The sequence below is a fragment of the Lagopus muta genome, chromosome 4 (assembly GCF_023343835.1).
Source record: "Lagopus muta isolate bLagMut1 chromosome 4, bLagMut1 primary, whole genome shotgun sequence".
NCBI classification, from domain to species: Eukaryota; Metazoa; Chordata; class Aves; order Galliformes; family Phasianidae; genus Lagopus; species Lagopus muta.
In genome coordinates this window covers 57,281,008-57,353,096 of record NC_064436.1, presented here as the reverse complement: position 1 = coordinate 57,353,096, position 72,089 = coordinate 57,281,008, and the positions used below count along the sequence as shown (strand labels likewise).

Sequence of the window (72,089 nt, the reverse complement as noted above, 5' to 3'; positions counted from 1 at the left end):
CTTTTCAGTCATACAGGTCATTCAGGTGTGTGAATGTCCAAATGGTTGAAACAGAAAGAACAGTGAGAACATTTGCACTTTTGATGAAATAAAAATATTATTTAACCATTTCTGATCCTTAAAAATTTTTTACTTCAATGTAAAGTTCAAAATTGTAAAATTTAAATATGAGGCTCTGCATGAGTCATATTTCCTTGTGATAGCATGAAACACCATGGTCATATTTAGTGATGTAAAACTGGAATTGAGTCCGCTGTATTTTCTTCTCACAAGCAATGGATCCATGCAAGTAAAACACACATATTTCTTTGGGGGGGGGAGGGGGGGGGGGGAGGCTGAGAGGGGAAAGAAAAGACAGTGTGTTTGGAAAAGCTAAGCCAGTACTCACTGATGAGGACCACTTTTCAGCAGGTATCCTCCAACAGCTGGTCACAGCTGTATTTTCCCTCTGTTACCTATGGTGTTGGAGCAGTTATACTTGAAATGTCTTTAGGGAGTTTCTACCTCAAACTCACCAGTTATAGCAGCAGCCCATATTTTTATCTTTGAAGTTGGGTCCTTGAGGCTCTTAAAACTATCATGGAGTATTTGGGGATATCTGTAAGTGACGAAACATTTGTGGTGATTCCTTCCTACGTTCTAGGAACAGCAAACTGACATGAAGAAGCAGTGAATCTGTGTTTTGAGGAAGCACCCTAAGAAGTATCAGTGCTCTACCTCTGTCTTTGCCCAAGTGTTAAGAGCTCTGGTGTTGGGTCAACATGTTTTTACTGGTGTACCTCCAAAATTTATGGCCACTTTTTCTTGAGTCATCACATTTCCTCACAGCTATGTCTTATGTCATTTCAGCTCTGCTCATCATCTGCAGTGGCTTTGATCTACTCCCAGTGTCAGCAAGAAAAAATGTTTTCCAATTTTTAACACAGCAACAAGAACAAAGCCTTTGCAGAAAGGCTATTCTTATGGTTGGATGAAACTCCCTTTCTTATCCACTCTTTCCCTCAAACACAGGCTGCCATGCTTCCCAAAGTAACCTCTTCAGCTGAGGCACATTTTGTGTTTGTCTCTTTATTTATTACCAAAGAGGCACAATAGTGCGTAATAAAGAATAAAATTTTCAGATTATGAAAGAAGAGGGAAAAAAAGTGACTTTGTACATCTTGTGATATAACTACTCCATGTGAATAGTGAGAAATAGAAATACAGAAATGTTTGAAAAATATTTGCAGTCACCTGTAACATCCATACAGCAGATACAAATCAGCCTGCATTTCAAAAAAACTTGCTACTTTCCCTTGTATTTGATTCTCAACTCCTTCACTTGCTCAGTGCTTCTGATAAAAGTTGATTTTCTTTCCACAGTTCTTTACCAAAATGTTTTCCTACTCTCCTGAACTGAAAATAGTGCCAAATGTCATAAGATTTGGAGTTTGTCCATCACGTTTAACCGACACATCCTTTGAATGAAATTTCTATTGAATTACTTCTTTTTTATAAGCAGATTAAGCTTGCACCTAAGCAAACATTTTTGGAAAGCATGGGAAGTGGCCATTGCTGAAAGTGCCAATATTATGTGGAAGAACAGAAGCCATAGAAGTGAAGATATTTTGATTTGGGAGCAGTAAAGTGTTTTCACAGCCTTTCACAGAATCACAGAATGGCCAGGGTTGGAAGGGACCTCAAGGATCATGAAGATCCAACTCCCCTGCCACATGCAGAGCCACCAAACTCTCCATTTTACACTAGACCAGGTTGCCCAGGACCCCATCCAATCTGGCCCTGAACACCTCCAGGGATGGGGCATCCACAACCTCTCTGGGCAGCCTGTTCCAGCACCTCACCACTCTCACAGTAAAGAACTTCCCCTATGACATCCAAACTAAATCTTCCCTCCCTCAACTTAAAACCATTTCTCCTTGTCCTGCAGTTATCAACCCTTCCAAAGAGTTGATTCCCCTCCCTGTGAAGGCACCCTGCAGCCTTCTTTTCTTCAGGCTGAACAAGCCCAGCTCCCTCAGCCTGCCTTCATAGGGGAGGTGCTCCAGTCCCCTGATCATCTTTGTGGCCCTCCTCTGGACCCTTTCCAACAGCTCCCTGTCTTTCTTGTACTGGGGGCTCCAGACCTGGACACAGTATTCCAGATGGGGCCTCACAAGAGCAGAGTAGAGGGGGACAATCACCTCCCTCTTCCTGCTGGCCACCCCTCTTCTGGTGGAGCCCAGGATACCATTTGCTTTCCGAGCTGATACCATTTGCTTTCCTCATACTTCCCCTTCTCCTCTAGAAGCCCGACAGATTAGCTAAACACAATCTCCTCTACGCAGCTCACTCTAATGTTGAAGGTATGGCCCACACCTCCACAGCTGGGCGGTCCATCATATCCTCTTGGGCATCAGAGATGATTCCATTCATCAGCTCAGAGTGAGGTAGTGAAGTAAATCTGTTACAATACAGAAATGGTTCTACATAGTGATTTCACTGTCAAATATTCTTTTTTTCTTAAACAAGCAAAATCTTCATTTTCCAAAGAAAATATCAGTAACTATAAAAATGAAGAACCTCCTCTTTCTGTTAAGCCTAGCGGTAGTTATGACCACATACCATGTGGTTCCTAAAGAAAGGAAATGGTGTCCCTCCTTCTCACTTTTGATGTGTTTTAGATCAATTACACGCTCCGACACATAATGAAGGTGGTCTATAAAGTTTACTGGTTGAAAGTAGGTCAGTATGACACTGGCAGTGCGGGTCTATCTTTTGTTGGTAATAAAGATATTCTTCATTTTCCTTAGTTATTCCATGAGAGAAAATATACAGAAATCATAAGTAGTGCTGTTATTGCTGGTTAGTGTACCACCAGCAAGGCATCTCTGAACAGATATATTAAATATCCTCACTATACCTAGGGATAATATAGCTGAAAACTACTTTCTATATATCAGCTGTTGACTCTTGTGGGATTATGGCAAGCAGTGGTAGATTTTAATATTCAGTGGACCAAGCTGAGAAGTGAATTTATGTTGGTGAACTTATACCGTGAAGATTCAAAGAAGTGAGATATTGCTCACTCTTTGGTTCAGTAATATTAGACTATTATTCAAAAAAGGGAAAAATAAATGTTGAGGCTGGGGCATTAAAAGGCAAGGAGTGTGTTTGGGAGAGTTTACTGTTTTCTCCTTTTAGTGAGCTCCAAACTCTTTGTACTTTACTCTAGAAACTGCAATCAAACTTTACTCCTCTCAATTCTTTCCCAAATGATTCTTCACTGCAGCAATACAAGATACATTTTTCAGTTTTGTTTTAGGCTGACAAGGTCTTTTTGCTCTTGACAGCTGATGACATATATAATAACAACAACAAATCTCTAAGACAATTCTCCTGCACTCTCTGGTTTACTGACCAGCCCTTGAGGAATACAGGAGAAGAGTCAAGAATATAAAATGGTTTGGCCACATAGCAGCAGCACTGGATCCATTTGCTTCTGAGACTTTTTTTCAGTGTGCCCCTAGGTGGGGGTTAAATCATGTCCTGTCATACCAGGAAAGACTCCTCCAAATTTTTAATATACTCAGGTTATTCACTTTGCTGGGACCTTGGAAAATAGATGGATCACAGAATTGGAGATTTTGATGATAGTCTCCTTTTGGGAAATGAAAGGAACATGAAGACTTCCACTTTATGGTCTGGAGAATCCTACAGAAAGGAAATATTGAAAAATAATTACTAAGTCCTCCTGTGCCCAAAGTTCCTTTTTATAAATTTTAAAAGTGTTATTTATGGCTCCCTCCTCTCCAGCTGATGTATTTATGTGCGCTGGGTCTTTCAGCTGGCACTGTTTGCTATCTTGCTTAAGGTTATATCAACAGTCTGATAGAGAAATGCATGCCAGTATGTGTCAATGCCTCTTCTTGGCAACGTATTCAGGTTTCCTCAGGATCAAGTCATCTCACAAACTTTAGTTGCTGTTACTTTGGGTAAAGTTTAAAGGGACCTGCCATTGCATTAAAAAAGGCTCTAACACATAACTAAAAGTCACTAACCAGAAATGCTTCAGAAAGCAGAAAATGAAAGAATATACTCCGTGGTATACGTATACCTTACTTGTTAAGGATGGAGAACATCTGAAGTGAAGTGAGGAATTCTATTTTTGGCAAAAAAGGATCATAGGCTGTTCAGTTAAAAATTCATCACATCACAGCTTCTCAGTCTGCAGCCTGTTAAGAGTTCTGGGTAGTGTAGTCTAAAAAGTAAAGTCTTGGACTAATTTTAAAACTCCTTGCAGAGAACAGTGAAAACACTACTTCCAAAATCTGCCATATGAAGAAGTTAAAAGAGAAGGTGCATCCTGTGCAGCAGCTGTTGGGTATCACAGAAGTCCTTGCTGGCTTGTACTGGCAAAGAGTGCAAGGCCTCATATAGAACATAACAGGTATGAAAACCCATTCAAGTTTCTTTTTGATAAATTCCTCAAGATGCGAGAAAAGTTCTACATTTCCAGTCATGGACATAGACAAATTGTAATAAATAAAATCTGAAAAACACGTTAAGAAAAATCTATTTTCCTGATATGCGTTGATTCCCACGTTAAAGGTGGTTTAAAGTTTTAAAAGATTTTTACAAGATCCAAGACAAACATTGTCACATGACCTCAACTGAAAACCTTTGCTTTCTAGGTAACTTCAGACTATTTATGAATGTAAATTGCAAAGGTCTGAAACAAAGGTACTGTTAACTGTAAGTTTTCTTTCATGATGGGTCAATTCCTTTGGATTTTTTTAAGTGCCAAAAGAATAGTTTGGAGAACAGCGGCACTGTCATTTTATATTAAATATCTGCAACAGGTTTAGCAGCTGAAACTCATGGGATTATCCAGCTTTACGATCCCTGCTGAGTAAGCTGAGCAAGGAGAGAGCTTTGTTTCTGATGGAAAAGGTGCCACCACAGCCTAGCAAATCAAACACATTAGGATTTACGTTCTTGCCTCTCAGCTAAATGGTCACTTGCTGCACTATATAAACAGCAAAGAAAATACTCTTTTGGCAGATGCCCTGACCTGCGTGAGCGGAAGGCTACATAAAAGCTTCTGAGAAAGACCCGATTAAGGCTGATCACAGATAAATTTTCCCTTGGAAACTGTAGGTGTCAGCAGTTTTGAATAATCTCTGTCATATTAGAGGCATTTGTATTGTATTTGTGATTTGCATAGTTTAATACAACATCAAAAATGAAAGCACTATCTAAGAGAAAAACCATTCTACATCTGATATCTCCATCCTGCTACAGACATTTAAAAATTATTTATAAAAATGGTAAATATTAGATTATTTTTCTTTCCAGATGAATAAAGTGGGAGTAAAAAAATGGGGAGTTTAAAAAAAGCACAGAAACCAAGGAAGAGTCAGATAGATTCAGGGGAAAAAAAAAAAAAAAAGTGTTTTTATAGTTGAGTGGTACATAGGAGCATGGGCTTTTGTCAAATTGTCTGCTGATTTCTTTCACTCTTCCCAGAGCTTATAAAAGTCTATGCAATATGACCTGAGTTATGGAATAGAACATACACTTATTAAATTTGCAGCTGACATGAAGCTAGGAAGGGCTGCAAGTAAATTGGAGGGTAGGATTCAAATTCAAAAATCATCTTGACAGTTTGGAAGACTGGACTGAAAAGAACAAGGTGAAATTCAATAGAGACAAATGCGACTCTCAGGCAGAAATTATCAACTGTGGGAACTGAAGATGGAGAACAACTGGTGAGGTAGCTGTTCTGTAACAAAGCACAAGGGCTGATTGTAAACTACAAGTATGGTCAGGTCTCCCCCAGATATGCCCCAGGTTTGCTTTCAGGCAGCAACCTTCTAGAATATTTCTGATCATTTGAGGAGTATTCCAGAGATGAGATAGCAGTCAGCAGTCAAGGAAACATGACCTTGAGATCAAAGGGGCCTAAAGAAAAGGAGGATGAGTGTCATGATAACAGTTTTCAAATGCATATAAGGTTATTGTGAAGGGGTGAGGAGGAACATCTGGTGCTCATGTGCACGACAAGAAGCTACAGGTTTAAATAACAAGACAAAAAATGCAGGTCAGACTTCATGGAAAGTACTGAGAATATAGGGCTAGAAAATCAATAGAATGGTTTGGCAGACGTATGCCAGGGGATCTCTAATATCAGAGCTCTTTAAGCACATCCTACTATTGTAAAACAGCCTGTAATAACAGATCTCCTTCAGGAACAGTCAGAATAGTGATTATTCTGGGGAAATGGACTAAATGTCCTCCTGAGAGCCTTCAGATTTGTACCCTTCCATAGCTCTATAATTATAACAGGCCATGCAACTATTAATGCTTCATTGCTTTAAGGGAAGGGTAGCATACCTTGTGTTTCAGAAGGGCAAAAATTTATCAGTGACTTTTAATGATGCATCATAATTTAGAAGGGCATACTACTGGAATTTCTGGCATCTTTTCATCACAGGCTCTGCAGTCATTCCCTCTGCAAAAATAACGCAGTTGCTTATTCTCTTGGTATCAATCCTCTACCTTTTAAATAGCTATAACTCAGTGCTATCATGAGGCTTCAGTTAATGAATGCTTACACTGCATACAGTAATCCTAGATGAAAGGGGTTATAAAACTGCAAGTAACTACCCCTTATTTATGATTACTATGCTTCAATAAATGCTTGTTGGTTCCAGTTTTGGTAAGTAGCACTGGTTCCTGTATTTAGGAATATGAATTCTGGGCAAAGTTGGAAACCAAATGCAAGTCTTTTTGATCTTCAGAACAAAAACATTACCAGCACTGTGATTTCCAGGCTGCTGCACGAAACACTTTGTTTGCAAGGATTAGCAGCATGTAGACCAGAGAGCTGGAGAACCCTGACCTTTGCAGTGATGGAGTCATAACTCCTCACTTGTCAGATGCCTCCTCTCCTGTAACAACCTTCCACCTACAGCAAATACGTGCCATAGTGCACGTTTGAGCAGCTGTGACCTATGCTGGAGGTCAGCCGAATTCCCAGGAGCTCCCAGCCCATGAGAATTAAAGACAGTGCAGTCTCATTCTCCCCACTCAGTGGTGTTCAGTGTGCCCAGTATCATGCCATCTTTCTGCCTACCAGAAGATCTCGGTGTTGCGCACCTGCTCTTTACCCAACTGTTTTGCCACCTACAAAAATAGCTTTTTTTCCATAGATTTAAGTGCAATCATGACTGTGACACAAAATCATTTATTTTCTTTAGCTGTCAGTCTTAAGGCTGTAAAAGTGCTCGTAATTTATATTATATATGATGCAGAGCACTTAGTTGCTTTTGTGACTTTTACAGTAAGAAAACATTAATTTTTAAAGAAAACTAAAACACATAAAAATCTGAGACAGTCTTCAAATGGACACCTGTTTTGACAGAGAATGATTTGGCTTTCCTGGGGCAGAAAACTAGAGCACTAGATTTCTAGCAATACCAGAGGTAGGGTCCTCAAATCTTTATGCAGTGTTGAGGAAAAATAAGCTACATTATAGAGGCCTTCAAATAAACTGCACTTTCTGCAAAGAAAATCCCTAAGGCAAACACACTGAAGAGGAAATTGCCTCTAACAGTGCAGCAGGCAATCTTTGGGAATACAGTCCTCTCCTAAATACAAGTTCCTGCATCTGTTCAGAATATGTCAAAGCAAAGAGCCTGTGACCTTTCCTAAAAGAAACCGAAACGGTCTAATGTTTTATTCTGTGAGTAGAGTTAGGGATAATATTCCGCTTTTCCTCAATTGCTTCAGGGTAGTCTAATACTGATGTGCAAGCAAAGTCGTTTCTTACCTGTTCTTGAAGGAACCTGACAGTGATACCAAGGCAGAACAGGATAGCCTCTCCCATCCTGTGACATAGAGCTGACTGGTCTTGAACCTGAAGCCATATCTCTGTGTTACTCTGGCAATCTTAGAGGTGCCTCTCTGAGTAGGAAGCTGACCTAGAGCAGGCTTAGTTCCACCAGACTTCAGGGTTGCAAATACAAGGAATATGGAATATGGTCAGCTACTTAAAAAGCAGGATGATTGCTTTTAACAGAGGGTGAAGAAACTGAGGTCACTGTTTCCCTAGACAGCCTCTTCCACAACATTCCTGCTGATAATGAGCCTCCTGACAGTAGTCAGAGCGTTAGGAGCACAGATTTGGTCTCCATGTTCACCACTTCTGTAAATATTAGGTTATAAAATCCACTAAGATGGAGGTGTGTTCTGCATTTTTTTGCTCAAAACTTAGTCAAAACATGGTGTGCATTTTCAGTGGAATCCAATTTCATATGTTTCTAGCTAGAGTCTTGGTGGAGGAATACATATATCTGCTTTCTAGACCATGATGAATTCAGTTATGACAGATGTGTCCTGTTACAGAACCATCAGGTCTAGAGTGCTTCTGGGAATGGGCTCAAGAGAGGTCTGGATGTCCAGCAGATGACATGTGGATGTCCACAGAGTGAACTGCCTTCAGGGATAAGTAATAGCTGAAAAGAGGACTCAAGGTTACAGCTTTATAACACAGATACTTGTCTTACATCTACGCTTGATTTTATTCATCCAAGTCTTTATTGAATCAGCCCCTAGTAGCTTACTTGTATTTAACTTTATTTATCAGACTGGGAAATCAAGGCAAAGGTAGGTAAGCAGCTTTCCCAAAGCCAGTGTATTCAGGCAACAACTTTCCAAGTCAGTCATAAACAAGCAAAAGTCATTGGATTTAGATTTCTCATTTAAGGATTTAGGCCTGAGGATCTTGGTGAAGAATAACCAAGATCTTGATCCCTGCGCCAGCATCCTGTTACCCTGCTGGTACCACTGCATGGCAACCCTGTAAGGAGAATGAAAATCACTCCAGTGGAACCTTTGTGGGAACTGAGCTACTAGTGTGCATTCATGATTTAATTTCCAGGAGCAGGATCTGAATATAAAACACAAACAAAAATTTACCCTTACTCATTCAATTCCCAGGAGAAACCAATTGGCTTCCCATGGTCTTCCTCACATAGATTGCACACGACAACACCAACACACACAAATTAAGTAGATGCTTGGTATTTAATCTTTAAGGAAATTAATTTTCATAAGCTATTACAAAGTATTTATTGAATCAGTCCTTAAAATATCTTCCCTATAGTGCCCTGGCCCTTGCCACTTTCTTTCACCTGTGCACTTTTCTCTTAACCCAGGAATAATGAAACTGAGCAATTACATACAGGTAACACCTCCTGTGGCAAAGACCAGAAACTAATTTGATGGGGCTTTTCTCTCCTCTTTGGAAAGTCTGGGCACCACTGAGAGAAAAAGGTGGTATTTACCTTTAGTAATCTGGGTAAAAGGAACAGTGAACATTTCACAGTATTCCAGTTGCTCACTTTGCTTAACCTCCTAAATATTTTATAGGCTCCTAATGGAGGTGCAAAATGCAGAATTTCCAATTTTTTTAACCTACTGCTATTGTAGTCACTAATGAGGAAATATCAGCATTTATTTATGGTACCACAACGCTATATAGATCCTTCATGAGCTATATAATTCCAGTACTTTTTAGCTCATTTAAAACTTGTTTCAAAGAGACCTTGGTTAAATTTTGCAGAGCTGCATCTGTGAACACAGAGGTGAATCTACTGACATAGCTAGAGCAGATGCTTTTACTACTGTTCATTAACTTTAGGTCTACTGCCATCAAAATTATATAAGGAATATAACGGAAATTAAAAAAAAAAAATGACTCATGCAATTTGATTTCTGCTGTGTCATTTCCCACTTCTTTGCTCTCTGTACCTCAGTATGCTGGCAATCAAACAGACTCTTGAGGTCATGGTACAGAAATGAATGGTAAGGGTTCAAAGTTGAAAATGCAATTATCTTTTCCACTGCCAAATAGAATTACAAGAGCAACATCACTGAGATTATAGCAGAAAACTCCTTCCAGCTTTTATTCTGGTTTGATTTGGCAAAGATTTTTCTCCTTTCTTTTTCCTTTCCCCTTTCCTTTCCCTTTTTCTTTCCCTTTCCTTTTCCTTCTTTGTTTTTCATTCCCTTTTTTTTCAACTTTGTTGTGACATTTGAGCACATTTATTACAGAAATGAGATACATTTCGCATGTTCTCTTTGAAACCAATTAATCCCTCATTTTATCTTCCTGTCAAATGTTGTACTTGAATCTTCAGATGTTTATTTTCTCTGGTTTTATAGATATTCCCTTCAACATAAGCCACAGTGAAACTTTCTGTTCTTCTACAAGATAAAATATCAAACATTGTAAAACCATCAAATAAGAGAACCTATACTTTTACTTTCTGCTACAGTGTTCAAGTTTGGGGAGGAATAAAAAATCTTATTTGTCCAGTATTCATTTAGATGCAGTAGAGCTACCCAATAAGTGCTTGCTTGTATCTGAATATCAAAACACTCATTTGCCCATTCACCTATTGAATTATCATAAAAAAATTGCAAACTGAAGCTTGCAGGTGTTTCAGTAAGTGAGATTTGAGTACAGGAAGACTGCAATTGTTCAGGATGATTCAAATAAATAGATGATACAAGAGACAAGAGGAAAGTTTTGGGGTGAGTTTACTAGAAAAAATGTTCCAGCAAAAGAAGACACCATTCTTGAATTTAAAATGCACTTCTTTGTTATTGTCTTTATGTTGATGAATTTTTTATTATTTTCCTCTCCTGATTTATGTTTTCCTATTTGTTTTTTAGTGAATCTATTTACGGTGCATTTACATTCCTTCAGCAAGTCTCTCTCAAATATTCATTAGTTATTAAATTGGTTTTCCTACATCAATCAAGAGCTAATTGCACCTATTTTGAAAGACCTCATTCAATACAGTTATGACTGTAACTGCATCAAATTTAGTGGAATTATTTCTGGTTTATTCCAGTGAATTTGCAAGGACAAACAGCCGTACAATCTCTTTTGGAGCAGGTAAGTTGAAAAACATGGGTGCTTATGTGTTAGATGTTTCAAAATGTAAATTCTAGGCATAACATTCAATTTGGAAGCAAGGTGTTAGGACATAAACTCTTTTCAAGAACACATGGAAAACTGCTTGAAAGGAACGATCTGTAAAAAAAACAACAACTATCTACTGCATTGGAAAATGTTTTAAAAGGAAATAGTAAGTATATTTAACCTGACCTTAACTTTGAAGCTTCAAATCTTTTAGCAGAACTGAAGATGAAGAACTTGGAAATAAACTCAAATGTCTTTGTATGCAGCTATTAGAGGAGGATTCTTTACAAACAAACAAACAAACAAACAAATAAACAAAAACCCTGTACAATAGCCCATAGTTAGAACATGACCTTATGAAGACTTCAGTTTCTTTCTTCAACTGAAAATCTGAATCAAAGTTTACATATTAGAAAACCAAGTGTATTTTTCAATAAAGAATAATTAAGAAGTTAGAGAAAAAATAAATGTATGTTTTAGCATATACTTCAAAATATTCACATTTAGAATAATCATCTTTATTGATTTTATTGGAAGCAGGAAAAAATTGCGTAGGAGCTTTGAACATAAAAGCTGTGGATCACCTCTCAGGGTCATAGACTGACACAGTACTAAAAGATTAACAGTGCTCATTTAAAACGTTTTTGCTTTGCCAGGTATTGCTATCAGCTGCACACTCAGTGCCATTGAATTTCAAAACTTTATGTTCAGCTAAATCATTTGCAATCACCTTGGTTTTAACTGTACTGCTACCTGTGTGGCAGAATAAAGACATATCAAATAAATCACCATATCTTTCCTTTCAATCATAGCTCTCAGGTTCTTAGGGGACACACGGATGGAAAATGAACAAGTAAAAAGAAAGAAGGAGAAATAAAAAATTCAGGTCTGTTAACACTCATAAATCCTCAGGCTTTTCTACAGATTAAAGGCTCAGGCTAAGGGGATAAAGTTAATCTTAAATTTAAGACAAGTCACTTTTCCACATCACAATATTTTCTGTAGCAATAAATAAACATTCTTTCATTTGTTCTACTAAAATTTTTCTATGTTGAGTGATCTTTGCAGAGCATTTGTCGAAAATCTTTTAAATTGTTATTCTCAAATTCCTAGGACAAGTCCATGCTCTAGAATATTCAAGACACATCACATTGTATACGACAGGCAGAAGACAGATAGCTAGATAAATTAATTATTTAAAAGGAACTAGCATTTACTATTGCTGCTCAAACTTCAGCAAACCCAGAAGTAGAGTAGCTTTAATATAGATTGCATGAACTATCAAATTTCTGATAGGTGAGCAAAGGAAAAAGCAGAGAAATCAGGTTATGACTTTGAAATTACTTGGTATAGAAAAGAAACTGCAATGAATCAAAACATTAATAACTGAGTTAATTTGTAGACATCGAGGATACTTGGAAGAAGATTTCATTTCTGATACAGCTTTCCTTTCTCACATGTGCCTTTTAAAGTTATCTTACTCAAAATGCAAAACACTTTACTCGTTATATTTAAATTTATCTCCTCTAGAATGATTTTAAATTGCATATTAGCTTGGACTGAAAAATGCATATCTAAGTTCTGAACCACCAAACAGATCTAATTTTACGTTTGAATTGCATTTCCCAAAAGTCCGGGAGTGTTAAGTTCTAAGATATTAGTGCTACCATATCCCCAGCCTTTTCACACCAGGGAATTCTAGGAAAAAATTCCCAGCTGTGTTAGCGTTGCTTCAGCTGTGTCAGCAGGAGCTTGATGATTTGATCATCTTTCCGGTTTTAATACAGAAGTGAACTGTGTGAATCCATACTCATTAAAATGTTCTTTTCAAGTACAAATCTAAATGCCTTTATGATTAGTAGGTATTCAAATGCCTTCATTAAAACGACCTACACCTCCATATATTTTGCCAGACAATCCAGACAATTTTGTAAGGAAATATCATTGTTTTCCTCATGAGACTGTTATTTTTATGACTTCACATTTTGCCACTTGGTTCCATCTCGGAGGTGGAGGAGTCATCATCTCTGGAGATGTTTAAGAAACTGGAGATGATGCATTGAGGAGATGGTTAGTTAGCATGGTAGGGATGGGTTGGTGGTTGGGCTAGGTAGGTGATCTTAGTGGTTTTTTCCAACCTTAATGATTCTGTCATCTTTCTCTATGATGCATGGTTTCTTTTTCAAGAAGTGTTCATTGTAAGAGCTCTTGGGAACAAAGAATTACCAGAGATTATATAAGTAATGGAGAATCAAGACCTATGTGTCTATAATTTCCTGAACCCTCCAGGCAATACAGGAAGAAGAGGAGATATTTGGCTTTTTTTAAACTGTGACAAGGGAGATTTAGGTTAGATATTAGGAGGAAGTTTTTCACACAGAGGGTGGTAACGCACTGGAACAGGTTGCCCAAGGAGGCTTTGAATGCCCCATCCCTGGAGGCATTCAAGAGCATGTGGCTCTGGGCAGCCTGGTCTGGTGGCTGGTGACCCTGCACATAGCAGGGGGGTTGAAACTGGATGATCAATGTGGTCTTTTTCAACTCAGGCCATTCTATGATTCTATAACTTTTTGGCATCTTTTTCTCCATAAAAATCAGAAAACCAAGAACTATTAAAAACATTGGTGATGGCTAATTTTTAGCCACCTCTGAAGACTGTATTCTAACACATCTGAAACAGTGATATCAGTGCTTTAATCTTTTTTCACAATTTTCTCACATACCCAAATCCAGTGATATAAACTGTACCTGAAAACACTTTATAGAATGAAATAATGCAGGCTCACACCTGCTTTCTTTTTAACCCAGCCTCACTGTGCATCTTTACAGCAAGAAAACAAGAAGGAAAAACCATTATCTGAAGTATAGTTTCCCAAACTACACTGAGTGAATCAAATGGAAGAGTCAAGAAAGATGACTCTAAAGTTCAGGAACTTCAAGGAAAAAGGCTCTGTTCTGGTGTTGCTCTGCAATCACATGAAGCTAAGAAGTCTTGACATGGACCTGATCTATTCACTGCTGGAAATCTCTCTGTTCAGCACTGAGTAATGTGGGCTTTGGCAAAGCAACAGCCATTTGTTGTAACAGCCTTGTGGTAGTACCATTCTGCACCATGATAACATAGCCTGTGAAGATGGCCCTGGAAAAACAGAAGCCAGTGCCTATGTGCCCCATTTTACTCTAAATCTAATATTTCATCCTCCCACTGTGTGAGAACACAGAGGCTCTGACTGACAAAGCAGCAAAATTGAATTAAATATCAAGTAAGCAGACGGTGTGGCAGATCAGGGAAGCTTTTTTGTTCACAATAGTCTTTCCTCAGGTCTTTAATTCCAAGAATATGTTCATTCTTTTCCTCCATGTTTCTCTTAATTTCTCTTAATGTATGTAGTCATGTATCCAAATAAAATACAATCAGCTTGGAGAGGCAAATGCATCAGAGGATAGTAAACTAATTGGAGACTCAAGGGAATATGTGCCTGTTGCTTTTGCTGTTAGCTCGCTGTGCTGTTTTGAGAAAGATGCTGCTTACACACTTTGTCCATCTTCAAAACACCCGAAGAAATGTCTTCCTTAAATGTGAGTAGTTCCATAAACTGCAGTGAAACATCTTGAAGTTAAATGTGTTTGCTGGAGGGTATGGGTCTTGTGATGATTGCTAAATGCTTGTATTGTTTATTTCTTCATTTAGCTAGTGCAAATTGTTGTACCCTTAATAAGGCAACAAATAACAAATTAAAAAAAGAAATCCATATCTAAGACTTAACAAACTTACAATTTCTAACTTTTACAACCATTCTTTTCATGCTAGCAAAGTGACATGGGTAAGGGCTTTTTTTAGGTCTAATGGGCATATCCAAGCTTCTGCCAAACATACTACATGCCAGATGAACTACTGCCAGATTATAAACTTCGAAGTACTTGTTATCCAGAGGAATAAAAGAGTTTGCTCTCAGACTACAATTTCAATTTTATGACAGCTTTGTTGCTGCCTCACAGAGTAGCTTCACTGGTAGAAGAGCACCTTCTGTTGCTCTTCTGTTGAAATCTCAGAGATGGATCCAAAAGTCCCTGATTACGTAAAGGTTGCAATTTGACCTCAGATGGCTCTGGACAAGATCAATGTTCAGAAAAGAAAAAAAAAGTAAAATATTTTATGTTCAACAATTTCTTTTACATGCAACCTCATATGTTTTAGTCAACTTAAAAAATAAAATAAAAGTCAACAACCATTCTGAGCTTTTAAAGCCATTCTTGAAAAGAGTTTTGAAAGAAAAATTGAAATGTTTGAATGGTCAGATGTATTGATTGTTTAGGTTTTGTATTTTCTAAAGTGTTTCCTGTTATATACCTTACAGATAAAAACAGACCCGATTTTACAAAAGCTTCCACAATTCTTAAATTTTCAATGAAAAAATATTTTGAAAAGGTATTATATCCTATGCCACTGAGAAATGTCAGTATACACAACTGTCATGGAATCTACATAATCGGTTTCACTTCAAATCACTTTTTCATAAAGTAGGCCTCTTTAAGAAACATTTTTAGGAGGTATTCACTGATGAATATATCTGCTTTAAGCCATATTTTTATCTCTATCTATCCTCAGGATGACTCTTCTTTGCTAAAGTACACAGTCTCCTATGGTACATACTATTCTTCATATATGTAAAGACTGTATCAATTCTATTGTTTCAGAAGTCACAAGTTAGATGGGAGATACTGCTTTGATACTACTCCCCTGCGTGATTTGAAGCAAATCAGCCTGCAGTGCTGCTTTTCTGCTTACAATGGCAGGTCTTTGAGAAGAAATTGTCTTTCACACAGTATTTATATATCGCTTCTCAGCTGAGACCTCCAGATGCTACTATAACACAGAGATTAAATAGCAGTGCTATCTGTTCAATAATGAATCCTGAAAGCATGCCGATGAGGCATCCATTTGGGATGAGAAGACTAAGCAGAGAGATTAAATAAATTTCCCAAGGTCATATGGTTCACTATTGCCAGAGTGAGGTTCACAAGTGCAAGAGACTTGCATACAGAGCAAGGGTGCATTGGAAGACTTCGCTTAGCCTTGCAGTCTTTATGCTGGAGTAACACACTATTGCTGTGTCATATCAGTTATCTGAAGATGTTGACAACTTCAGGACAAATGGAATCTAGCAGTGACCTGAGAAGAACACATGCAGAATTGGGCCTCCACCACTCTACAAATGCAAAACTAGACTACAAATACAGAGAAAGCAGTATCATAAGCTACTTCTATACTAATATACATGCTAGGGAGCATTCTTGGGCACTAGGCATAAGTTGTGTAATTCCTGAACAGCCCCAGCTGTTCCTGGCCAGGGCTCACCAGCAGTCTCCCAAAAGGTTCTTGACCAAGGCTCATGAGCTGTCAGGAGTCCGGAGTCCTTCGCAGTTCAGTTTGCCTACTGGCAAGTACCCAGCTCTGGAGAATAAGAGGTGTGTAAGGACACATACCACTGAGCCAATTGAGCTCAGTGACAGAGATCTGTCCCAGGCATGATAAATCACAGATAAATCTTCTCATTCATCCACTAGCACTAAGAAAAACTACTGAACTCAGTCTTGCATTTATAATACTTTAAAATTCAGGCCATATTTGCTTTCAAAAATCTTTCCTTTTAGTCTGATTGTGCTGATTGGAGAATTGCTACTCCATCTCTCTCCAGCTGACCTTCAATGGCTCTCAAAGATCTCTCACAACCAAAATAGAGCTACTTGCACCTCAAGGCCAGACCTGGCTGTCCTGCTAACTGTGCATGGTAGTGCACGGTAGTAAATCGAGCTGGCCTTTGTTGCAAAATACTTCTCCAAGTGAATGCTTGTGCATGCTCTGGCCGCTGCCAACCGCAGGCAGTTGCTTGGCAACATCAGCAACTTCAATATTCACTCACTGAGGGTTAGGTAATCAGCTCACCAATGGGTCTCTAGCCAGTTAATTTCCTTTGCCATTTGCAGCAGAGGATAAAGGGAATCTGTAGAATCTTAGCGATATTCCTAAACAACTGCCTGAAGACATTCTTTTGTTACAAATTGAATTCCTCTGTTTCATCTGACAGGTCCTTTAACCCTAGTCAGTGCTTTTGAGTTTGGGAATAATACACCTGAGGAGCTGCTGCTTCTATTTGCACATCAACACACCAGGCAGTGCACTATCTTGTAATCAGGGGCTACATGCCTGATGTTGCACGGGATGTTGCAAACTCCAGCCAGTATTTTCTGGACAAAGACAAGCAGTGCAAACTGAACTGTGCTAAAGGATAAGTAACAATCCTATTTTCTGACTGTATTGATGATATTGTTGGGAAGAGTGACACTTTGAGATTTACATGACATCTTCATCTAATAAACGAATGAGAGTCCCCCCCAACACACCTCTTTTCATAGAGAAGAATTAGCACTATTGGATCCATTCCTTCTTCATTCCTTTCGATGAAATGAACTAATAATTTTGATAAAATGAACTAATTGATCACCCTGCAACCATTTAAAAAATAATAATAATAATAATAATAAAAAGCTCAAAGGCATGCAGAGTGCTCTGTTATCTCTCGATGTAGGTTTACAAAGGAAAGTGTAATTATGTCATGAGTGGGATTTTGTGTGTGACGCTAATATTGGATAATTCAGTCCACTTATGACACACTGACACGCACACACACACAGGTGGAAAGCTTCCTAAAAAGGAAGGAAACCAAATGAAGGAGCAACAGAGAGGAACAACTACATATAACCATCTAGCCCGAGTTACTCTTGCTCTCTTCATAAGTCAGTGGATAAGATGAATGGCATGCCCTAAAGTGGAAGAGCCTGTCTCTCATTCCTGGCCACAGAGGGAGGCTAAATGAGGACTTCAGGCTGCACACCTAACCTTGAACAGCTAACATTAGCCAAGCTGAATTCTATCCAAATTTCTGTAGGCAACATATCAATCTTTGTTGTGCCAAACTAGTTTTTTTTCAGACAGAGGTCAGTAGACAGAGTAAAACTTTCTGAGATATCTGCTGCCTGTGTCTGATTTCACAACTCCAGCATAAACAGATATCAGGAGGTTTGAGGAATGGTATATTTCAATTGGGTCAAATGGATCAACATGTGTGACCTGCTGTAAAATGTGCGCTCTGCTCAGACACTGGGTCTTAAGTATTTGAATAATACATATGAACTTAAGAACTGCTGTAATGAGTCAAATTAAAAGTCCATTGATTCATGTTCCCTCTTTCTAGCAGTGGCAAAGTGCAGGTGTCTAGGAAAATGATGCAACAATATGACACAGTTATAATGTCTGACAGCTAGAAGTTTAAGATGGCTTTTTCTTCCAGGACTTTTTTTTTTTTAATAATACCACTAGATCTTCTCAAAAGCCATTTGGGATTTCCCCATTTTGGGTGCTACACAGATTAATGAGAGAAAAAATGCTCATGGATTCTAATAGAAAAGGTGGTGAATTCCTAGCAGAAGTTGTGCCCATCCTGCAGTGTGCAGACAGAGTGAGCTCTACTGCATTGGATCTGTGGGCACGAGAGTGGCAGGGCTTCATTTAATTATCTGATTTCCCATACAAGGTGATTGACAGCAGAACAGAGACAGAGAGTGTTAGATCCACAACAATGAGGAATGCTGCTGGAGATGTAAATGTCCACATGGTCATTACTAAGAGCACTGTGCAGTACACCCACCTGCCAATGACTGCCTTCATCTTATCAGGTATGTGGTCTGATTTTTGGGGGATCGTTCGTGGAGTCAGGAGTTGGACTTGATGATCATTATGGGTCCCCTCCAACTCAGGATATTCTATGTTTCTATGATTTCTGTCTACTATTTGATTAAAAAAAAAAATTTGAGGATGCAAGTTGCTCTGTAAATGTCAGTTATTAATACTAACATAAATATGCAATTGTGAAAGCTGTTTATTATTCAAACTAATCACAAGAAGAATGTACTGCCCAGGATTTCACTAGCTGTGCTGAACACTGCCTGCCACATAAACCAGAGCACTAACACAAGCATGAAAAGCTGTGGTGAAGAAAAGAACGCACCACCTTCAAATATTGATTCTGGGGCACGTGTTGCCAGCACAGCATTTCTTTCCTGATGTTCAAGGAGCATAATTCAAGTCCTGAGACGTGCTAAACTTGAAAGGTGTAGCTATTTCTGAATGAAGGGTACTTCAGAGCTCTGAAGTCTTTGATACGCTCTTACTACAACTCAGAGCAGGAAGACAGCGTGCCCCTAACAGTGCAATGTGTATCTAGAGAGATTTGTAAAAGAAACAAGTTTCACAGACGGCCCCAGTAGTGCATGACTGAGCATCATTGCTTGTAGGAGATGAAGGGAAATGTCAAGCCCCGTCAGAGCTTTGCTTATGAGGATGGACAGCAACCTGTGTCTGTGCAGCCCAGCAGAAATGAAGTGTCATTTAAATCAGTTACATACAGAAATGAGCAATGCTGTCAGTAGCTACTTCCTATCTTTCAAGTACCCCACCACATTCAGAAACCAAGAACCAGCTTTGATAGTGGATTTACAGCCACAGTTTCTAATTGCTTCCCAAGCACCCACAGATGCATTCAAATTTGTGTCACATAAAACATTTCCTGGAGAGTACAAGGGTTCAAGCATATTAGTTAGATTCACTGGGATGGCAAATGGAATTTATAATATTTTTAATTTATTAGACTCAATTTCTGGCAGAAAAAAAAAAATATTGCTAGGCAGGACTTTACTTGAAATTATAAGGATAGAAAAGGAAAATTATTCCTTACAGAAGCAAGAGAAAGGCATAAGGAAGAGGACAGAGAGATGAAGATGACAGGGCATTCTTATTGGTTGAACACTTTTCACTGACATAATAAATGGCATTTATTTTTTGCATTTGCATTTGAAATGAAACTCATATCAATAGGCAATGTCAAGTGTCATGATCCATAGGCATCCCTAGAAATCTATAAACAAATGAAGGTAACAGATTCACTGCAGAATTTTCTTTAATTTTTCTGAGTTTTGTTTTATGAACAACCTCTTTTAACATTATTTTTAGCATGGAGTTGTACCGTTATTGAAATGTGAGAAGGTTTGGCAGTTGAAGTATTTTGTTTTGGGAAATTTTTTACATTCACTGTCTAGCGTTGATGGAAAGGCCCTTTTCGTTTGTTTTTTTTTTTTTTTTTCTGGAGAAGTTGTCACCTATTTCCACTTCAATAAAATAATGCAGCCTTTTTACAGATTAAAAAAATAATTTAAAAAAAAAAAAGAAAAAATGAACTAATTTTTTTAGTTAGTAACTTCAAGATTTGTTCAATAAAATGGAAACATATTTTTGCTAGCAATTTTTTCCCCAGTGAAGTGGTTTTACATAAACAAGCTTTGGAAAAACTTTTCTGATGACAAAGCCATTCCTGAGCTGGGTTTGGAACTAGCAGTATTATTTAATATTAAAATATGACATAATTAATGCAACACTTACAGAAATGAAAGTGAACTATTAATTTCACTTGCACAGAGACAAATCATGTACATTCACACACACAGCACTGTTCAAAATAGTAGAATCAAGCATACCTTTCAGAAACAAAGGGTATGCTGATTTAGCTATAAAGTGATACTGTAGTCATGTATCAGTTGTATATTCAGATCTACTGTTCTCCATCAAGACTTGCAAATGAAGATGATAAAAATATTTTTACACTTGGGAATCTCTCCATGTGCTTTAGGCATGTTACTCTGTTACTGTCGGCATGTTACATGTAAGCACTAAGTAGTAAGAATCACAAAAATCAGCAGAAAGAAAACTGCTGTTTCACACATCATGCTGAGTAGGCAATTTTTGAATGGAGACAAGTTATGGAAACTCACTGCTCCTCAAAAATAATGTCTAGAAAGACATGCAAAACTTCCAGACTCCTGCTCACATTCTAAGTTTCTAATATATCTTGTTAATTAAATGACTTGAAAAATTCAAGTAAATTAAATATTTGATAACTGAGAGGTCATAGATGCATTCACCTGCCTTCAGAAGAATATTGACAAATGGCTGGATGAAAATTAAGTTGATAGGTTCCAAAGTGAAAAAAAACCTAAAACCAACAAAAACTTTGTCAGCTGCAAGGGTAAAGTACTTTGGAGACTTGCAATGCACTCATATGCACAAACAATAAAATGTTTCTTGATGATAGTCTGCCTCACAGTTCATTTGCCTGAAAATCTCTTGGCAGCCATCTGGATCAGGTTTAAATAAAATGTAATACTAAGCCCCTAATCTGACAGTGATAAGCTGGTGACAATGATTATTCATGAGTTTACAAGGAGAGTAGACCTTGAGAGGCAGATGTGAGTGCTTTCTTTCAGGCCCAATTTCAATGCTTTGAATGTATTGGAACCACTTCAAAACATAAGGTTTGTTTTATTTAAAGGAAAAAAATGCTACTATAATTAGTTTGACATGTAATTGCTTCCTAATTGTCAGAAGTTCCACTAAAATAAAAAAAAAATTCCCAAGTCCTGCTGCACACGCACCCTCACAAAATATACATTGTTTCTTTTAAATTGATGGTCTAACATTAACGAAACAGCTTGGCTATGTTTCAGAGGGCAACTGTTCCGAAGTAGGAGGATTAAATTTTACCTTTTTATTAAAATAGAAAACTTTGATAGGGTGTTTCAGGAGCACTTAACTTTGACTGAACTTCACTCTCATAAATTAATAATCTTCAAGGCTTGGCCAATGTAAAAAGCCCTTTAATCCTCATGAGCCTAATGCAAAATCTGTTCAGTTCAACAGGCAGTTTTTTCCATTGACTTTTTTGCCCTTTGGATCAAACTCTGGGTTTCCTCAGGTTAAGATGGAAATTAGGAAATGGATTCCAGAAGAAGTACTCTAATTTCACCTGTTCTACGTAAAGTTTTGCCTTTCTTTGTATAAAGTTTAATAAAAACACGTGGTATAGATAGGAAGGAATCATTTAGTGTCATCATGTGCAGGAGAAAACAGCTCATTCATCCTTGCAAATCTATCATCTACATCTAGCATCTTCACAATGAAGTTCTAGAACTGTTCCACATTTCTATTGCAAGCCAAGTACAGCCACAGAAGCCGTGTCATTCTGTATACATCAATCACAGGCTTCTGCAAGATAGTACAGCGCTTTCTTTTTTCCACTCCTCAAAAAGAGAACTTTCAATTGCTTCTGAAAATGGAGATACAAGGAAAACTCCAGCCCAAGACCAATTGCAACATCTGCAGACTCTCCCGTTTGATCTGACCGCATGGATCCTATGTATCCTTTGCACAAGCTTTATTCTCCATGGTACAAAGAGTAAGGAAACTCATGGATAATTCAAGAGGCAGTGCTCCATGGGAGCAATTTTTACTAAACAAAGAGAGGGAACATTCATACGGGTTAGGGAGACCCTCAAAGAAGAAAATGTCTACTCAGAATAGAAGCCATGCACACAGTTACCTAACTCCAAGCATCAGCTCTGGTTACTTTTATTTGCAGTACAAAGGCATCCAGATGATCCAATTAAGAACAGAGGCCCACAGCTTCACATACTGCTCTAGTACACAGAAAGTTACTCCCTGCCCAAAGATCTTCAAGAAACTCCAGGCCTAGACTGATGTTCACTGTAAAGATAAGGCAATCAGTTTACTGTCATCCAACTGGGTTAGGATAATCCCTTGTACAAAATGACCCCTGCTGCCATCTTCTCCATGATACCTCTCTGCTATGCTGACCCTTCCTTAGCTTCTTTTAAGTCTCCTTTCTCCCCTCTTTCTGCTTGCTTTTTTTTTTTTCCCCCCCTTAGGACCCAGAGATAAGAGGCAAGAGCTAAGATGAAAATTCAGAGTCATCAAACATATTCAAGGATATTTTCTCAACTGTTTGCAGAAGTGAGAACAAAGGGTTACAAAATCTAAGGCAAATAATGCTCTCTTGGGCTCTAGGAAATGATGGGAATGTGTCTGGACTCAGGCTGCATGCTTTCCTCTAGCAGAGGAAATTATTGTCACACCATGTGGCCAGAAGTAAATACTCTTCTCATTGGAGCTAATGAGAGATAACAGCCCTTTTGGCCTCCCTAGCAAGTCCTCACATAGAGTGGAATTACTTCTTCCTCTCTATCACCACAGGATTTGGGTTGAGCATTCAGTTTTAATCTTACTCTGATGCATGAGATTTGTAGAAGTTCTGCCCTGAGCACTCTGAATATTAGCAACACTAATGAAATTACTCTGGAACTGTTATTTTTCACCTTGGTGTTTCCCCTGACCACCTTCTTGTGTTGCTGACCTGCATTGCAGCACTTCCCTTTGCTCCCAAGGACAGAGACTTTGCAGTCATAAGCCTAATCATGAATGGCCTGAAGGCTCAGGCAAGCCAGAATCAGCAGGGCACTGACCTTTAACACTCTGGGAAAGAGAGAAGCCAAAAGTAATCTTCAAACCAAGCTTGCTTCTTTAATACAAATAGATGGTTGGGAAATTATGCAAGGCTGCTAAGGGAGCTTAGTTAACTCTAACTAGAACCCTCCTCCGAGAAACTCCTCTTCTCCACAGCTTGCCACAAACTTGGAAGCCAGTTTGAGAGGATTTCAGCTGGAACCAGTATTCAGAGAAAGCTGGCTTCAAGACTATCAACACACAGATGAAATCATAGTATTAAGACTGATGAAGTTGAATCAAGATTTACGTGTACAAGTCAGGATAGGCACCTTGCTATACCTACATGACATCTCTCACTTTCATAGACCTCTTCCAGGAGTAAGTAAATTTGTCATTTCACCAGAGAACAGTAGCTGTTTTCCTTCGTTAAAGATAATTTTGACTTCAGTCTTATAGTCTTTTTGGATCTATTCCTTTGCATTCTGCAAGGATCCAAGTCATAGGTAACCAAGGAAGGTAAGCAGCTGAGAGAGAAACTGCCCAATTAGACTTCAGAATTGTTGTAGTACTTTTTTTTTTTTTAAAGAGGCAATGCATAAATATCAGGATTAAAAATAAATGAAGAACATGATCCAGAATGAGATGACAGTGAGAATGGAAAGAAAAAAAATACTACAGCTATCAGAGCTTTACATCCAATGTAGAAGATTATTTATCTGCATACTTCAGCTTATCTAGAATTTTATGTAAGTAATTAGAGAAATTCCCTAAAGCAGAAATAGAGACTCTCCTCAGAGAAGAGACCCTGTCTGTCAAATGCAGTATGTGTCACAGTGCATGCAGCTCTCCCATTATTTAGCCCTAAGTACCTTGCATGCACTGTAGCGCTTTGCAGGAAAGCAGACCTGGTCTAAACAGTATAGCTTACTCCTACAGATACTCAAGCCACTGTTATGCTCTGCCTTGATTTGGTCACAAATCCTCTAGAACAGAGATCTGTGTTCTGCTCAAGCATATGACATCATCTCCCTCAGCTCAGAACCATACTTCCAAGGCTGAATACACTGCAGGGTCGCTCTGTGGACATCAGGGAGCACTCATGAACAAAAGTAGATCTTGCTGCAGGTAATTAAACTAATCACACTTTTTTTTTTCCCCCCATACAGACCCACAGTTGGAAATCAGAGTTTTGGAACTGGTCTCACAGAATTCACATTGGTAAAGCAGTTGCAAATCCCTGAGTTGGAAGGTTGACAAATAGCAGATTCTTATCTATTCTAATTCAACAGAGAAAAAGGACAGCCCTGGTAGACCAATTTCTGTAAAGTGCTGTTAATTCCTGTTGCTTCTTTAAAATGACAGATGACTACTAATCCTTGCTATAATATTTATCTAGAAGATACTAGGATGAAGGTTTCTGATTGTAACCAATTCCTAATGGCTACAATGCATCCACATTGGAGTAAAAAAAAAAAAAAAAAAAAAAAAAGAGCATCAAGTAACTTGATGCAGTTATGGGCCTGCGCACCCCCAGAAAGATCCCAGTACTTACTAAAATTCTTGTTAAAAAAAAAAAAATGAAAAAAAAGAGATGGAAAAGAAAAAGAGAGAGAAAACCAAATCTAATTTTCTTGTCCTCTGCCTACTTTTAAACTGGCACAGTTCCAAGGATCAATTGGAACCAATGGAGCTGGCTATGATTAAAGAGCCCATACACACATGCGCACGCACACACACACAAACAAAAAACAGATTACACAGTGGAAGAACAAGACCAACGACCATTTGAAATGAATTGCTTACTCAAAAGGAGCTACTTCTTGGAAGGGACATAGCTGTGCCATTTAATCAGTACTGTCAAAATAGATGTCTCTATCAGAGGCTGTTATTTATTTTGCATCAAGACAGAAATAGTACCTGGTGAAGTTTGGGAAGAAAATACAACGTCGCAAATTGCTTTTCTAGAAGTGAAGAGAGCAGATTTATGGTGGAGATTGCTCCAAAAATGCACTGCAATATAACATAGGGGGCGAAGGAAAAAAAAAAAAATGTATGTGCAATATTGCTGACTGTACTGCTGACAGGGCAGTTGTTCTAGAGGAAATAATGTTTACAGTGCATCTGAAAAAAAAAAAAACAAACTAAAAACCAACTAACCTTCTCCTGAGATATTGGTTAGAATACAAAATTCTGAACATAAAAATACAAAATAAACTTTCCTGTGGCCACAAAAACAGAGGACTGGGAAAGAAAAAAAAAAAATATTTAAATACAACAACAATAAGAGCTCAAAACAAACACCACGATCAACAACAACAACAACAGCCAAAGAACAAAAAGAAAACAAATGAGAAAACAAAAATAATAATGAAACAAGTAAAACCAAGTGAAACTTCAAAAATGAAATACTAAATCTTCACTTTTGAGTCTCAGGTCATCCATATGACTTCACATCATTAATAAAGAGTACTAGCACAGATCATCCAGAAGAGATGTTCATCCCTTTCTTGAAAACAGTTTTGTTCATCATCTTATTTATTTTATTTTTATTTATATATCACAACCACAATTCTTTTCTTCGCTTCTTCAGAGAGTTTTCTCCTGCATCAAGCTAAAACATCGCTTAATATCTGGTACTATTCAACAAATAATCTACCAGGAGGAAGACAGAGGTATGATTTGGTTATACTAAAACTCTATCACACTGGTCACAACCACACCCAAGAAGAAATTATTTTTGGACCCTATAATTGTAAATTATCATGAGTGAAGAATCATCAATGCAATGTATATGAAACGCTTATTTTATTATGCTTCTCCCCCTCCCTCACTGTACAGGTATGTATGTAAATAAAAATGTATTACCATGTTCTGTTCAGCAATGCTTTGAACTTACATTTTCCTTTTTAACAATTCAAACATTGAGTTCACCTGAAAGGAAACTGAATCAACAAGTATTCTGAACAAAGTGAAAGCTGTTTTTCTAGGAAAAAAAGAAGGATGAGGGGTTTGATCAATTCTGGATCACTTATTAGAATCAGCATACATGTCGCATCCTTTGAATGCTGAATAGTCAAGATGCTGTTGAAAAGACTTTCACAGGCAAAACAATTAAAAAAAAATAGTTTACCATGAAATTTTTTTTAACTTAGTAGTAACCAAACTGGGAATTATTAATAAATTCATGCTAAACAAAGAGACCTTTTCATAGAATCATTAAGGTTTGAAGAGATATCTAAGGACACCTAGGACAACCATCAACCCATCCCCATCATGACCATTAACCATGTGTCTCAGTGCCACATCAACACATTTCTTGAACACCCCCACCACTATCCTGGGCAGCCTGTTCCAGTGACAACAACAATAGCAGCATTTTCACCCCTGCAAAGATGGTTTATTTTGGTGAAATGTGAAAGATCAAAGCACAGATCCTGACATAAAGTCAGAGTGGAGATCAACAGCAGTTTTTTCAAACCTAATGAGTAGATGTCAAGTGGATGGGTTCAGGCTCTTGGTGGTGCCCAGTAACAGGGACAAAGGGCACAAACAGGAGTACTGGAAGTTCCATCTGGGGAAAAACTTTACTCTGAGAGTGACAAAGCACCGGAACAGGCTGCCCAGAGAGGTTATGGAGTCTTCTTCTCTGGAGATATTCAAGACCCACCTTTGTAACCTACTGCAGAGAAGCCACTTTAGCAGAGTTGGACTAGATGATCTCCAGAGGTCCCTTCCAACTGATACAAGTCTGTGCTTCGTGTTTATAATTTGAAACAAGGACACCTCAAGAAGTACAATCAGTCAATTTTACACAGCAGTGAACTTTCCATTTCATGTCTATTATTTGTTGCTTATTAACTTCCAAGGGCCAGTAACTCAAAAGCCTGGGGTTGAAATATAGAAGATATTAAACTTGAGAACATATTACTGTCTTTTCTTTCCCCAGTAATCACGCATTTTTAAAAATCTACATTTTCAGAATAACAAAAAAAAAAAATTGTTTAATGATTTCAAATTATATGACCAGGTAGGGATAATTTACTGAGAATTTGTATTCACCCACCTTTCTAATTTTACTATTTATATTTTTTAAATCTTTGTGTTTTTTTTTTTTTAATTTTAGATATGGACTTCTTTGAAATACTTATGTAATATAAACATGAATTAATCCACAGAAATTTATACCTTTCTTGCCAACATTTCAATTTAAGAGAGAAAATCTCTACAAGTATTTTTTTTTTTTTTACCAATGACATTAATTTGCCAGGTTCTGATATTTGTCAGCCCGTGATTCACAATATCTGTATTTCTCTGTTATATTTCTCAAAACAGTAGATCTGGCAATACCAGCATAAGTATACTCTCCATATTATAAAGAAAAGATTCTTATTCAGTAAAAGCTTTAGTTTCAACAGAATCTGCAGTAATTAGTTACTCAAATCATTTTCTGCCCTTCACCTTTCTCCTTCTTTTCAACAAGGACCATGACCTTGGAAATGCATCACCTGCACATCACAGAGAACAACTCAAAGAATATGAGTGTCACCTAGAGATCTTTGCGTATTGTGCACAGAGAAGAAAAAAATCAAGGATAAACACTGAAAGACTCACAGAAGCAGACCATAAAAAAAAAAAAAAAGAGAGGAACTCATGAAGAATTTATGAAATATAAATTGAAAATACTCCTTAATTCCTCATTAAGAAGTCACCACAATCAAGGTATCAATTAGAAGCAAGATTTAATTCCTAGCATGTCTTAAAGGTAGTTGGAAATCTATATTTCACAAACAGTTCTGAAATTAATTATAGTTAGGAAAAAAACCTACAATCTGTATATTGTCAGGCTCATCCAGGCACATTTGCTGTTTTAAAAATTCAACCTTTATTAACTTTTTCCTTTGGTTTATAAGTGGCACAAGGCTGCAGTACACTTCTACACTTCTGAGTTTGTCTTCTGTTCATGCACGTAGACCAAAGGATCACAGGTGAAAGAGACAGAGGACTGCAATCCAGGGACTGGCAGTACAGACAGAAAAACAGCCATGGGGCACTTGATTCCAAGTCATCCAAGCATAGCTTGCATTTTAGCATCTGCCTGTGCTCTTAATAATTCCCAGAGACACCTCAAGCAGAGTCATGCTTTTGCTGAGGAATTCAGAAGCTTTGAGGTAAGAAGTTTGGGCTGAATGGATTTTTTCCTCTTTTTTTTGACAAATGGGTAATAAAGCATGGAAATAAAGATTGTCACATAAGAAAATCCAATACAACTTGAAAAACAGTCTCTACAGCTCTTCTGAAAGAAGTCTTTCAGAAACAAATTGAAAAGTATCTATCTGCTTTTAGCTGAAAAACTGCTTCCAGGTTGTTTGAATCTTCACGTTTCTGAAGATGGAAGTCTCTTCTAAATATCTAACATTTCTGACCATGGGAAATACTATAGGTTTAATTTTTAGAGCTTATGCCTTCTATGTGCTACCAGATTCCAGCCTTGACACCCATTGTATCTCTGTCTCATCAGTTCCTCAGGGTGAGGAGCCCTTACCCACACTTCCCTAGGTTCCCAAAATCTTCCTTTAGTTGGCTGTCTGAAAAATCATTCCCCCCCCCCCCCCCCAATATCTACTATGAGAATATTTATGAGTTTCAATATTATAGAAAATTGTCAGATTTATATTTACATCAGATTAATATAAAGCTTGGTGAATAATTTTGGCTAAAATATTTATTGTGGAAAATAATTCAGTAATCAGTAAAGTGTATTAAATATGAGTATTTTGAGCACAAACTAGGCCTCCTAAAAGATGCGTTGATAGTTAAAGAAAATGAGCATTTGTATTTTCTTCATTCAAAATAGTATTTTGCTTAGAAAATTTCTAGCAGACATTTTAAAACTGTAAAAGTAACTAAATACAATTTAAACAATGAATTTTGCCATAGATATATAAAGCAAGTAATTTGACCAAATATGAATTCTTTTACCTTAACATTTCCTTTATGCTCAATGCAGAATCGTTCTTTCTTTACTTTTCAGAATTACCAGCAAAACAAAAGATTCACTATTTACACAGCTGCATTTCTGACATGTATGCCCCAGTGTCAGGGCTGCATTTCTTATTCCTGGCAGGGATTCCCAAGAACATTCCACTAGTTAATAGGAATAACATAGGTCAATTCAGGCTTGAGATAGGTAGGTGGTGTTTAGTGGATTTTTGACCACATTTATTAGGTCTAAATTGCTGCCTTTTTATTACTTTATCAGTTTTTCAAAACTGGGATAACATTTCAGGCAGCAGACTGTTCTTCTGTGACTTTAACAGAAAGTAGTAAAATCTAGTACTAGGAAATTCTAGTAAAAGGAGGTATGACCAGACATTTTTCTACTTCAAAAGGTTTTGTTTACTTCCTTGCCATTCTCGTTTTTTTTTTTTTTTTTTTTTTTTTTTTCTTCCCTTTTTAGTAGCACTGTTTTAGAAATCTTGGCCCAGTCTACTTTACCAGCATTTCACATCCTAATTTTTAGAAATGCAATGCACCAAGCTTTTGGACTGCTGTTTGCCCACAAATTTTGCTTAGTGTGCTTTGGAAAGGTACTTCAGGTTGTTTTTCCGCTTTGGAATTTACTTCTGCTGAAGCTGTGGAGTTGGCATTACTTCACTAGGACTTAATCTTACATTAAATAAGAAACTCAAAGTTTTCTTTAGCATTTAATCAATTTCACACTAAAAATTCTCTTCCTCTTTGCATCCTCACAGCTTGCCCAAAATTTACTGTGTTTTCTCTTTTGCACCTTTTCATTTTATGTCCTCTGGAGACTAATTATATTTCAGTAACTCTCACATTTCACTCCCCTTCTCTCCCTTCATTTCACCATTTTCTCTCCACTCATCCACTGGATATGTTTCTCTGACGCCATTTTCCTCTCACGTCTCACTGAACGCTTTCCCTGGTTTGAAGTTCTGTACTAGCTTCCCATGCTTCCCCTGCCCAAATACCATTTCTGCTTCTTCTCTAAAGGGTCTCCTAACATGGTTTCCTGTCTCTCTTATTTCTACATATCTGCTATTTTTGTCATGCTGACATGCCTTTTCTCCTTTTTATTCATAAACCTCTACACACACAAGTTTTTCAGGGCCTCCATCTTTCCCCTCCATGGTAATTTTATACCTGTAACAATCTCCAGATGCACGTATGTTAACATCATCCTCACTTTGACCAAAAATTAGAGCCACTTCTTTCATGAGCAATTTGAGTAATAAAGCAACAAGATACCAGTCTGCCTTTGTTAGCTATTCTGTGATACTTGTTCTAAATCTTCTTTGCCAAACTGTTATTTATTAGAGTTTACAGATGAAGAAAGCGTGCTCTAAAGCACTGTATTGGAAAGGAAATTTGGATAATATTTCTAGTTTAGCTTTAAGATATCCTTCCTGCCTCTCATCAGAAATCTGGCTTTGTTTCCTCAAGGGGCAACAAAAATATAAAAGGATCCCTGCTCACAGAACCCATGCTCCCCTGGCTTTGCCAGTCCAATCCCAAGGTTCAATCCGAGGGATTTTAACTCCAGTCTGGGAACAAGGGCCATTGAATATACTTAGAGCATACAATAAAAAGATGCAAGCAGTGAAGCTTTACTATAACTTCATCACTGTCAATAGTAAATTGTTATTTACATGCAACTATTGAAAGGAGGAACTTGCTGTATCACATAAAAAAGGGGAAACATGATATCACCATGCTATAGCTTCCATCTGTTCAGGCACGGAAGGAGATCTTTTCATGACATTTCAAATAAAAATGATATTTGTTTATCCAAAACAGAGGCTATTAAATTGTGCAGCCCATTCCTCAGGCACATCTTGCTGAGTGCCTGAGCCGCAGGATACCACTCAGAAGGTGACCTCATTCTGAACACTGAATCCAAATGAACAAAAAAAATATTTGTTTCTTGAAATCCGTTATAGCAGTTTTCAAAAAGTGATCCAGTGAGACTTGCAGCAGAGGAAAAAAATCTATTTCAGTTATTCTTCAGCTCAGTATATTATGCATCAACCTACGGCTCCTTCTACTAAGGCTCTCAAATTGTTTTAAGAGGAAAACAGAATGAATAAAATACATATTATTCCTACAGAACCAGTTTTTGCTCTCACTTATGGCAGGCTTAATTCAGAATAAATCTAATGAAGTCAATGGTTTTCTAATAGTGTAAAAGCAAACAAATTGAGCTCTGAAGCTTCTCATGTTTTATCTGCCAAGTGTTTTCATGTTACGCTGGCAAATGGACAGTGACAGGATGTACAGGTTTTGGGAGCCCTTTGGCAGGCAACAAAGAAGCCCTATTATATCCCATGACAATGCAGTCATTTGCGAATGCTACCAGAACCAGGCTTCATAGCCAGAAGCATAGAAGTTCCTCTCAGTAGTTTGTTATTCTCACATGGTTACTTGCTATATCGTAAGGCAAAAAGACATCCTGGATGTTTCCTGGAAGCAGTAATTGCAGTTGAATGATAATTTTTTCACTAAAACCCAAATATGAAGGAGAAACATTAACAGAAACTACAAGCCACTCTCATGGACTCTTTTTGTCCTCATTTCAACACGGGCTCACACTTTCTTCAAAACCCCATAACATCCAGCATCATGGATCTTTTATCCAGTCAATACTGATCATTTTCTTTTGGAGATAAGCTTTCAATCTAATATTAATTTACTTGCATTAATGACCTTTATATTTGCTGGAAAAACAAACAAACAAACCACAACCCAGAGACACTCGTCATGTTTAATTTTGTTTGTGCCTGCTAAAAAGAAGAGTAGATCCAGAAAGAAGCATTTAGCACCTTACATGGTTCTAGAAAAGTCAGGCTCTGACATCTGTTTACTGGCCTGAAAGTCAGACTTAGTTCTCCACAAAAGGGCAGCAATACTTTCACAACACCTCCCTGTGAGGTTCAGAGTGCCCCGGCTGTCATGTTACTCTTTCACCTCTGCCCAGAGTCTACCCAGTCCAATGAGAAGGTAATATTTCAGCAGGGCAACCTGGAGGCCTCAGCAAAAGAGCAGTAGGTTTCTCCCCAGTGATGTTTGCCAGTTCCTGCTAAGACAGCTGCACATTGAGTGCAACTGAGTCCAAACGAGTGTGGAAAGGGGAGGGCTGATGCAAACACCTTGTATGTATCCAAATGCTCTCTCCACAAGTTTCCTCTAGGAATCCCACTGTAATAACCTTATTTTACCCACTCCATTGAGGTTTCAGATGACCCATACCTCTATAGCACCTATCCCTCATGAGCCAGGCAAGCAAAATTTCACTGCAAGCTATGTGCTTGCAAAGTTCGTGCTCAGGAGACCCTGCCAGCTGGCTGCTGGCAAGCCAAACAGTAAATTGTGGAAGAGTCCCAGACTAGTTCTCACTGAAGAGGTCTCTTTCTCTTCTATGAGGCCTCAGCTATTTTCAAGGCCCATCTTGCCTATCAGTGACAGCTAAAGTTGGTCAAGAAGGCTCAGAAGCTGCGGGAAGAAAACAAAATAGTTTACTTACCTACAGGTATATAAAACCTTACTCCAGCTAAACAAAGCCAAACCATCCACAGCCAAGATGAGATAAAACACGAGAGATAACCATTGATGTCCTTCCTTCCCAGCCCTACGTCACTCTACATAACTAAATTTTGAGTGGGGATTCATGAGAAATGCTAAAAAAGGGGAGATTATCTGCATTAACTCTTGTTAGCATATCTGGTCATCAGCTTATCACCCGCTGTTAGTGTACTGAAACACAGAATAAAGCCGCATGTCTGAAAAAGACATTGGGTGCAAAATCGGACAGAAGAGTGTCAGATTGCAGTTATTCCATTCTTTCACACAAAATGTGAAATTACATGTTAACTGCCTTCTGGGCATACAGTAAGCATCCATTAAAATAATCACCATATGGCACTTTTTGGGATACAGTAACTTCCACATTATTTCACAAACCATTCAGAGGAACAATTTCACAATGGACCCTGCAGGACCTTGAAAGGATTTTATCAGGTTACTGGATTAAGGATTTGATAGAGATTCTGAGGAAAAAGCAGGTGGAAATAACAGCTCACATAGTGCCTCGGCAGAATGATTGCTGGGCTATATTCTCCGTTCAGATGGGAAAAGGAAATCCCTTGAAATAAAAAGTCTGGCTGCTGCTGATTAGCTGACAAGAATGAAATTGAACACTATACACATAAAAACCCTGTATGTGCTACCAACTGATGCAATTCATTTTCTCATGGTAGCACGGGCTTGGAGAGGAATCCATTAAGGCCCAAAGAAATTAATAACAGAGAAGCATCCCCTACCTTGCATGATTTTCTTTAAACATGGCACACAAGTCTAGATTTGTGTTTGTATTTTATTTTCATCCCTTCCTTACTTGTTAACTTTACTGCATTATATAGCCAGAGCCTAAATTATTCTGCCTTTTCCTGCTATCAATATACCTCCCATCACTTTCTCTAGCTGGAGAAATAGTATAAGAACATTCTATATGAAGTGGATATCTCTAAATCTTTGAGGAACTGCAGTTGTACCTGGAGTTTCTAACAAGACTAAGGCCATTGATAGAAAGCAAACTATAGCTAAGGTTTATCTAAGAAAATTGTATCAAATTCTCTTTCTCCTAGTCTTTACCAGCTTTATTTTTCTTCCCTGCAGTTTTACCCCTTCCAGAGTCATTTAAATGCATTGCCTGTTGGAGGACTCCAGTTGTGGTGATGGTACGTTAGGTGGCAAGTCCCATGAAGCATGCTAATACACGCTAATCTTTTAATAATGATGAATATTTGACTCTTTGTAATGGGGGTCTTTCTTTTTTAAAGAGGCTTTCACAAAAAAAACAAAACAAAACAAAAAAATCATCACAATGGTTGTCACAAGTAAGCTTCCCTTTCCTTTGAAAGAACTGACTGTAGTGGAAAAGATAATTACTTAGTTCCTTTATCTCCAAATTATTTGTAATAAAACCTGAAATCGCACCACAAGGTCTTTCATGAGGATGTCATAAATTAAGATGCATCGATGTATTTGGTGCATCTGTTCAGCTCTGCACTCCTTTGTCTTCTGCAAATAGCGCAGCAGCTTCAATACCCAGCAGACAGCATTTACGCAAATGATGTCGTGGTCTGTATCATTAATATTCAGCGATTGTCTGTCATAGACACCTTACTGTACATCTGTTATGCAAATTTATGTTAATTTTCACTCACTGACAGCTGCCTTGGTTCCCTCCCTAAAATGATCTTTTCCATTTTGAAGTTTGCAATCTGTTCCCAAAAATGTTAATCTAACAATTAACTGAAATTGCTAAACAGAAATTTTACGTGTTATGTCCAAAATAGAAACCAGTGTTTTTAAATAGATGGTGAATCTTCTCTTCACATCATTTGTTTTATATGTGATTCAGAGGAGGGTAAACATTGATCTTTGCACAGCCTGTGTTGGGATAAGTGACAATCTCCCTATACAGTAATAGGTTTTGCAGGAAATGATGCAGTCTTGTTTTCACACAGGCTATAGACATAAATTTTACTTTCTCATTAAAAGTTGATCTTTGCACAATTATTTTCTATTTGGACATTTCAGAATGTTATTAATACATTAGTTATTTAAAACTTTGATATTAAATCATGTAAACACGTTTCAAAGAATGACAAAGCATTTTCAAAATGTTTCAGAGCAGAGGGAACACCACGACAGCATAATGTATCATGAGAAGTGAGATTCAGAGGCCTCGGAACATACAATCACATTGTTGGAGAAAAGACTTTAGCCCACTGTTCCCATGACAGGGCTTCTGCTTCAGAGTCATGAATCAACGAAGTTACACCAAATATCCCACACAGAACCAGCGGACATTTGGACAGGTGGCATACAGGACAGATTTTAAGGCTTAGACTTCAGTGAACATATGTGAAGAGTGCCTAAATGGAACAGTCTCCAACTTAACCCAAAGTGGAACCAGATTGCTGGCACAGAATATTTACAAGTTCTGAGGCTCACCCAAAGCAAGGGAAAGTTTGACATGTGCCAAGCAGAGCTCAAGTCAGGCAAACATATGCAAGAGATGTCAAAATCAAAAAAGTAGCTCTGTGTCCCAGAGAGGACAGCTTTGAAACTTGAAAGAACTAAACAGGGTCAGGTTGCAGCTATTACAAAAGGGAATTCAATAAGAGTCATATTCTCTGTACTTGGGAGGGAGAAAAAGACCAACCAAAAGCCCCAGCAAAATCCCATCACAACCCTGCATGCCCGTACATGAATGCCAACAACTCTGAAGCAGAAACCAGTTAAGTAGACTGCCTGGCAGGGTGTTATCTCGAAATAGATTTTTTCAGGAAACATGGCCATAGAAGAATTTAACAGAATATAACAGCTGGCTATAACCCATACAAAAAGAAAAGCTGAAAGACATTTAGTTGTAGCCATTAAAAATAGCATTACAATATCAAATACAGTGGAGATACCTACCCAAGCCCTGCTCTTATCAGGAAATAAAGCGCAGTCTATGTCAGGCTGAGCTGTCAAAATAAGAAGAGTAGGAAAATTAAACTGATAAATTAAAGAGCAGCATGTCACCTGACTGATGGCATCCCTCCAGGAGATCTCTTAGAAGCAAAGCTGCAGTTTTTAACAAAGAATACAGAAGAGCTCATTAAAAAAAAATAATCACAGAATGGCTGGGTAGCAAATATCATCCTTTCCATCCAAAAAAGGAAACAGGGGAATTCTGAGTTGTAAACTACAAATCTTCAGAAAAGTTTCTGGAAGGATAATTAAGACAAAAGTATAAAATCACCAAAATGAGAATTCTATGAGACTAAGCTGCCAGGGCTTTTATTAAGGAAAATTGTTTGTCTCTAGTCTATTGTAATGCATCAAGTGTGTTAAACAATGGATGATGAAGACCATTTGGTAAATAAGTTCACTTGAAAACTGAAGTACTTAATTGAAAAAGTATTTCCTGAGGAACCAATTAGGAAAGGAAAGTAATCATGTAAGAAGAGTGAATATTCTGTTGTAGTTCAGAAAATGATTGACAAAATCAGAGCAAATAGAAGGCTACAACTTACTCTCAAGTTAGAAATTCACCAGTGAAAAACTACCAAGCCATTTTAGAAACTGCAATTAATAAAATTACTTGGAAAAGGACTGAACAGCCATATCAGTCTTTGCAAGTGTCAAAACTTGGTCTAGGTTTGTCTAGACAAAGGGGAGTGCTTGACAGACTTACAAAAGTATCTTCCTTTTAAATAAATCACAAGGCAGCTCTTGGACAACTGAAATTCAGTGTCATGCACAGAAAAAAATCTAAGGACACAGGATATAACAATCTGAGGAATTCTCTGAAACATCACATTCTACTTTTGAATACTACAGGCCACTATATCATATAAGTATTCATTGCAAGTTTATCAAGCATATCTCTGGTTATCAGTCTCCTCAAAACAAATTTTAAACCATTTATAAAAACATTCAATAGGTGACAGCTGAAGATAATATTTTTGTAATTGAATCCCTAAAAAGAAAGATTTGGACTCCTGTGTTTCCCCCTTTCCCCCCCCCATGAAGTACTGATATTGAAAATTGTTTAGTTAATCTACAACTTGCACTATAGCTGTACAATCAATGAACATACAGATGTTATAGTCATGAGATGTACCAGAGAGCTTGGCTACGCAGTCATTACACCAAAGCAGAAAAGATAGGATGCTTACCCACATCCCAGGCCCACTTACAAAACTCCACCAGAGAGGATCACCAGAAGAGATCCTTCTCCAAAGGTAGTCAGCTCTTAAATAGGGCAAGGGAAGGTGCAGCCAGGCTCCACCCCTTCCGGCAGCACAAGAGAATTGCCTTCACCTGTGCTCCCATGGCTGACTCATTGCTCGCCTCAGGTGATCAATCAGAGATTCAGGCCATGATTCAGCAGTTCCCATACAATAGCCATGGGACTATTATACTAACTTAAGAAAAATCCCACTATGAGATAGTTTAACTTTTATTAACCGACATTATTGATATTGAGTCATTCTACAGTCATTCCATGCTGTTTCCTGTGAATGTACTTCTCAGCCATCATAAATATCACATTGCTACTAATTCCTAAAAACCTGATCCACCTGAGTTTTTTTTTTTTTATTTCATCAAATTTTCAGGGGATACAGAACAGTACACTAAAGATTGTCCCTCTAACATCATCTATAATGTTGGAGTAAAACAATGGGATAATAGTAGAAGAAAGCAACTGATAGCAGTGGGCCAGGTTCCAAGGTTATTGTACGCACCTGCCAGCTCAACCAGCACAGCCCTGACTGCTGGATGCTCTCCCTCAGTCTCCAAATGCAGGGCTCTCTACCTGTGCTTTCTACCTATTCCAAGGCCAGGGAGATCTAGAAAAATTAGGTCTACAACGAAATACAGTTTTAGAGATATAATTTTCATTGTTTGAAAAAGAGCAGTCAGTGTAATAGGAAGAGCAAAATGCCAAAGAGCAGCTGCAGTATAACTAAACTTAGAGCTTTGTTGGTCAACAAATCTCCAAACAGTGATTTTTTCCCCCTCCCTCAATGCCTTTTTTTTTTTCCTGTTGTCATTATTGCTTTTCTTCTCTAAATACAGTGTCATTTTACTGTCATATGGCCAAATCAATCATAAGGAAAAAGAATGTGAAGAATTACATTACTCAACTTTGACAGCATTTTTACACTGTACAAGCCTCAAGTTGCTGCATCAGGAAGAGCTCAGAGTCTATGCTAGAAAATCCCACCTATACAAAGGAGTTGAGGCAAATAAAGTTTTTCCATTTTGATTTTCTTCTTCACATTTTGGAATGTAAACAAGTATTTCAGTATTTCCTGCTAAAAAATGTCACAGTCGTGACAGTCTGAATAGGATATTTTTCCTTCCAGAAAACATATACTGGAATATGCTTTTCAATTTCACAGCTATTTTAATTATATAGACAAAATAAATTTCATCAGAAGCAGACACTTAAAATGAAAAATCAAAACATTTTGTTCTGAAACCGGAAAAGCTATTGGTTTTGTTATTGAAAAAGGTGTTTTTCCAGATCGATAAAAGGGAAATTAATAATTATTTCATTATATTTAACTATTTCATTGGAAGTGGTGTGAGGGAATTTCAAAGGCATCTTTGAAGAAAGTTTCTTGAGAAAGTGGGAGGAAAGTTTTCTTTGAAAGAAAAGTTTCTTTGAAAAAACAAAACTTTCTTTGAAGAAAGTTTTCTTGAGAAAGAGGAGTGAAGTAACATAAGCGCCTACCCTGCCACTCTGTGGGTTATCCACTTGTCATAAATGCAGACACAAGATAGTAGACAAGAGAAGCCTTTTCTGGAGGCTTAGGATTTCACACCAGGTAAAGAAAATATCTCGATTCAACCCACAAAGTAAATGCTCAAATTAAGAAAGGAAACAAAGCAACAACAGAAAACAAAACAAAAAACAAAAACAGAAAAAAAACATGCCTTCAAGGTTACCAACAATTTCTGTGCCTACATGAGACTAAAACTCCTCTCTACCCTCTCCTCAGCAAATCTGAGTGCTGAAGAAGTAGGCTTCTTGCTCTCCACCTTTAAAGGCTGCAGCTGCAAGCTGTGAGCAACCAGTGGCTGAAAAGCACCATCCCAAAGAAGTGCTCTGTCATCAGATCTCTAACTGCTCTTTCCTGCTTGCCAAAATTCTGTTCACAAATGAAAAGCACTCAGTCTATCATGTCATCATACAAAACATTTAACCCAGGAAAAGCATTCTCTTTGGTTGAGGTACTGTTGGGAGCCTATCAGTTCCTCTACTTCTCAGCAGTACCTCTACTTTGTACATCAACTCTCTCATTTCCAAAGGTAAGTGTTTATCAGGATGTGATTTCAGTTATAGGAAATTTAAACCCATAAGTTTCAATACAGATGTAGTGAAATAGTAACTAAGGTAATAGAAAAAAATATCAATGTAGATTGCTAATAAATTACGGTCTAAGAGAGACTTTTGATCACTAGATTACATTAACCTCTTCTTTTCACTCAGTTTCACTTAATCTAAATGCCATTAATCAACTATGTATTTAGGTAAAACTTCTGCTAGTCCTACAAGTATCAGTGATGCATGAACAACTGTCACTTGTATGACATTGTTCTGCTCCTTTAAAAATGCTGTAGCAATGAAGAACATAAACAAAATAGTATCAGTATAATTAATTATGTTTTGGGAAAGCACGATAGCTTAAATTCATGAATGTGCACATGCTAGTACTTCCAGAGATCTTGCTGAAAATGATACTATTCCAGTAACAAAATGAATAGCAAGACGATGCAAGTTCCCTCAGTAGTCTGGAGCAAGTTATGAGTGAGGACACATCACCAACGCTGTGATGTAAATGTGGCTGTAACTGCAAATAACTGAGATTGAACCATGAAAAGTGATTATTATATTATGTGGACAAAGCAGCTTTAGACACTCATTTTAAGTATTTTTGTATTTGGGCTTAAAATAACATCTTCCCATACTCACTGAAAAAAACTTTCATTAACCTGCATAAAAGAAAAAGTCAAGCTCTTAGCTGAACAGCAATAAGTGACATTTTGATCCAGGTAATATGAGGCTATACAAAGCATAAATGGAATTAATTTAGGTGTGCAGCAGTGTATGTAAGTTCAGAAATTTGCCCAGCAATTTTCATTAAGATGAAGTTCTTTTCAAATGCCAAATATTCCTTTGGGAAAGATGGCACCAAAAGAAATCCCACAATACCAGATAAACTTTAAGCTGAATTACTTAAGCAGGTATGCAGGTTAGAGAGATACACAGAGAAACTCACCTTGAAAAAATGCATATATTCACCTTGTTAACTTCCTGAGTTCCTACATTCACATATCTCTGGCCTTTGTTTTCCATTAATTCTAGTAAATGAGGATATTAGTAGCAACATTAAAGAAATTTATGTCTTTAACAAAAATAATACCCCTTAAGAGCTAGATCATCGTATTTAAAGCTCACCCTTGGATGAATTCCAGCATGCAGACCCTACAAGCTGTGTTCAGAGCTTTGAGGAGGAAGCACTTGGGCAAGCTGTGCCTTGGAGAAGAGCACAGCACTCTCCAGCCATGTGCATGTTCATTGCTCACGGCTATTTTCACACAACTCATCAAACTTCCAGCTGAAAGTAACTTGACTGAATTCAAAGCTTAATTGTAGATGTATATTTCCATCGCATCGCATCATATTTACATTGAAAAGGTCATGAGCTGAACTTTGTAAAACATCGTAGATCCAGTATGGTGAGTCACTTTTACATATGACTAATCATTGTTGACTAATCACTGTTACATATGAATACACTTAGCTTTCCTCAAATGTGTTTTAATACAGGGCTTGGGATAAGGAGGTGGCACCCTGTCTGCTGAGCTGCAGTCAACTACAATAAAGGGGATACTTTTTTTTTTCTTTTTCCCAGGACCTTTCAATCAAACCATCCTTCTATAAGGACAAAAGAAGCATTTCCACAAATGTATCTGCTGTCTACTCCACTGCAAATTTTTAGGCTTAGTTTTCCATGTCCTGGCAGCTACACTTTCCCAGGCAGACTGATTTGGGCAGCCCTACAGCAAATAGTAAGAAATGAGATCACTGACAAGATGTTCCCAATTCTTTTTCCCATCCTCTTTTTGCACTGCAAGTTATTATGAATTTTCAAGGCAATCATACCTGTGACATTCGAGCACCTGGATACAGGCAATATGCTTTGACCTGTCAGGCTACTGCAAAGTCTTACTCGCTATAAAATCAGACTGTTAAGCCTCTTCCAATATTCAAAATCTCTGTATTCTCTGTTAGTGTGGAGATGATTACAACATGGAGCCTGTTCTGGAGAGACATTAAGTGAATAAGCATTGCAAACAAGTGATATTTTCCATGAGTTTTTCTTCTGTCAGCTCTAAATATTGTCACAGTTACATTACCCATCATGCTGTGCAAAGTGTCAGACATAATAATAAAGTAGAAATCTAAAAAGTGGCTTTAAGCTAGTAAAGAATGTCAATTTTGTGGCAGTCTTTATTAATCCTGTTGACTGCACTACTTTGAAATACATAGGGTTTCATAATACTTATAGTACAAGTGGTGTTTGGATAGATATAGACACAGAGAAATGCCCACATATGCACATACAGAGAAAGTTAAAGAAATGACTCAGTGGCTGGCATCCGGTTATGTCAAAGTCAATAAAGTTAAGAAGACTATATACTAGGCTAGTTGTTAGGCTAGTTAACTTCTCCTTGGTACCATAAGAAATTTTAATGTCACTGTTTACAGATATAGTTTCATACAGTTGAATAATATCGTCTCCCTCATCTATGGGATGAGCTGTCAGACTGAGTTGTGTTTCCCTCTCCATAGCATGTCATGTTCTTAATTAAAAACTTCTGTTTTCATCAGGGGAGATCTTATCCACCTAATCACATGTAATTACAATAGTGTTGTATACAGTCTGTGAAGTATCTTTCAAAATATTTTTTTTTCTGTTTTCAGAATCATTCTTTCCTCTCTTTACTTCATGTGTTATATTCAGATGTACTGCTGCTACAAAATAATTCAGCTGAATTTATAACTGGCCTAAGGAGTATAGAAACAAAATATTTTTACAATAAAAAAATCTGAAGAAAATAATAAAAAAAACCTCTCCATCTTCTCAGCAATGTGGGCTGCTCCGAAAGTAACGCCTCCTGTTTTATTATGTTGATCCGCAATGTTGAAGGTGGATACTGGTGATATGGCAGTAGAGGTTGAAACTCCTAGCCAGGATTCCATTACAATTTGTTGCCATGTGATAGAAGCAGACGGGCAATCTGACAAAATGGCGTCTGACACAGAAGGGTGTGTGAATTCCTTTGTGCAGAAAGAACTGCCCTCATTGACATTCAGCAACACTTGAATGTTTATGGAGAATGTTTGTGGAGACCAAGCAGTGGATGTGAGCACAGTGAGGTAGTGGGTGGTGCGTTTCAGCAGTGGCAACAATAACGTGAAAGACAAGGGCAAATGCAGAGTCCTACACTGGAGAGGAATAACTACCTGCATTAATATGGGTTAGGAGATGCCCTGATGGAGAGGAGCAGAGAAGGACCTGAGTGTCCCTGTGCACAACAGTTGGCCGTGAGTCAGCAGTGTCCTCTTGTTGGCCAAGAAAGCCAGTGGTATCCTAGAGCACATTAAAAAAACATGGTCAGCAGGTCGAGGGAGGGGCTGAGGTGAGGCCGCATGTGAAGTGCTGTGTCTAGTCCTGGGCTCCCTAGTTCAAGAAAGACAGGGAGCTACTGGAGAGAATCCAAAGGAGAGCCATAGAGACCCAAAGCATCTCCTTTATGAGGAAAAGCTGGGAGACCTATGAGTGTTCAGACTGGAGAAGAGAAGACTGAGGGGGGATCTTATCAATGCTTATAAAGATCTGATGAGAGGGAATCAATTGGTCGGGCCAGGCTCCTTTCAGTGGTGTCCAGCAACAGAACAAGGCAATAGGCACAAACTGAAACACAGGATATTCTGTACAAGCATGCAGAAAAAATTCTTTATTTGTGAGGGTGAGAGAGCAGTGGATCAGGCTGCCTAGAGAGGGTGTGCTGTCTCATTCTCTACCTACTGTAGGGAAGTGCTTTAGCAGTCGGTTTGGACTAGGTGATCTCCAGAGGTTCCTTCCAACCCCTATGAATCTGTGATTCTCTGACTGATATTTCAGTTTTGTTATATGCAGGCTCACAACCAACATCAAATTAACAAAACCTAGTACTTCAATGCTGCTTTTTATACAGGAATGCTTTGTTTATATAACCACTGACTTATTCACTTATCCACTGCTCAGCTCTGATGAGCACGCAGCTTTCTTTTATTGCTGTAATTTCTGGCAATCTCACAGCCTTTAAAAATATAAAATTAAACACTCTTTCCAGGTGTGGTCAAAAATATTACTACTTCGTACAAAATTGCAAGTATATTTTTTCATATTTGAAAATTAATTCCTCTGACTGTTTAGTGAGACACGTATTCCAAAACAGAATTACAAGTGTAAGTGGTCTGAAAGTACCATGGTTTATATCCTTGCCTGTTTTCAATTGATAGGAGAGATAGCTGTTACATGGAAATTTCCTGAAGCTTTTGTGGAAATATCACCCACAGTGAAGGTGACATTGCTATGATGCAGGACATCAGCAAAGAGAAGAGAGAGTTTTCATTAGTGGGGTCTCAATTAAATGAGATATACAGGGTTGAATACTGGGCAAATTGACTTCCTTTGCACTGTTTGCTATGTACAGATATCCTAACAGAGCAGGGCTTTCTTTGAGGAGTGAGGAGATAAAGCTCTTCCTGGGGAATGACAGAACTTCCAGGGAGCTTAGTGACAGTGAAAACATCTGAAGTCTGTAAGATCTGCAACAAATATCAGCATATTCATTTTGAAGTGCAAGGCATAAATCTTTCCATCTGCGCTCTCTAAAGAACATGCACATTTAAGGGGAAAAAAAAAAAGCTTCACATATTTTATTGCCCACATATACCTACATAAAATACTTTCTGGCAGTCACTGTGGTAGGAACAGTGAAGCCAGAGGAACTGCAGTCCAGGGTCAGATAGAGCTTCATGGTCTGCAGACACACAGTGCGTGCATTGAGGCTGAGGATACCTCCTGATCTGAGGAACCCTTACATATTTTGTAGACTTCCCTTCCTGAGCCAGGACAGAAAAACTAAGTTCACCAGCAAAACTCAGAAAATGGTCCCTTTGAAAAACCTAATCATTTTGAGCTTTTTGATAGCTTGATCACTTTCTAAAAGCCCTGAGAATTCTCTTACTAGTTTCATCTCCTGTGCCATCATCACTGATTTGGGTGATAGCACCAACTGCAGCAGTGAGGGTGACAATTTTATCCTAGCTGTAATAGATGTCCTGTTCAGTATACCTTGTGACGAGCTCTAAGAATGGGATTTGTGCTGAGTGATTTCATACACCCCCAAAGAGAAGCCAATCACTGCAGACAAGAAAAAAAGAAAAACAACAAAGAAATTAAACACCAAAACCCCTACACTATTTACAGTTCTTGAATCAAGATGTGAAGGAAGAGAGGGCCCACTATAGAAAATAAGCCAACCACATTTTTTTGCTTTCAGGAAAGCAGCATATGTAGTTTGTTAGGAGCAGGAAGACGGACACTGGCAGCCTCTCAGCCTGACCTCTTGAATCACCAGCTCTGCAGCATGTATTTGGCTTCCCTGCCCTGGTGTAAAGGTATTACCTCAGTCTCGCAGCAGCAAGCCAGTCAAGGTGGGCCTTATCAAGTCTCCAACTCCCTAGAGAAAAAGGATTGATAAAATTGCACACTGTGCAATCTAAGGAAAACAATCCCTCTTATTAATTTTAAGCTTGCCATCAGGAAGGGAAATAAGAATGAAGAAGGCAAAGCAGATTATCACAGAAAGTATTTCACTACCATGGCCAGCTGAGCTTAAGGCCATGCATGCTTTCACTGGTTTGGTATGTTCTGAAGAAGGAAGGAGGTTCCAAGTTTGTTCCATTCACCGTGTGACCCAGAGCAGCTCCACTCCTCCTTGCACAGCACGGGGCTGCCAAACCTATTGCTGAGATTCCCTCACTGCCTCCTCTGGGATGGAGAGGACAGCACAGCTTCTTCATTTCTCTCCTCTATGGGTTGTCAGCACCATGATATAGCAGTTATTTTATTGTTTTTCTTTTTCTCCATATTCTGAGTTATTTCCAGCTCTTCCTTAGAGGATATATAAATCCATTCTTAACAGTTTATTCCTTGAGCACTAGGGACAACCAGATAAAATAACGCAAACTATGGAATGTAGGCCAAGTATCTGTCCCAATACTCAAAATGAGTTTCACCATGGACTGTGAAGGGACTCAGACTTGGCCCTATTTCTGCAGATATGGAAAACATTAGTGAAGCTTTAGAACATGCCTGGGACTCTGTCCTAACCTCTATTGAGTAGCTATAGGAAAAATGTAAGAAATATAAATTTCTCCTTCGGTCACAAGCCAGGACAGGCAACTTGTCCAAAGAGCCATCTGTCAGAGCTTATTTTGAAGGTGCCATTTGTCTTGCAGGCTACCAGAAAACTAATATATGCACAGTTCTCCACAGCAAGTACAGCCCTCAGGGAAAAGTGTACTTCTCTTGTAGGATGATGGCATGACCCAGAAGGGGCTGCAGCCAGGACATAGAAATGTTAGGTCATGCTTTTCTGTACTGCTATAGCAGCTAAACAGGTTTAAGAATTCATAATTGCCAATGGTGATTTATTATCTCATTATCATCACAAAAATCTGATCAACAGAAAGATCATTAAAAGGTTCAGATTTTTTTGGATTGCAAGACTCTGGCTTGCATATTCTGCTTTGTGCTTGGAGTAGAGCTCGCTCTTTAGCTCCATAGTCTGAGCAGAAGTGGACTTGGCAAAGGAGAAGTTCTAATCAACTTCATTTGTATTTTGCCTTCTCTCACAGAAACTGAGAACATATGTCAAGTCAAGCAGCCACAGAAGTGTCCAGGATCGTGGTTTTCATTTTTCTGGAAAAAAAAGGAACAGATGGAGGGCCAAGTAACCACATCTATTCATTGTACGTGACTTTTGATCATGGGTATGTAAGAGGTTAAACATTAGTCTTTCTCCTGCTGTTTGCCAGTTCAGATTCAAGGAGTTTGATGTGTATTTATTATTAAACACTTCTGCATGAAAGTGAAAAAAATAGATAAAAGAAAAAATAACGACTGCAACTTGTGAAGTACAATGACTGCAGGGCTTAAAGAAGTTTAGAATTACTGTGGAATACTGCAGTTTTGCTGTGGGAGAGAATTTAAAATCTCTCCGTATGACTTGGACTTACCACAGAATAATGCTCATAGACACTGTAATTTCATACTCAGCAAGTGAAAAGGGTGATTTCTACATAACAGTATGTCACTTCCTTCTAAGGCAGGCTGTTCTGTATTCTGAGCATTCTGGTATGACCTTTCTGGTGCTGAAATCAAGCAGCTCCCTGATAGCACATGTGAAGGGTTTAGTTATGTTTTGTGTTCAATATAAAGATCCAGGCGTGTCATTTTGCCATGGCAAATTTAGAGCGAAAGAATGGATTAGTCATGGCAAAAATGCTAAGTATAGATGAAATTCTGCAAAAGCCATGGGCTTGTTTTCTAGCACTTCGGTGAAAGTTGTGTCATTCTATTTATTGGAGAGTTTTTTGCAGATTTGTTTTTTGTTATTTTGGGTTTCAAACAGAAAAGTAGCTGAGAGTGTGCTAGATGAGACAGTGCTGCAGCTGAAGAGGAGCAAAGACCACTATAAGAATATCGGCTTTCCATAAAGATGAACAATTTATTATTTACATCTATGTTGCCTCAGAATTCTAGCCATTGGCAGAGGTTCACTACATTTCATGATAGACACAGCAAAGCCCCTAGCATGCTTAAAAACTAATTACAAGATGATTATAGGCAGATAGCTACAGGACTATAAAGAAGGAGTGGTAGAGACCATTCCTTAGAAGTATTTCCAGCCACTCAGCAGTCTATTCTCTAAAAAGGTTGGGTGGCAAGGAAAGGAATAATGTGAGGACAATTATGTCCATAAAGTATAATGATACATATATATCATATACATATGATTGATGTATATATATATCTATATATAATACTTTCCTAGTTCAAAGTATGAATTAGTCAGAACTAGCTCCAAATGCATATAGACCACACCTAGTGAATTCCAGCACAGAACCTAGGACATGACATGGTCTGCACTCTGAGCAGCCATGATTGCCTTCAGCTGATATGAGTTCCTGCTAATGTGCGTTCATTAGAATATCAAGGACAAGACAGATTGATTTCAGTTCAAAAGTAAAAGACATGGATTTCTCACACTCACCAATAATCATAGTATTTTTCTCCTTGTTTTTGATTTTTTTTCTAAAAAAAATTTTGTTTTCAGGTTGAGATCTTGAACACACAGAAATCGAAGCTGTGCCTGAGAAATTCTATTGTTACCCCAGCAACTGGTATTACTATAGACATCAATTAAGGTTACTAAATAAAAGTAATGACTACACAGAGAAATATCAATTCCTACAGAAGGAATCTCCATTCTGACTAATAAGAAGCTGTTTTTTCAGTTTATGGCTTTATGTGAATAGAAACACATATGCAAATAATGACATTTCTCCAAACGAAAAGCCTTCCAATTAAATTACTTTATAAACTTTTTATTGCAGAACTTTCTATTTTTCTGGCTACATTATCCCTGACTTTGGACTTAGTAGACAATATTCTTTTTCCCCAAAAGCTGGAAATCTAAATATAAAAAACAAAAACCATTCCTTCAAATTTTAAACAATGAGATAATTTATACCCCAATTACCTATGGCTTAGTTCTGCAAATCTGATTGAAAAACTTGTGCAGCACTGACATTTGTCTTTTAATTAAAGCAAAATCTTACATATTAAAACATGTTAATACTGAACTGACTAATTTGGGTAGTAGCATGTCTTGTGTTTATCACCCTGCACCTAGAACAGTATAGACATCTATGATTAAAACATAAAAATCACACAAATTGAAATGCAATCTTTTAACAAAGAAACTGTATGCATAGGATGCTGACTAAATTTGTAAATATCAAGTATATACGTCCATACCTGAGTTACTTACCCTTTCACAATTATTGGAAAGGAGCGGTTGTTACTAAGATGCTATTAGACATCTACATGAGGAAAGAGATCTCCAGCCTATTCTTTCCACTGACTTTAAATACCCAGTATACCAGACACATTGCTCAACATTGCAGACACCACAGTTTAGGTGAGCTAAATCTCACCCCATATATCTTTTGCCCCATTTCTCTATATCTCATATGTCTAAATCCCATAAGTCCAGTTTTGCAAGAAGACCATGGAAGACATATCTAGAATTTAGCAACAGCAATAAGAGCTGCTCCTAATGACCAGTGGGTGCTTAAAAATCTCCCTTATTGAACCATATACAAAAAAATATACCACAAAGGTAGGAATTATTTCATAGAATTGAGACAATGTTAAAATTGGAACTTATTCAAACCAATGTGGCTCTGATTTGGTCATTGACAGCAGGGCTTTTTTGGAGAGCAGGAAGTCCTAGGGCAGCTAAAGTATGTGAAAAGCATTGCTCTGGAAGAATGAGACCAGAACCTAACATTAATACAGTAAATTTAGGTGAGATTAATTTTTTTTTTTTTTTTAATTGCTGATGCACTTTTTTTAATTGTTGGAAGCAAGGCCAGCTTCAAACCAACATCTGAGACTGGCTTCTTCATGCAACCCCAGTAGAGCTCACATGCTTTAAAGAAAGACAAAGCCACTGAGACATTAAGAGTCTGCCAACAAGTGTACCTTTGAAGTTCCTGTTACTTACTCATGAATAACATCAGAAGGAATAAAAATTGCTTTTCAGGACATAAGATAACAACATGGTCAAGACGGGCACCATAGAACATGACACACACAGACAGGTGACACACTAGAGATCACCCAGTTTTGTCCAGGTGACTGACATCTCCATACAGTGCCTTTCAGGTTACTCAGGCCATGTAGTGCATTAGCAGCCTATGTGGTTTAGTTTTGTCACATCTATATAAGATGCTTCATTTTGTGTGTACATACCTACCAACACTGAACAATAAAAGCTGCTGAAGATGACAGGCCTATGCCACTGAAATAGTGTTAAGGTATGCTCTGTCATAACTGAGGGAGAAAAAATGGCTTTTAAATGGAGAGCTGTGATAAATAATAAATGTTCAGATTTCATAAAATTGTTAATCAGTCAGAAGAAGCAGTGTCTGTGTATTTTAAGCATAAAAATATTAATAGATTTCAAAGGCAGGAATGTACTTCTGAAAACAATGGGTTTTATCCACCTGAATTTCACTTAATTTGAATTTCACTTAATTTGTCATTTCAAAGTGCTTCATCTTTAACTAATACAGGAAATCAAAACTGCAGTTATGTAAATTTTCCTAAGATTCTTGTTTTCTGGATCACCACATCAATCATGTTTGCAGTAACATGTTTGTTTGTGCTCCTTGAGGGAATTCCTGTGTCTCCTAATCAAATAAATTTAATAAAATCAATTTCCCCTGCAAATCACAGGAATGATGGACAATATTTCAATTCCACATCATTGGAACCTTTAATATCCTGAGATGTTCAAGAAGGTCACAGAATCATTAAGCTTGGAAAAGACCTCTAAGATCATCTAGTCCAACTTACCACCAATATTAACCCAAATAACATCCCTAACTACCACACCTACATAGTTCTTGAACACCTTCAGGGGCAGAGGATTTACCACTTCCCTGGGCAACCTGTTCCAATATCTCACTACTCTTTTGCAGAAGATTTCCTAATATCCAACTTGAACCTTTCCTAGCTCAACTTCATACCATTCCCTCTTAAAGGCAGCCATCTTCTAGGTGGATATTTTGCAGCAGCCAACAGCTGGCAGTTTCACCTGTTTCTAAACAGAAACATCTGAATTTACTCTGAATCTCAGAGAGCCTTTTTGTGATTATCCTGGAGCCAAGGAAAATCACAGGAAGAAAAACATATGCAGACACTTAAAATGAAAACTCATACAGAGAGACTGTGAAGGACACTCTCACACTGCTTTCGTACTGTGCTCCTGTTTTATCTCTCCCATCACCTATACTTTTTCACTTCATAGACATGCACCTGAGGGTAGGAGTCATTTCACTATCTTTATTCATCTAAAAATCAGGTGTCTAGTCTAAACTGGTTATCTAGATTTCCTCTAGAGTCTGTACAAAGGAAGTCAGAGGCGAGCACATCCAGAGGCCAATTCACTCACCTGAGTCACAAGACACTCAGAATGGGATGAATCAGACTTTAGTAATGCTCTTTTCTCTCCTTGACTGCAGAGGGAACGCAAAAAACATGCCCAGTGGCAGCTAACTAATAAAGTTAGAAAAAATAAATATCACTCCGTATGAGGCTATACCCTGCTTTTGGAGTCTGTGCTAGCCTTCATTGTGATTTATCATGATAGAAGAAGAGAATAAATCTGTCACTGAAACAAACCAATAGAGAGGTTGGAAACTAATCTGAGCTCTAACTGAGAGAAAGTGTTTGAAAAGTGTCCGCAAGTCTTCCACAAGTACCAGCATGTTTTCTGCTTCAGGTAAGAACTGGAGATGGTGAAATAGCTCAAGAAAAGCAGACGTGGTTCTGATGCAAAGCAGTTGCCATGAGATTTATTCCCAAACTGAAAAAGTTAAAGATGCTGGAATGGTTCAGTAAAACTCTGAGTAACAGTCAAAGACTGCCTAAAGATCATTTGCAGCTGCAGGTTAGTGTAACATGTAGTAGGCCAATTATGATGCAAGATAGGGCATATTGAGAACACAAAGCAGAGTGCATTAACTACCTGTGTAATTCATGGACAGTCATTATTTACTACAGCTCTGAAGAGGCTCCCAATTGCCCCCTCAGGAATTAGCACTCACTCTGTGCTTGTAGCGGTAGCATTCATTCAGTTAAAGCCCAATATACCTCTCATAGAGGGTGAAGATGAGAGTTATAGAGAAGGAGAGTTGTTTAATATGTGGCCTCACATGGCACACTACTCAAACAATTTCTGGAGAGAGGACTGATCCTTTCCTCCTGGAATTCCAGCAGTGCTCTGCACTGAGTGCTCAATGCACACTGCACAGCAGCAGAGGTGGAAAGGTCAAAATCTTCACTAGCATTAAGTGCCCATTCTAAGGCACCTAACACATGATATTTTTAAAAAACAGAGCATTCTGTAGCATTTGGAATGCAAAGGGAACTGACTTTTGCAACTTAACTTTTGACGTTAGAACCTCAGAACTTAAAAAAAAAAAAAAAAGCGCATTTTGAGATTTAAACATTTAGAAATTGGGACAAAGAGAAAGAAAACAATTTAAAAAAATCCAACAAATTAGGAATTCTTATTAAAAAAATAATTCAAAATTCTGCCTTAGCATGAAAAGAGATTGCAATGGTAGATACACATAGATATTTCTTCATACAACAGACAAATGCTTTAACTGAAGATTTTCCTGCTTACTGAAGTTTATCCTTTGTTTCCTTCATGTCCTCCCAGTATTGCAAAGATCCTACAGAAAACATTTCATTAAACAAACCTGTCACTCCTTACACTATCAGCTGCATTTTTGAATGGGAAAACTGAAGGCTTCACGTATGATCTTTCGAAATTGTGCTCTGCAAAGCTTAATGAAGGTGAAACCTTACATTTGGTTTTTTTCTTAGCTATTTCTTTTTACAACCAGACAAGAGTATCTGTGGGACTGCCTAACTTCCAAAAATTCTTTGTCCTTTTCTTCTTTCAGTCTTCGAAATACTTCAATAATTCATCTTTTCTTTCTCCCAGATTCAATATCGTCTACATTTTGCTTCATTAAGTCAGTAAAAATCCTTCTAGTGAAAGTAAAGTATCTCAAGACAATTGGTTAGGGAGTCACAGCCATCAGCGGTGCAATTTAATACCGGTGCTCCCTTTAAATAAATGATCATTGCAAGTTTTACTTTAAGAGGTTCAGAGACTGAGCTCTACAGTTTACACTGTCCAACTATTTTAAAATGGAATTAAATAAATCTTCCAATTTTATAAAAGGGAGAAAATTTGGAAGGCAGAACTTAAAGATGCAAAGGCAGTCTGATAGTGTAGCCAGCTCCCAGTCCAACAGAAGAGTGCTTGTGCTGATGGTCATCTCTTTTTTGAAGGTAAGAGTACTAGAGACCGCTTATGAGAAGCAAGGTATTTGTGGCATACTTTGCTCACATCTATATTAACAAGCATAGTGAACCACGTGCAGACTATCATCACCAAAACTGACCCAACTGGAAGAAAATCTGGACGTAATTTCTGGTTTCAGTTCTGTTTCTAAAGAAAGGACATTTCTAGCCTCTTTCTTTATGATTAAAACCTTGGACGCGCAAACTGCTAGAAAACTGATGTAACCAGATTGTCAGGATGGAAGGACACAAGCAGCTGGGATCCCCATCTGCTGCAATAAGGAGCTAAGCTAAAAACCCTCCCTATAGTCATCTGAGGTAAAATGAGTCAATAAAACAGTATTTTTATCTGTCGAATCAACCCACCAATTGCTGTCTCTTCCTCTACTTCCCTTTACCCCCCCCCCCCCCCCCCCCCTTTTACAATGTACTTTAAAAAGTATTGTCTGATTCTGTCAGGGTTTTAATCCAAGTCAATGCTCTGCTATGTGAATAAAAACTGTAGCACATAATTTATGCTTAATGTCAAGGGTATAATTTGTCCCATTGTCTTCAGCAACGCTACACAAATGTGTCAATTCTGGTAGTTCCTCTGATCTGTCAATAGTTCCCACAACTGCCACTCCAGTATGATGGAGTCACCAGTGTCAGTGAAGCTGCATTAAGCATTTGATGCAGTCATTTTATTTTGAATGCTAGTCAGCAATATAAGTAAACTATAACATAGCAATTCCACAGCCTGCAATTTTGGAAACTAAGACATAGGAAATGCTATTTTATATGATTGTTTAAAATATGATAACACACTGGTTTAGATGAGTGACACTGATTTCATACTACTGTGGGAAAAAGTCAACAAAGAAGAGGAGACAGAGTTTTCAAAATGTATCTTCCTTTAACAAAATAAAGGTAAAACTGAAATCATGTGGCATTCTTGCTCTTGTTATTGGTTTCCCTTTTCTATTAAAATAATGCATTGTCTATCTTCTTGCTCTTTTTATTTTTTTCCATTTATATTTTCCAAGTTCTTTTCCCCTTATGTTAGTTTTTTTCTTATCTTTCCAAATTAAAATGTTTTATTCAGTAAATATAAAATTTTACTGCTTTTCTACTTCTTGGTCTTATTTTGCAGTCCTTGATCCCTTCTTATTCTGGTTATCATTTACTGAATATTTGACCCTTCACCATAACAGGGGTGACTTCTTATTTAGACAATCCAACTTGAGTTTTTTTATTTTTAAAGAAGAGTAACTTAGAATGGCAGACATTTTCTTTCCAAAATCTTTATCTTTAATTTAGAATGTTACGTTATTAATCATACAAATTGTTTGAACACTCTATATGCATATGTAAAGTTATATGAAAATGTTTATGACAAAGGACTAAATGTTCTCCAGAAATAACATTTTAAGACCCAGAGTATTATTGTACTACTAAATAATGCATTTTAAATACAGTAACTGCAATTAGAAATGCACCATCCTTGTTTCTTAGCTCTCAAAACAAAATACTATTTTTTTTAAACAGAGAAAAACACAGTAAAAGGAATGAAACAGAAAAAAAGGGAGTAAAGTGGAAACAGTTCATAGGTTCACGTTACATCTTTATTGAAGTAAATACAAACAGCAACAAAAAAGCAAAACAGGGTGAATGAGCCATCCTGATTTGAAGTATCTTGGTTACAATGACATTCTGCTTTGTTTGACAAAAATGGTAATTAGATGCATGTATTCTCCCATCAACATACTGGGTGTTGTTAGCATCTCATAGCAGACACAGATGATGTCCATAGGAACAGAGCATTATGGCCATATGAGTTGATATATATAAGAGTAACACAGAGGTCCCACAGAGGTTACCTTGGATCTTGATGTGATAATTTCAAAATATTTTTCAAAGTGCATCTACCTTTCTGCCCTTCCGTATATTCCAAATGACAATCTTTCTAGGTATGTGCTTGATTTTCCTATTTTCCCCCATAGTTGGCAGATTCAGATACACCTTCTTCAAGCACTTTTTCTGTGAAGAACTGCTTAAGGATCAACACTCTGTGTTCATCTATATTAAGAATAGATCATCAGTAGGTGCCCTTGTGCAAAGCCTTAATACTGCACAGAAACCTGGCAGCTGGGGGTAGACGTGACCCTCCATGCACTGCAGCAACACACCCATGGCTCCACTGCAGCTCTATTTGTGGCATCACACCATGTACCAGCTACCAGTCCCTCATTGCCCATAGGCAATGAGCACATCTGAATGGACAGAATGAAAAAAATCCTAAAGAGGCAACATTACACCTCTCTTATAGTATATAGAAAAAAAAAATAAAAAAAAAGAAGTATAAATAGAAAGAACTCTTCTCTCTAGTGTTGATGGCGCATGGAGGGTTTTTTTTAAAGTGCTCTTCAGATTTGTTGAATGAATTATCACCTCTAATAGCTGATAATTAAACTACTTCAGCAAAACTGTGAAATAGAGCAGACTAGCAATAAAGTCTCTATCTCACCTGGCAATTATTTTGAAATTATGCTCCAGATAACCAGATTAATAAATCTGTCTACGTCACAGACAATTCTCTGCAGAGTGATGATTCCATAAATAAACACACGCACAGATGCACACATTCATATCTGTGTATCAGTGAAATACTGAATAGTTCTTAAAATCAATTGCACAATCAAGGAGAAGAGTTAAAAAACTAAAGTACTCAATGACCTCTCTTGAACATTGTGTAACTGGCTTGAGAACATAATACAAAAGACTACACAAAAATAAAAGAGAGCCAATAAGCAGATATTTTTCGTTTGTGGAAACTGAAAAGCTATCTGGCAGTCCTGCTCACTATTCTGTTTTACAAGTAAAACAAACTGTTCTAGTGACAAGTATCAATTTCACCATTAAAAGAAAACTACCCATTCATAAATATTAAGTGATGATATTATCTCTTTCCATGACTACTTTCTTATAGGCAACAAAAGAAATACAATCCATATCCAGGAAAACAATAGCTTTAGCAGCTACAGAACCTACTCATCCAACACATCTCTAAAATGGAAAACTGGAAGGACATTTTGGGAAAATCTCCCACTACAGAAAAATGTAACACCATATCATAAGAGACTCTGCAGTGCCACAGACAAACTTCTACAAACACAAAAGGGACACTTTTAAATATTTTAAGCCTTTTGATCTGATGAAAAATGCCCTCTGCGTTTCTTCTAAAAAATTTTTGTGCTCTATAGTTGATGGATAAAATAAAAAAAGACTCATAGTGTAGCATGAGAACCATTACACATGTTAAGAAATGTAACATTTATAATCTCTCACAAAAATGATGGTTTAAAACTTGGAATTTGCCTGTGAAGTAGAAAATTGCTCATCTTTCTTTAGCAATCAGGAGGTCTGGAATTTCAAATCCCTTTGGGGAAGGAAGTAAATTGCTTGAAAATCCTTGATAGTTGGCAGTTAAGTTGTAATAGTTAAGTTGTAATTAGGTCCAAGGATATCTTGTAATATCTTCATCCTTTGCTAAGAATTATTAAATTTGCTTCATTATTATAGTATACAAAAACTACTGACTTTCAAAAATTCTCATGAACTTTGACTCTTTAAAATGTATTGAGGGGAACAGAGACATAAGCATTGCTACCTGATATTGGCAAGGTAGAAGCATTCAAAAATACTGTGGAGAAAAGTTTTATCTGCCATGAAAAAAATAGTCACAACAGAACTGAATGCTGGCAGAATTTGCCCAGAGAGGTCATGGAATCTCCCTGTTCAAAAGTTTCCTAGGCTTGGTCTTGAAAGTCCTATGCTGGGTGTCCCTGCTAAAGCAGGGACCAGTTGGTCTCTGGAGTCCCTTCCAACTACAGCCATTCTGTGATTCTGTGAAAAGGGAAGATGAGGTAGAACCAACTGTACAGGAAACTAATATATTCAGTTTCAACTGGATAATACCATTTGTAGAGCAAGGTAATTTATACCAGAATGAAATATCAATTTTACCCCTACATGAGATTGTCCTCTCTCCTTTATGTTGCGTTATGTATTTTGTCCCTAGAAATACTTGAGAATATGTCTTCTTACTAGTCAAAGGCGTAGGCATTTGGCTGAAGGTAGTGGAAAGTAGGACTGAGAAATGGAGGATAAAAATAGGATTGGGAATATGCATGAACAGAAAGATAAACTAGAATTATATTAGATTCATTGATTTCTCGTGCATTATTCCTAACTTGCCCAGCAGGAAGAATATCAGGCCCAACAATTCATTGCTAATATTTGATTCAGAAATGTCAGAGCAGAAGGGAACATCGTCACTGAATAAAGTGTTTTCCCTAATGAATACATACATATCATTAGGATTGAACTCTTTATTTTATAATAAGTACAGTCACTGAAATTAAATATAAAACCAACTGCTTCAGATAAAGCCATCATCACTCATGATAGTCATGTTTCATGCAGTAGCTTTCATTATAGTTTAGGCAAGCAATGACTTTGTTTTTGCAGTACCAAAACCTCCCACTCTATAATCTACATCAGAATAGAAGTTTTCAACATTTCTCCAAAACTGACAAGGAGAGAACAGCAGCAAGAAGTGCAAACAAAGAACATTTCAGTTTTGAAAAGCTCCTGGAAAATATGGAATGTTATGAAAGGCGTGTTTTGGATAAGTCCAAGTGCGCCTGGTAGTTTTCTACTAGAAAAATGATACTGTTGTAGAATTTGGATATATTTATGCATTTTAAGTCCAAAGCCATAATTTGAGTATTGTCTTGTCCTTGTAAAAAAATGAAATAAATGCAAGTTCTACAGTTATGCAATTTATGAAGAAGTTTTTAGTCTTTTTCTGTAGGTTATGATGGGGAGGGAGATAAAAGCTTCTTTTCAGAATATTAGTTCTAAAACTATGGTGCTAGAGACAGTACATGGAAGACCCTCTGGTCATTTATTTGCTTTCTGACAAGTGACCAGTTGTTAACTCACCTTCCTCTTTATCAAATGCTCTATCCATTTCACATATTAATGTTTTGTTTTGTTTTGTTTTTAACAATAATACTGTTTTACATTTCACTGTACTTTCTGGTATAGTAGTGACACAAAATAAAAGAAAGTGAAGCCAAAAATAGTACTGAAAAAAATGTACCAAACAGTACAGGTCTGCTGGTTTCTCTCGTCTCAAAAGATCAAGCATACATAATGATGAAAAAGTAACTACAAAAAAAAAAAAAAAAAGTACATTAAAGGAATCCCTGAGGCAACGTACACCAAGGATATGTGACTTCAGACAAGATGCACTAGTACAAAAATTAATAGCAGAGATAAATTAGACCAAGATTGATAGATGTGAAAGATGGAGCCATGAAAAGTAAAGTGGAGAGTGAGATGTCAGTCATTCCTAAGCTGACTGTGAGAAGTCACAGACGGATCACACCAGCAATCCAGGTGGTTTTGAGGAAGGATGAAATTCAATTCTGGTAAGTTCAGTGTATGTGAGAAAACAATTTTAACTTCATGTGTACATCGAAAATCTCTAAATTGCCTAATAACCCTCAGGAAAGAAATTTTAGACTCATTGTCATATTGTCAAATACTGTCAGAAAGTGTCAACAGTGCCTGGTGATGGTCAAAAGAGCAAACAGCACTGTCTGAACTGTTAGGACAGGAAGAAAGACCAAAGTAGAATAGAAAATGCTATACTGTCAAGGAAATCACTGATGCACCTGTTTCTTGAATCATATGCGTAGTTCTTTACCCCATGACAAAAGTAATGCAGTCGAGCTAAAAAAGGTGGTCCCTCTGAAGTGCCTTTCTCCTCTCAGGCAGATCAACACTCACTCCCAACTTGGTGTCATCTGCAAACTTACTGAGGGTGCACTCAATCCCCTCATCAAGATTGTTGATAAAGATGTTAAATAGAAGCAGCCCCAGTACTGAGCCCTGGGGGACACCACTTGTGACCGGCACCCAACTGGCTTTAACTCCACTGACCACAACTCTTTGGGCCCAGCCATCCAGCCAGTATTTCACCCAGGGGAGCATACACCCATCCAAACCTTGGGCAGCCAGCTTCTCCATGAGGATGTGGTGGGCGACAGTGTCAAAGGCTTTGCTGAAGTCCAGGTAGACCACATTGGCAGTCTTACCTTCATCCCCTAAGTGGGTCACCTTGTATAGCATATATTGATAACACATATAATAAAACAAATACAGCATATGTTGATAACATGTGCCATGGGTCATACAAAAGTATAAGTAGACAGCAGTTTTATATGTAACAAAAGGAAGCAGTTTTCTGAACAACATATGAACTGTAAAACACAGCCACAGGAAGTTCAGAAAACCAAAAGTATAAATGGGTTAGGGATTAGACAACCTTTTAAAAGCATCAGTGTGGGTGTGACCTCCAGCTAAGACAGTCCCCAGGCTGTTGATTGCTGGAAGGCAGGAAGACAAGGCTGTAGAGCATAATTTCCAATCTGCCTTTTTAAGATCAGAATATTCAGAGGGTGATATTTTCCTTTCTGGCTTGTGAACAATGAAAAATATTACTGTGTATTTTCATTTTCTCTCTGGAAATACATAATATTCCTGTTTCCTTTAAGGCAGAAAAGGTAAATATCTGGTTCTTTCATTCCATTTCAGGCTGAAACAATCTTATGCTATTATGTTTGTCACAGAAAAAGGGATAGCAGAGTAAATGGGGCTTTGTAACTTCTTGCTAAATATGTAGTAAAACAAGGCTCACAGAATCACTGTTTTCTTAATGTTTTATAAGAAACACTGAAGGAAAAATAAAACCCAAGGTCCATCAAAATATAAGTTTCTTATAGTATTATATAGGAATTCTCTTCCTTGTCGTGTTCACCATTTTTTTTATAACTCACACAAGCTTTGTATCAGTCATAGAAGACACATCTGAACTGGAACTCAAAATGCTTTGGTATTAGACAGAAGATATGCCTAAATTAAGAACTGGAGAAAAGAATAATGGGAAAATATAATAACATCCTTACAATATCATCAGGCAGTTTTATTTCTAGGGTTCTATAATGTCTTGTTTTTGTCTGACATAAAGTTGCATGGCCGAGAATACCTTCAAAAATGATATCAGAAAACCATAGTTTAGCTTTCCTGTTACCAAAAGAACAGAAATTTTCTTATGATTTATATTTCCATTTCTGGAAGTATATTGCAGTGGTTATGCTGTTTATAACATCAGCTAAATAACAGATCATCTGCCATTTCTTCAGTCTTCTCAGTATAGTGGTCTTAATGGAGACTTTAATGCATCTTAACTGTACTTCTGTGATAAATATGTCCTACCAGATATCTGCTGTGGCTTGAGCTTCTCTATTTTAAGACATATTGTACTTTTTCAAGTCCAGCAGCCATGGAGTTTGGACACCAACCCAGTCGAGTGCCTTGCCTGCAGCAAATCTGGAGAGCTCGTTAGGCAAAACTTGCAGGGAACCACTGGAAGGAGGCAGAGGTAAGTGATTGAAAAAGCATTTGTTTGAGGGCTGTAGTTGGAATGCAGCATTATTTATGGCAGCTGAGACAGTTTCTTACACAGTTCTCTGTGTAAATAGATTGTGTTAACTTAGCAAAATGTGTACTGAAATGCTATATGTTAAGCAGCTCTCTATTTTAAGTTTTTAATTATCTAATAATCAACAAGGATCCACATTTTTCATTTTGTTCTCTTTGAAATAAAACTTGCAGATGTGGAGGTACTGAGAAGCTGATAGTAAAGATGAACATCAGGGTTTTCAGAGTGATACAGGTTTAGCTGCAGATTTCCTTCATATCTTCCTGACAGGGAGCTGAATGGGGAGAGAGATGACCTTCTGGGCACAGTTCAGCATCAGAGCAGATGTTGAAACCCTGGAGCCCATCTTCTCTGTTCTCCCACTGAAATCTAAGGGGATGATCCATACCTCCCAGTTCACACAGCTAATTCTCATTCAGATGCCTTGCACAGTTAAAGCAGAGAAACAGACGCATCTGAAGCACAATTCATGTCCCGCATTTTTGTTGTTTACTCGAGGTGAGATGAATTGCACTCTAAAAGAAACTATTTATCTCTACTGACTTTAAAGGGAGCCAGTACGACTTGCTCAGGTACAGCCATCTGTAGTGAAGTGCTTACGGTTAGGTGAGATGAATCTCTCCAATTTTTCTTGCTTGCTTTCCTGTCAAGGCTACTCTCACCAAATCCCACACCAGTCCACTAGTCTCCTTTGTCTATATCCTCTTCCTTGGGAGAACGTGAAGTCATTCAGATCTGCTTTTTCCTTTGGGTCTTGTTCACAAGATGCTCAAAATCTAATGATTATATCATTTTTTTCACTCTCAGATCTGCAAAAGTTAACTCGTAATCTTCACCTGCTTGTTTGAAGCCAGCTATGTTAGATTGTACTCTAGTTACATCAATTCCATCCCATATCTTCCAGGTGGCTTCCTATGCCCATGAAAGAAGAGACAACAGCATGCCTTGTAATCGCTTCCCATTCCCCAAGGGAGCCTAGTTAGACAGGCTCTGCTTTTTGCCATCTTTAGGGCATAATTCTTCTGTCCTCAGTCATGGACTCAGTCCCAGTAGTGTCCAGAATTACTCCCTTGAATTAATGCTGCTGAACCCATTTCACTTTTCTTTAATGATGCTAATCTTCATCTTTTATTCACTACCTGGTAACAATGGAATTGCAAACTCTGCCTTACCTTCATCTAAATTTTAGACAACGCTGTATAATCCAGTTTGAAATTCTAGAGAAGATGGGAGATTTAACTCATTATTAGTGATACCATAGGTGAGAGATTCACAAATAAGGAAATAAAAATCTGAAAAGAAGAATTTATTTATTTTTTTCTATTTTTGCATTTTTCTGGCTTGGAAGTAATTTCTTCTCCTGTTTTATACAATCCTGAAAGTAAAACAACTGCTGCTATCACAGTGTTTCACTGGGTGACACAAACAAACAGGCTGGTTTTTAAATTGCTTCTATGGCTACTCAGTCTGTCTGTCAGGAAGCCAATACTATTCAACACCTATATGACTGATTATACCTCAATCCCCCACCAGACAACCAAACAGATGTCACCACCAAGGATGCCTAGTGGCTGCTGAATAATATTTCTGCTGCAGTGACACGGCCTCAATCAGGAAGAGAGGGGATTTTCTGAGGGAGGTAATTACCTCTTACTGATAAGAAATCTGGATGCAGAATACAATGAGAGTCCTAAACAGTGTGGTACAGGGAATAAATTTTAAAAAGAATAGAGACATCCAACCCTACCTTCACATGGTAAATACAAGCCTAACAAGAAGTATTTCACAGAATCAGCTTGAGCTCTATTCGAAAGAAGATCTTCTCAAAGTGCCAAGGATGTCAAATACTGTATTCTTGACTGCACTAACGCATTATTCAGTCAACACAACACATTCTAGCAAAGAAATGCTCTTTTCCTTGAGCTCATATGCAGGAATGCTACCAAGGCTCAGACATGACATTCAAATATATTTCTAGTGTACTTTGCATAAACCATTTCTGAGAAAGAAAAAAGAGCTTCTGAAATATGAAATTCACACTAAAAACAATGAGTATGTTGGTTGTTCCATGACTTACTGCAGAAATATAGCAGCAACGTGTGTGTTTTCCCACCTCCTTGAAATACACCTTCATAAACACGCTGAGATAATGGTGATATGTAGTCCACTCACACAAGAAGAAATACATTCCAGATATGCATTCATCACAGCTTTAGTAAGCCCTGGAAACAGTATGTATGTAGTCAGGTTTCTTGCTAGAGACAAGAGCAGCATTTTAACTATCTTCTGAGTCTCTACTTCATTTCACTGTACTTTAACTTTAAAACCTCTTTTCTTCCGTCTGACCTAGCATGGATTTTTGCTTTCTGGGGGGCATTTTTCTTAAATTTAGCCTCACAGTAAACTCAATATGGTCAACTGTTAAATGTCCAAGGTTTATTTATTTATTTATTTACTATTTTGGCTAAGTCCCAAGTCACTCATAAAAATGTAAGTTTTACTACTTCATTTATACTCAAAACACCTATTATTGTTTACAGGGATCTGGGTTAGAGCTGTTTAACATGAATGCCTAAAACATGGTGCATAAATCTGTACTGAGCCGCACATAAAGAGGCTGACTCTGAGGAAGAAAACTTCCTCCTAGGACAAAAGCTGTGATCAAAGTCATTAATAGGAGCAAGCACATGAACTCCCTTCGGCTTCACCAGGCTGACTTACCCAAACTTACACAATAAATCTCTGTGGTAGAGCATGAACCATACATTTCCAGTTTCTGAAATTCCTAATTTGTAGAATTATATAATTGTTGTTAATATTTTTCATCCAAATTGTAATAATACTTAAACATGTTGCCTCAAAGTATTGAGTATGCCTGAAGATTACTGTTGAAGAAATCTGTCTCTACAGAGCACCCAGTGACTCAGAGCTCCTGTTACCTGTACAGCATTTGGGGCTTACTTGCAAGTTTGCAAGCACCATCTGATCCAGGAAAAGAAGATCTGATGGCTCACCATGTAGCAGGAGCTCCAGTATATTGGGGGCCACTGGAATCCCTCTGAAGTCTCACATCTGCTCTTTAAAATCACAGGAACTTTTTGCAGAGGTCTCCTCAGGGTTGTTGCACTGTAGAGAGGTCAAGGCACTCTTTATCATGATCCCTGCCTACTCCATTTTATATTCTGGGCAGATCCACTACAGCATTTTGTCTGCCTCGATCTCAGAAAAAATAGGAGATAAAGGTTTCCTTGAAAACAACTCTCCAAAAAGAACAAGCCATCCTTCCAGTGGAATTTTGTATCTCAACCAGGCTGAGACTGAGAAAGAAAAGAAGGCCTCGATCGGGTCTTACAGAAATGCATGGCTTATTTTACTGTTGACTTTAACTGGCTTTGGACCAGGCCCAAAATGCAGAGTTGTTTGATGAATCAGATACTTAAATGAAGCCAACTGAGAGGACCTGAAGTGGCTACATGCAGGAGACATTGCCAAATTCCACACATACAGCAAAGTGTAAACTGAAGAAGCCAAATAATAAAAATAAAAGGTAGAAAAGAAGTGGACAGTTTGTAGAAAATACGCAGCATAAGGCTGATCTATGATATGTGTTAAGCATGAACATTTCACTCAACCAGCACAGAAGAAACCTACAGCTATCTAATTATACATCTCTCAGCTCATCAACACTGAATGAGACAGTGATAAGAAGTGGGCCAAAAATTGGTCTTTCAGCTAGTACTTGAGAGTCTATGTTAGCCTTCCTGACCTGATAGTGTGATGGAGAGGAGCAAAGAATATCTGTCAGTTTGGGCTGTATGTCAAGGCATATAAATGGCAGGAGTATTAAACTATGAATTTGACAACAGGGAAATGTGACAACAGCAAAGGTTTTTACCTCCCTAATGTAAGCCCAAGGGAATAGTGTAATTATCTTTTCAAGCGTTTTTTAGGGGTTTCCCAGCTCCCCCTCTAGTCCCTCAGGTCCCTCAGAGGGGTCTCACAGAGGAGCCCTGAGATCTGTGCCAGTGAGGGCTGGCTGTAAATGCCAATGTGTCACAGAGTAGAGGTCCAGACAGTATGAGAACATCATTGTCTTGTGGCCACCACTTTGCACACATACAGGTAGTCGCTGTCGACTTGGATATATTCTGAATATATTATGCCACCCCGGCTTATTTTGAGCTAACTGTCCATATGGGCTTACAGTCATTTATATACTTCAATAAATATCCATTTATTTCTAGTAGACTTCTGTTTCAGTAAACATCTACAGCAGATTTCTACAGTGAATTCCATTAAGATAGTCATGAATCAATGAAAAGTTTTTTCTTGCCTCCGTTACAAACCTGGCAATAAAACATGTTGTCTTTATTGATATCAGTACAATGAGGCTTTTGAAAGTTTGATGATGAACTTTGTGACTTTTTTCACCAATAAAGCAATTATAACTCAACAAGGTGGATAAGGTAGTCAGCAGCCATTATTTAAAATTAGAAGCTGCAGCAGTAAGACCTCTTCACACTGAGAACTGTTTTCATATTTATGCAATACTATTAAACAGGTGAAAGGGACATGCTAAGTCCAACACAGCTCTTTTTAATACATGGAGGGAGAAAAAGGAGAAAAAAAAAGAGATTCAAACTGTGAATTTGCCTTAAGGCCTTTATAACCTGGGTAAGAATGTCATACTCATCTATGAAGCTCCCTTCTGAGCTTAACTTTAAATCCCTGGTGCAAAAAGGATGAAAAGGCTATGTCAACTTTCTGATAGTCCTGAGCCAAATAAAAAGACAGAGAGACCACTGAAACATATGTCTAAATTACACAGCCAGCCCAGCACAGAACCTAAGGTAGAGAAGTATTTCAGCAGAGAACCTGCTTACTACATAATACAACTGTTCACCATAAGACATCTTCTTCACAAGAAGTAAATTGTGCTTTTCTCAGACTAAGTACTTTTTTATTGTAGACTGAGGAAAAATGATAATCAGGATTAAAGAAAATACAAACTCTGTATGAAAGACAGTCTTCCTACAAGATCTGAAACCTTGAGCAGAACAGTTAGCCTTTCAGAAAGCAGTACATCCAATGAAACACAGGTAGCTAATGCCTAGCAGAGGGAGCTAAAAGCTGGCATGATGTTAGCTGATTTGACTTAAGTCCTGGTTTGGACAGTTTCCAGGACAGAATATAAAAATTCAACTATTCAACTATTCAACTGTTTCTTTTCTTCTTTTCTTTATATTCTTCTGGAAAGAAAGAAAGAAAGAAAGAAAGAAAGAAAGAAAGAAAGAAAGAAAGAAAGAAAGAAAGAAAGAAAGAAAGAAAGAAAGAAAGAAAGAAAGAAAGAAAGAAAGAAAGAAAGAAAGAAAGAAAGAAAGAAAGAAAGAAAGAAAGAAAGAAAGAAAGAAAGAAAGAAGGAAAAGAAACAAACAAACAGAACCAGTTTTGCTTCTTTTGTTTATGGAAAAAAAACAAAAAACAAAACAAAAAAAATATTTCCAGTAAATACAGGAGAATATGGATCCCACTACAGAATGATGATAAACACTCATCTGAAAAAACATAAGTCTATGTTGAAAAAAAAGTTAAGCTGTGAAATAGGTGCTGAGAAGAGCACTAGGATCAGAATGGGGGAAGATTCAGATCTTCTGATGGCTATTTTTACAGGAAATGCATATTTAAAATACCCCTAACAAATTCAAGGGATTCTAATGACTCTGCAGTACAGATCAGCATGAATCCATTAATGAAAGCTTTACTTTGCTTGAGCTATATTCTAAGAAGTTAAAATGCAACTCAATAAACAGAAGAGGCTTCTTGCCAGTTATTTATTCTTTATCATTTGCTGAGTGCTGACAATGTGTTCTTTCCTGTGCATGACACAGGAATGGAAGGGGCTTGTGAGATTTACATCTGTAATGTATAATTGATCCTCATACACTGTTATTAACTTTGTTCTTATGGGCTTTGCATACAATGGGGAGTTATTAGGAGGGCTTTGAAAGTGGAGTCATGGGTAATTTGGCAAACTCTGAATGGGAATTTGGCTTCCTGCATGTTTTCCATTCATATATTCTATGTCCACGTCTAGCCTTCTTTCCTCATTAATCTAATTTCTTTCTGATTGTTCTTTGCTCCACAGTTCCAAAACAAAAGAAGAAAAAAGAGAGATTTTAAATTAGTTCCATCTCATCAAAAAGAAAATGGGAAAATTTTCTGCAGTACCCATAAAATAACAAGTTACTTTATAAATAAGTACATAAATAATAAAGCATTTAAAAGCAGTTGAAACTTCCGTGCTTCTCTATTTTTTTTTTCTTTTCATGGAGCCACTGTTAAATTTACAGTAAGTCGGGAGGCAGGAGGGGTGGTAAAGTTAAGCTCATGCTGTTGAGAACAATTATCCTGGCCCAGAGACATATGTAGCCCCAGAAGGTTGAACAGACCACCATAGCTTAAAGGCACTAAGATAAAAGGGCACGTGCTGCGTGGGCCCAGTGGGAGCAAGGCCACAGCCTGCAAACAGAGCCCACTCTGCTTTCATTTGATTTGTGCCTGTTTTTGTTTTTTTTTCTTTCTAATTTTGATTTATTTAATAAGACCCTGGTGCATTCATATGAAAGAAAAAGAGAATGGTAGCTGGGAAAATGTGACAATATCAATCTAATATTTGCTCCAGATAAAAATAGCTGGGCCCTGAGTTATGGCAACTCTCTTTCTAAAAGACTGAAGACGCACAAACAAGATGTGAAGTAAAATAGATGAAGTCACAGAAAATTTAAATTCAGCATCAACAGAATAACAGCACCTTTCCTTTTTTCCCTGTCTCATTAATCATGCTGTTTAATTACTGGGATAATGATTTCACAAGTTTATGTAGTACACAAAAGGATTATCCTCAAACTGCACACAGTACTTGGCATTTACTTCTACATATGCCATCATCTCTGCATTAAAATGTATTTTTCATTTTTCCTTTTTCTGTTATCCAGTTTTACTGAAAAATTACTTGTATGTTGTTCTCAAAGATGGAAATACATAGCTGAAGACATCAGATAGCAACTAATAAAGGAAAAGAAAAACAGTAAAAGAGATAAAGAAATTGAAGTTATGTGGTTTAAAAGCCGAAGTACTACTTCTAACAGGAAATTCAATCATTTGTTAGGTGTCTAGTTTGTTTTGTTTTGTATCAAGAAAAACAAGTGGAACTGGTAGCTGAAGTCAGATTTCTAAAAATAACAGAATATCAAAACTTTTTTTTTCAGTGATCTTACTGGCCAGAAAAATCTGATACTCATCTGTCATGGATGCCTTTAAGAAACAGCATACCTACCTGCATTCTTAAACACTTAATGTTTAATGCCTAAAAACTGAAATATTTTAACAAGCTAAGTGATCGATTATTTTCTTTGTTATTCCTCTCATTGCTTTTTGGACTAGCAACATTTTATTGCTGTTATCCTTGACTTCTTTTCCCTTTGTTTCCATATAGATTTGCATAAGGAATTCCCAATTATCACTTTTTTTTTCCTCCCTGAAGAACAGTGCCAAAACCACACTAAGTATTATTGCTTCTCATTTCCAAAATGGAAGAAGGACACACCAGGTTTCAGTGCACTATTCTGATCCTTTGAAATCTTCCAACAAACTACGAGGCATCATTTTTCCTTATGTAATCATACAGAGAGAGACTGATTCCATAACTTGACATTTCCAAATTCCCCCCTTTTCATTTTGAACTGTTAGGTATTTGTTTGACACAAAAGCTATCTACCAAAGGAAGAACAGATAAAATAAGAAAATTCTGTTTCTCATATTTGTACTGTTTTTTTTGCCCTCCAAATTGATGTTTAAACAGATAAAGAGTGAGTTGTTGCTATAGTAGTATTTAATGATGTCAGGCATGTACAACTCGCACTTTGTTTTCTGCACTTGGTGGAAAAGCAGCTCAGCAGTAATCCTCTCAGCTTACCCCTGTGTGCTTCATGCTGCAGTACGAAGAGCTATTTTGAGCCATTTTCTAAGCTGAATATTTGTAACTCCTTCTGACAAAACTTTGGCCCCATATGAGGCAAAGCAATGATCTCTGAGGGTGAGATCATAGTCACACATTTTGCCATAGCAAGGAATGAAAGATTGATAAAAACAGCTTAGAGAGACCTTTGTCTGATGTTTTATAAGAGAGATATCAGAAAATTGTTTATTTTTCTCATACATGTTAAGTTACATTGTGATGTAAAAGGTGTAATTTATTTTGGAGGAGTACTCCTTGCTTTAATCAATGCCCTCCTCAGATGAGACCCTGAATCTAGACTCTAGAATTAATGATTCAGACAGTAATATCCGTGCCTATTCCCATAGTGATTCTATTTTAACCTTCCACATACAAAATATCAAGATGTTAATCTCGTGAAAAGGAAAAATTCATGTTTAGTCTCAAAATGACAACTTTCCCTTCGCCTCCTCATATCTCGTGCCACTGCAGCCATCAGATCAGGAAGGAGAAGCAATACTTTGCGATCAGTTGGGAGCATTCATAGCACTGTGATAAATTGCTCTTCCTTCCCTTCACCCCTAAAAGTTGTGTGATGTTGAATTACAAATAAGTTTGAAACCACTGCAATCAGCACATGGGGACTCCATGAGCAGAAATGAAGGTTAAATTCAAAGGCTAAATTATTTATTGCAAAGTATTTGCTTAGCACTTTCACTAAAGAACAGCGGAACAAATGAAATTGTTAGATGCAACACGTATTAAGAACAAAGGCTGCAATCCCATTTCTTGTATTCTGCGCTTAAATTTCCCCTGTGCTTTAAAAAAAATGCAGCGTTAGCTTTCCCCTCTCATTAAAATGCCTCTCTTCTAGATTGAAACTAACTTGTATACCTTTGTTTTCTGTTTTCAGTTTACATGAAAATCACATGTTCATGTAAAAATTCAGTGGGTGCAGTGAATGAAAACAGAAACAAGCAATGAATCGGTGCATGTAGCTATACAGGCAGTGGACTGTACGGGTAAAGGGTCTTCTTGTCACCGTGGTGATGCACTGCAAAGGCTACAACTCATTCAAAATGTAGAAGCTGCTCTTGCTATGCTGTAGGAAAACTTCAGTGTTGAGGGACACAACTGCAGGTGTGCTGCATTCAGAAAGGAATGATGTAGAGGAATGAGCTGTGGGCAATCACCTGAGCCTCTGGCCTGCCCCACCTGAGGAGAGGGACCTCAAATCTCCAACTGGGACTACACAACAGATATCACTGGAGGTTTCTGCAGCTTTTCATCTACCATCAATACATAGAATTCCTGCACCCATAGATACGATGCTCAATCCCACCATTCTCTATCCAAGGTGTCAGCACAGTATGTTTGGTCAACAGGGGATCTGCCATTAACTTCCAAGTGTGGCATTTTCCCAGCCTCACACTCATATTTCTGAGTCAGTCTGTGCAGTTCTGGTAAGGCAGACTCACTGAAGGCACAGAAACTTTCCTGCTGATCCCCTGGGAAAGAGGCAGCACGCTATGTTGGCTCTTTCTGCTACATTTGAAGCTTTCCTGCTCTGTTATTTTTATGCACTCCCTCAGCATCTCACAGCCAAGGGAGCGTAGCATTTTAGTCATTTAGAGCCAAGCTCTGCCCTCACTTACACCCATGCAACTCATGGCCCTGGGAGACAAATAAATCTGCCAAGAAACCATCGTTCAAAGTTCCTTTTCTTAAAGAAAAAACAACACCAAAACAAATAGAAAGATTTTGCAGCAAACGAAGTGTGGTCAGTCAAGTAATACAGAGCAGAGCTTTGAGTGAGTTATGAACTAATTTTCTGTGATGCAGTGTATTATGAACCTGGAAGACTGGAAGCAAAACTGGCGAGGTCTGCAGTTACTCCAAATTCAGGAAAACAAAGAGCATCACCCCACTTTTACATGCATACAGGTTCTTTCTGCTTCTGATCCTCTATATCAATCAGTACTCGTAGTTACAATGCTAAATTTCTGGTAGAATGGCCTGAGTAGTACTATGCATCTTCCAAGTTAAAGCATCTAAACCCCCCTTCCAAGGATTTTTCAGTGACACTGGTGCTCTTAGAGCAAGTTCTCTCAAGTGCCTTGCATAAAGCTTCCTCCTGAATTTCTGCTTAGGAAAACATCCCATTTACTTCAATAGGCATTCTTTTAATACTTCAATAAAATGGTAGATTTTGTGAAGATTGTAAGAAGACCTGCAGGACTCACTGTAGCATATTAAATCATCCTAGTTACTTTCTTTTTTTAAATAAAGAAACATTTATTTAGCATTCACTGCTAAAGAAAAATCACAAGCATTAACATCACTGTTGTAGGTTCCATGGTGAATCTCATGAGGTTCAACAAAGCCAAGTGCAAGGTCTTGCACCTGGATTGTGGCAACCCCACTATCAATACAAACTGGGGGACAAAAGAATTAAGAACAGTCCTGCTGAAAAGGACATGGGGGTACTTGTAGATGGGAAGCTGGACATGAAGCCAGCAATGTCACAGCCCAGAAAGCCAACTGTATCCTGGGCTGCATCAAAAGAAGTTTGACCAGCAGGGCAAGGGAGGTGATCCTGCCCCACTACTCTGTGCTGGCCTCAGCTGAAGTAGTACGTCCAGATGTGGAGTCCTCAGTACAGGAGAGACATGGACCTGTTGGAGTGCATCCAGAGGAGGACCACAAAAATAATCCAAGGAATGGAGCACCTCCTGTGCAAGGTCAGGCTGAGACAGCTGGGGCTGTTCAGCCTGGAAAAGAGAAGGCTCCAGGAAGACCTGAGAGCAGTCTTTCAGTATCTGAAGGGGAGGAGGGCCTTGTAAAAAAGACTGTAGTTTTAAAATATTCCCAGCAGCCATAGAATTATTCTAATTGGTTTATTCTTTTTGTTTTAGCTCCTTCCTTCTCCCTTTGTTCTTGTATTTTCCCTGATACAAGAAAACTGCTCATGCTTCCCAAGTGCACCGAGTCACATTTTAAGATCACCTACAGACTTCTATTAAGTATCCAGCATCGTTAGGTGTCCCTGATGGAACTGTAATGAAATGGGACTAACTGATGGATTAGACCTTCTACTCAAGATGAAGAGAATAGAGTAACCTTTGAGGTGAAGCACACCACAGAATAGTACAATGAAGGTGATATTTCAAGATTAAATGTCTCTGTGCCCTACCAAGCAAAATATACTGATTTATTAATATTAAACCCAATTGTCACAAAATGCATGCTCTCAGCACAAAGTTTATATTGTATTTGTGTTTCAGTAGATTCAGTCTTTGAATACATTTTTGGTAGTTTTTGTTATTCAGGATGGAATTTCTCTTTGTACCTCAAAAAGCTGAAGGACCTCAGCAGAATAACGCAGTTGACATCTCCCATGCAGTTTCTTTAGCTAGCAAAGACTTTTTTTTTCCCCCACAGAGATAGTTTTCTAAAGCACCATTCCGGAGTACTGCTTTGTCTGGGTTAAAGTGCTTACTTTGGGACTTCAGTGAGAAGCATGCTCACAAGCTCATGTTGCTCTGAAAGTAGTGCTTCCTATTTATTTCCATGAAAATTACAATAGATACAGAGAGCTCAATAACACTATTTGATAAAGCAAATAGCAAATTCACAGCTCCAAAAAATTATTTCTCAACATAGTCACCTCCATGAGGTATGCATTTTTGCCAGCAATGTAAGAACCTGCATAAAAATCTGCACCAGCAGAAGTGTCCCACTGTTTCAAAGTTGTGATGACTGTGCTGTGGTTAGGAAAACATTGCTCACACAGCCTAACTTTCACTGGCATAAATGGATGGAAGTCAAAAGGCACCAAATCCAGACTATATGCTGAGTTTAGCAGGACCTCTACTTCTATACCACCACCATCTGCTCTTATGTCATGGGCCAAAATAATGGGATAGGAAGCATTACTTTTGGAGCAGTCCTCACACATCTGCACATACAGATGAACACGATAGAGACCTGTTGGTCAAGCAAAGTCCTGGAGGCATACAACTTGAAGCAAGCTGCCTCTAGTGCATAGTGACCATGTCCCTCTCATAGAGTACTTGAACTGGCTCTTCTCTGGGTGCTTGTTGACCCAAAACATAAAATTACTGGGGAAAATGGGATCCAGCTAAAAGCAGCTGTAATAGTGTATAGGCTGCTTGGCACTGCTTAGGGGAGATGGTGGTTTATAGCATAGATGACAGAGTAGGTGTGGGTAATATGGAATGCATAGGTGCAGGAGGATATAAAGCCTTACAGTATAC

At 37.9% G+C, this 72,089-nt stretch overlaps 1 long non-coding RNA gene across 1 annotated transcript; it reads right to left on the bottom strand.

Moving 5' to 3' along the window:
- Positions 1-32,870: 32,870 nt before the first annotated feature.
- LOC125692233 (uncharacterized) lies at positions 32,871-37,227 on the bottom strand. The gene is made up of 3 exons (XR_007376530.1): positions 37,136-37,227; positions 35,889-35,938; positions 32,871-32,894 (listed from the first exon to the last, which is right to left on the bottom strand). It is a non-coding gene; the product is annotated as an uncharacterized LOC125692233 (long non-coding RNA).
- Between the last annotated feature and the right edge of the window lie 34,862 nt (positions 37,228-72,089).